We start from the raw sequence: 71,687 nt of genomic DNA, 5'->3' as shown, positions 1-71,687 counted from the left end.
TCTACTGTCAAGCATCACTTATTTTAAAAATGGGTGTTTCAGGCCTAGCTGGGCTGTTTGGAATAAAAGTCTTTTATAAAGTAGGGCAGTGAAAGTAAATGATATTTTTTTAGTTGATAATTTTGTCTCTTCTGCCTCTTGAGTATTTTCAGCAAACATCACGTATTAGCAGGGTGCTCTGGAAACTCCTAATGCAGATTCAGTCTGGAGCTACAGAGATGTGTTAAATGTAGCTTTTTGTTTGTTTGTTTGTTTGGGAGACAGGCTCTCACTGTGTAACCCTGGCCGACTTGGCTGGGAACATGCTGTGTAAACAAAGCGGATCCTGAACTCACAGAAATCCACCTGCCTCTGCCTCCCCAATGCTTTGATCAAAGGCGTGCACTGCCATACCTGGATGGCATGTAGATAGATACGGCGATAGACATATGTCACCATCTAAATGCTTGCTAAAAGGAAAAGGCTCCTCTCTGTTGGAAAAACTCCGGGAGAGAACATAGCACTTCTGTGTTTGTTTGTTTGTTTTTGTTTTTGTTTTTCAAGACAGGATTTCTCTGTGTAGCCTTGGCTGTCCTGGACTTGCTTTGTAGACCAGGCTGGCCTCGAACTCAGTGATCCGCCTGCCTCTGCCTCCCGAGTGCTGGGCTTAAAGGCGTGCGCCACCATGCCCGGCTCGCTTCTGGGTATTTTTGACAAAAGAGCTTAGCAAGTGTGCTAGACCACAGGTCACAGTACAGAGAAGGTGTTGTCTGGGGGGTAAAAAGGGAACCCTGGGAGAGTGAAATGTCCTTTAGAGGTTTGGTGGTGAAGAGAAGGAGGAAGTGGCTGAAAGGAAAGGTCTTTTATGAGCGCATAAGAAATAATTCAAAGAAGACGGAACAAGGAACATCATTAAAGGGACCACAGTTCACCAAACAGAAGAGAAACACTTGCCTTAAGATCAATGATACAGGAAATTCCAACATAATACCAATGAAAACAAAAAAGATGTCACTAATTATGCTACTATAAATAGCAAACTATAAAATAAAAAACCATCTTTACATAAGTAGAAAACACAACAGTTAATCCCCGGCCAAGAGACAGAAGAGGTTGTATAGGCTATAATAAAATAGTGACTAATGAGTAACATGTGAACAGTTGTTAATATGTCATCACGGGTCAGAAATTAACAAACTCAGGATGGATAGTGGCAAGAAAAGCTATGGAGTAAAAACTGATGAAACTTAGGAAAGACTATAAGAAACTCAGCTCAGAAATGAAGGTTAAATCATAAGGTGTTCAAGAAAGAAGGGGGTGTGCCCAAACGTGCCTAGAAACACAGAGGTCAAAAAGAAAAAGGAATAAAAGAAAAGAAAAGAAAGCCGAGATAAACATAAAAGAAACAGTGATGGACAAATAAATGGCAAAAAAAAAAAAAAAAAAAAAAAAAAAGAAAAAAAGAAAGAAAGAAAAAGAAAAAAGAGAAACAGGTAGATATGAATGGAGTTCTAAAATTAAATATTTTTTTTTGAAAAAGGAAAAGCAAGGCTGGGCTGATAGCAATTAAAATGTTTGCTATGCAAGCAAGCCAGAGGACCTGAGCCCAAGTCAGAGCTGAGCATAGCAGCAGGCACCTGCACTGGTAATCCAGTTCTGGGGAAGTAGAGGCCCGGTGGCTCCCTGGGGCTCCCTAGCCAGTTGGCCCAAGGGATGAGCCTCAGGCCCCAGTGAGAGATGCTGACTCAAAAAACAGCAGGGAAGCAAGGTATAGTGGTCTGTCAGGTGCAGCAGTCCATGCCTTCAATCTGAGCACTGAGGAGGCTGAGACAGTCAGATCTCTTTTTTTATGTTCAAATTGTCTATTGCTATAAAATCTTGATAAATTAACTACTTTAAACAGTAGTGTGCGTGTGTTCTTCAGGCTTTCTACAAAGAATCATAGCTATGCTTCTCCTTTCAAATACAAATTGACTTCTCGTGCCTCAAGCACCAATTCCTCTAGTGTGCATTAAAAAGAATATGAATACTAAGAAGACATATCTAGGTTTGTTCCTAAGCTCACAGGAAAATGCTAAGTATTTCACCTTTAAGTCTGATGTAAACTATAGAGTTCTGGTTTTATTTTTGACAAACCATTTTATCAAATTATGGACATTTCCCTCTATTCTTTAAGAGGTTTTATCAGAAGCAGATGTTGGGTTCTATAAAGAGGATCTTATAGCCTTTTTTTTTTTTTTTTTAATTCTTTTATTGTGGTAAAATAGGTTAATTTACTTTTAACAGAAAACCAACCTTCCACTAATGAAACAGATCTAATTTGATTAGAGGCTGTCCTACTTTCATTTCTGTTGCTATGACTAATCCCCTAACCAAACGCAGCATACGGGGGAGGCGCTTGCTCACAACCCTAGGTTACAGGTCCATCACAGCAGGAAAGTCACAGTGGCAGGGCCTCGAAGCAGCTCAGCACATCATGTTCATGGCCAAGACCAAGAGGGTGAATACATCCTTGCTTACTTGTCTCAGCTAGCTTTCCCCTCCCTTATATGGTTAAGGGACCCCTATGTAGGGAACGGTACCGCCCACAGTAGCCTGGGTCTTCCCACACCAATTAAGAATCAAGATAATCCCTTACAGACACACCCACAGGCCAACTCCATCTAGACAATTCCTCGGTTAAGACTCTCTTCCCAGGGGATTCTAGGTTGTCACATTGACCGTTTAAAATTAGCCACCAAAGAAGTATTTGTGCACTTTATATGTTGTTGGACGGGATTTGCTTAAGATTTTGATCTATGTTCAAAGAAGATGTTAACATGGAGTTTTCCTTATATACCATCTTTCGTAGATTTTGCTGTAAGGCTTTTGGTGACCTAAAAACACACTGAATTTTTAAAGATAATCTTTAAAAACAGACCATTCTTGTGCCAAACTATTCCAGGACATCCAAAAAATCAAAAGTGTCACAATTTGTTTTATGTTGCCAACACCAATAGAATATTAAATATTTCATTAAAACCATTTAAAAGATGCAGTTATAAAATATTTAATAGAAAGACATTTTTGAGGGGGCCAGTAAGATGGCTCAGTGAGCAAAGGCACTTGCTGCCAAGCCTGATGACCTGAGTTTGATACCCAGAACCCACATAGTGAAAGGAAAGAACTTTGTCCCACAGTTGCCCTCTGACCTACACATACACACCATGGAACCTGCACGAGGTGCATGTGCACATGCGCACACAAACACATGCCATAGGTAGAAGAAAGTTCTCCCATTCTCACTAACAAAAATAGAAGCAAAGCTATAAAAATATTGACAAGTAAGATTCCCTAAAGCTTTCAACACCCTATAAGTCTGAAAGGAGAAGGGAGAGAGAGAGTGAGAGAGAGAGAGAGAAAGAGAGAGAGATTCTAGTTCTTCAAGGGTCACTGAAAACAGATTTAATAAACAAAAACAAAACCCACAACTATCTACTAAAGCCATGTTAGAAAGAAAAACAGTTTCAATGGAAGCAGACTTGCCCAGAGACATCTGCTTTCCAGATTCCAGAGGAAAGAATCCTCTCAGACTCCAGAAGATCAGAGAGGGGACCAGCTAAAGCTGAACATGCAGCAAGAAGCTTAAGCATTGTGGTTCTCTGACAGTGACATCTGTAGGTGTGAAACAGATTCCCTGTCGGCCCTCACAAGTTTATAGTCTGATGAAGTAACTTTAGAATCTGTTCATAAATGGAATCTTAGGGCTGGGGACACAGCTGTCTCAGTAAAGCGCCTGACATACAAGCACCAGAGCTTGAGTCCCAGAACCCAAAGCTGCTTTGTTCTTTCTTTCTGTATGTGTATAGATGTCTCGTCTGCATGTAAGTCTGTGCACCAGTGCATGCCCGGTGCCCAAGAAGGCTATAAGGCTATATTGTATCCCCTGGGACTGGAGTTACAGATGGTTGTGAGCTACCACATTAGCGCTGGGAATCAAACCCAGGTCCTCTGAAAGAGCAGCCAGTGCTCTTAACCTGTTGAGCCATTTCTCCAGCCCCAGAACCCAGATTTTTTTTTAAAAACGTAGGCATGGGGATGAGCACTTATTATCCCAGTGTTGGGGAGCTAGAGACAGGCAGATCCCCAGGGCTTGCTGGACAACCAGTCTAGCACATCTGTAAGCTCCAGGCCAGCAAGAGACTGTCTCTGAAAACCAAGGGTTTGTGTGACTCCTCACACACAAACACACACACAAACATGTATAAATAAAATACAATTAAGCAAAAGAAGCTCATTGTTGTAAAAAGTTATACACAAACCATACACACACACACACACACACACACACACACACACACACACACCCCAAACCACACACACGGAATATTCAATGTCATCATCTGCTGTAGAAACATCCCATCTCACATCTGCCAGCCCTCTGAGGGAAGGCACTCTCACACTAGACTAGGACAGCAGCAGCAATTCAACCACGCAGCCTTGGAGAAAGCCTTCCTCTCCAAATACATTCTCAGAACATCCAGGGATGACTGACAGAGTAAACATGCTATTGCAGCTGAGGCTGTTAGGAAAGAACCTCTTAGGTTCCCCATCATTGAATAATAACCTAATTTTATAAGATCCTGAAGTAAGGAGCACCACCTACCTGAACCCAACTTCGACACCACAGGCTTCCCAACCTTCCACATACAAAGCATCTTATATTAAAACCATAAATGCAGCCAGGTACAGTGGTGCACATCTGTGGTCCCAGCACTCTGGGAGGCAGAGGCAAGTGGATCTCTGGGAGTTCAAGGACAGCCTGATCTACAAAATGAGTCCAGGACAGCCAAGGCTACACAGAGAATCCATGTCTTAGAAAAAAAGAAACAAACAACAAAGAAAAGAAAACCATGAATGCTAAACTGGACACCTACAATTGCACTTGGAATATTGAGACAGTGGGATCATGTGTTTGGGCCCAGTCTGGACTACATAGAAAGACCATGTATCAAAAATTTGATGAATTATGTACTAAAATTTCACATAAATAAAACCCCAAACATTCATTTTTGTTTTCAAAATGTATGCTCTCAGGGTAAAAGGCTGGAAAAAGGTCTTCCAAGCAAATGGACACAAGAAGCAAGCTGGAATAGCCATTCTAATAGCTAATGAAATAGACTTTCAGCCAAAATTAAGTAAAAGAGATGAGGAAGGACACTCCATACTCATCAAAGGAAAACTCAACCAAGATGACATCACAATTCTGAACATCTATGCCTTAAATACATGGGCAGCTACATTTGTAAAAGAGACATTAATAAAGTTTAAACCACACATTGATCGCTGCCCATTAATAGTGGGAGACTTCAACACCCCCCTTCACCAAAAGATAGGTCAATGAAACAGAAGCTAAACTGAGAAATAATGACACTAACAGATGTCATGAATCAAAAGAACCTAACAGATATCTACAGAACTTTTCACACAAACACAAAATATTATACCTTCTTCTTAGCACCTCATGAAACCTTCTCCAAAATTGACCATATAGTAGGTCACAAAGCAAGCCTCAACAGATACAAGAAGATTGTAATAATACCTTGCATCCTATCAGACCACCATGGACTAAAGCTGGACCTCAACAACAACAGAAATAACAAAAAGCCAATACACACATGGAAACTGAACAACTCTCTACTTAATGACAATTGAGTCAGGGAAGAAATAAAAAAATTAGTGACTTCCTAAAATTCAATGGAAATTAGGGTGCAACATACCCAAATGTGTGGGACACATTAAAAGCAGTGCTAAGAGGAAAGTTCATAGCACTAAGTACCTTCATAAAGAAAGTGGAAACATTTCATGCAGGCAACTTAAGGACACATCTGGAAGCCCTAGAAAAAAAAGGAAGCAGAAACACCCAAGAAAAGAAAATGACTAGAAATAAGCAAACTCAGGGCTGATAGCAATAAAATAGAAACAAAGAGAACAATTCAAAGAATCAGTGAAACCAATAGCTGGTTGTTTGAGAAAATCAACAAGATAGAAAAACCCTTAGTCGAACTAACTAAAAGGCAAAGACACTACTTAAATCAACAAAATCATAAATGAAATGGGAGACATAACAACAGACACTGAAGAAATCCAAAGAATCATTAGGTCTTACTTCAAAAGCCTATATGCCACAAAATTGGAAAATCTAAATGAAATGAACCGTTTTCTTGATAGATTCCACTTGCCAAAGTTGAACCAAGAACAGGTAAATAAATTAAACAGTCCTATTTCTTTTGATGAAATAAAAGCAGTCATCAAAAGTCTTCCAACCCCCCACCAAAAAATAAATAAATAAATAAATAACAGGGCCAGATTGTTTCAGTGCAGAATTCTACCAGACCTTCAAAGAACTAATACTGATACTCTTCAAACTATTCCACAAAATCGAAATGGAAGGAAGATTACCACTATTAGGCAACAGTAATAAAAAACAGCATGGTACTGGCATAGAGACAGGATGGTTGACCAATGGAATCAAATTGAAGACCCAGAAATAAATCCACATACCTCTGGACTCTTGATTTTTGACAAAGAAGCCAAATCCATACAATGGAAAAAAGATAGCATCTTCAACAAATGGTACTGGTCTAACTGGATGGCTACATATAGAAAAATGCAAATAGATCCTTATCTATCACCCTGCATAAAACTAAAATCTAACTGGATTAAAGAACTCAACATAAAACCAGACACACTAAATCTATTAGAAGAGAAAGTGGGGAAGAGCCTTGAACTCATTGGCACAGGAGACAACTTCTTCCTGAACAGAACACCAAAGCTCAGGCTCTAAGATCAACAATTAATAAATAGGACATCATGAAACTGAAAAGCTTCTGTAAGGCAAAGGACACTGTCAACAGGACAAAACAACAGCCTACAGACTGGGAAAAGATTTTGACCAACCCTACATCCAACAAAGGGCTAATATCCAAAGTATGTAAAGAACTCAAGAAATTTAACATTACCAAACCAAATAACCCAATTATGAAATGGGGCTCAGAACTAAACTGAGAATTCTCAGCAGAAGAACATTGAATGACTGAGAAACACTTAAAGAAATGCTCAGTCTCCTTAGTCATCAGGGAAATGTAAATCAAAACAACTTTGAGATTCCATCTTACACCTGTCAGAAGGGCTAAAATCAAAATCTCAAGTGACAGCACATATTGGCAAGGATGTGGAGAAAGGGGAACACTCCTTCATTGCTGATGAGAGTGCAAACTTGTACAACCACTTTGTAAATCAATCTGGCACTTTCTCAGAAAATGCTACCTCAAGACCCAGCTATATCACTCCTGGGCATATACCCGAAAGATGCTCCACCATACAACAAGGACATTTGCTCAACTATGTTCATAGCAGCCTTATTCATAATAGCCAGAATCTGGAAACAACCTAGATGCCCCTCAACCAAAGAGTGGATAAAGAAACTATGGTACATTTACACAATGAAATACTACTCAGCTATTAAAAACAAGGAAATCTTGAAATTTGCAGGCAAATGGATAGAACTAGAAATGATCACCCTGAATGAGGCAACCCAGACACAGAAAGACATGCATGGTATATTCTCACTTATAAGTGGATAGGAGCTCGATATAGACGTCCTCTGAGAGACTCCACCCATGGGGGATTGGAACAGATGCTGGGACTCCCTGCTAGACTCTCCTGTTCAGATCTAGCCAATGGACAGCTCATTCTCCACCATTGTGGGGAGAGCAGGGACTGCCTCTGACATGAACTTTGGTGCTCCCTGATTTGATAACTTCCTCTTGGTGGAGAAGCCAAGCAGGCACACAGAGGAAGGGGAAACAAGCTATCTGGATGAGACCTGATAGGCTGTGGTGGGGAAGGAGGTCCCCTCCTGTCAGAGGTCTAGGGGAGGGGGAATAGGGCAGAAGAGGGAGGGAGGGCAGGAGTGGGAAGATATAAGCACAAGCGAGGGGATAGCAGTAATCTGAATAAATTATAATAAATTAAAAAATTTATAGAAGTCCCATTTTCACAGTGCAAAGGAGCCAATAAATGTGTTTTCAGGTTAAGCCAGGCGGTGGTGGCACACGCTTTTAATCCCAGCACTTGGGAGGCAGAGGGAAGCAGATTGCTGTGAGTTTGAGGCCAGCCTGGCCTACAAAGCGAGTCCAGGACAGTCAAGGTTACACAGAGAAACCCTGTCTCGAAAAACAAAAACAAAAACAAAAAAGTGTGCTCTACTAACATAGCAAGTGTAATTACTGCATTTATAATCTTCAAAAGTACATGTGCAATTCCTTACTGTAGATTTGCAAACAGCTTGGCATCAAACTAAACCTCGCCTGAAATATGCAAAACTCTTTCCTTGAGGATCCGCTCCTCTTTTTCCGGTAGGGACTTTTTTCTGCATTGTCACCAAGCTTGGCATACACCACTATTACATTCTAAGTAACTGCTGTGCATTTTAAGTTTTCCTTTAGCAGACTACATTCTTCCAGGGTAGAACCATATATTAGTCATTTTTCACCAGCCATAACTGTGACTGAGGCAAGAACACCTTGGCTACAAACTGTAGCTACTCATCCCCAAATATAGACAAAAAGGAACTTTCCAAAGACAGCATGCAAACAAACTCTAAAACCCACAGAATTAATCCAAGTAGGGGCTGGAAAAGTGGCTCGCTGGGTAAAGTACTTGCTGCCCAAGCACAAGGACCTGAGCTTGTATCCCAGGAACTCTCCCAAAGCCCAGTGCGGCAGCAGGCATCTATAGTCCCGCCGCTACTACCCAGAGATGGGGGGGTGGGGACAGAAGCCTCTCTGAAGCTTGGAGCTAGAGAACCTGGTGTACACAGAAGCAACTATGAGAGACGCGGACTCAAACACAGTGGAAGGTGAGGACCAACATCAGAGGTTGTCCTCTGACCTCTACACATCATGGCATGTGCACACCTGCACTCACACCTGAACACACACACAGACCACACCCCCCAACACCCCCCACAGACCACACACCATACACCACACACTATACATTATACACAACACACACACACCACAACACACACACACACCACAACACACACACACACACACACTCTAAGTAGAATATGATGGTGGCAGAGCACAGCGGGCGACACCTGGAATCCCTGCTTCTAAGCAGGCTACAGCAGGAGAATCACAAGTTCAAAGCCTGCTGGGGCTACCTAGCAGGTTATATAGTACAGCCTGAGGAAGTCGACCAGTCCCAATTACTAAAAGAACAAGGGTGTATCTCAGCGATGGGGCACTGACCTAGCATGTGCGAAGTGCTGTGCTCCACTCCCAGAAATGAAAAATTTTAAAACTTGTCTCCATAGGCACGCAGTGAAGATGCTGAGAGGACAACTACAATGCCAGGCACCTCACCGATCATCATGGCTCAGCAGCTGAGAGCATTTTCTCCTCTTGCAGAAGACCCGGGTTTGGTTTCCACCACCTATACCAGACATCTGTACTCATGTGCACACACACGTATGCACACGTAATTGTAAAACATAAAATTATTCTTAAAATGGCAAGTGTGAAATATAACTGTAGCACTAAAGAAGACCGGTGTGCACTCAGGCACTATTTCATTATTCAAATCTTACCTTTCCGTGCCCAGGCCTCCAAGCACTCGTATTGCCAGGTGATCCGCAGCCTCTCGAGGTGTTCAGCCCCCTCAGGCCCATCTCCGTCTTTACAAGTCTTTGTCAGTCCAGTCCAGAGCATGCTAGCAAAGTGTCCCGGTTTGCTTTCTGTTGCTGTGATAAAACACTGACCAAAAGTAACCTGGAGACACAGGGTTTTACTCGGCTTTCGGGTCCATCATGGTGGGAAGTCAGGGCAGGAGCTCAAGTCGAGATCGTGGAAGCAGAAACTGAAGCAGAGACCTGGGAATAACGCTGCCCACTGACTTGCTCCCTGTGCCTCGCTCTCTTATAAAACCCGGACACGCACTGTAGGCTGAACTCTCCCACGTCAATCATTAATCAAGAAAATGCCCCACAGGCACGTCCGCAGGCCAATCTGATGGAGGTGATTCCCTCTTCCCTGGTGATTCTAATTTGTTAAGAAGACAAAAACTAACCAGGACAAAGTTTCAGAGAACGCATGGGTTATAAACAACATCTCTGAGGGGCTGGAAAGCCAAGTTCGCAGTGTTCCCAGCAAGGGAGAAGTGCACACGCTCCCCTGTTCTTCATTTCTTCCATGGGCCCATCTTTTTCTTTGTTTGGTTTTTTTGTTTTTGTTTTTCAAGACAGGGTTTCTCTGTGTAGCTCTGGCTGTCTTGGACTCACTTTGTAGACCAGGCTGACCTCAAACTCACAGAGATCCACCTGCCTCTGCCATCTGAGTGCTGGGATTAAAGGCATGTGCCACCACGCCCGGCTCATGGGCCCATCTTTTAAGGATACTAATTCCATTCAGGAGTTCTCCATTCCCCCCTAAAGAACATACCTCCTAACATCACCACTTTGGGGTTAAATTCCAGCATTAGATTCCAGCATATAAATGTTGATTCAGACTACAACAATGGGCCTGGTGCCTTCTCTGCCGCAGATGCCCTCGTGGACTCCAAGTGGTTCAGACAATCTGAAGACTTCTCAGGGACACTGGTGAATATCTGGTGCCCTGTATTTGCCATTTATTCATCTATCAGCCTCATAAAGTATGGCAGATTCAACTGATGATCTTCGTGACAGAGCCTGGGTGGAGGAAAGCTGAGAAGCAGGGCATGGCTTAGGAAAGGTATAAGAGTCTACTCTATCCAACCAATCTCACAAACCTGTATGGAATTTGGACACTGTCCAGAATATGCCCATTGAGGTTTGAATGCGAAATGTGAAACATGTCCCTTGATTGGGCTCAGGTTTGAACACTGGGTTCCTGTCTGGTAGCACTGTTTTGGAAGGTTGTGGAATTCTCACTGGGGGTAGTGAGTGACCAGAAAGAATGGGCCCTGACCTCTTATAGCCTGCCTCAACTTCCTGTCCAATCTCCGCTCTAAGATTAGGAGTCCCCACTGCATACTCCTGTCACCATGAAGCTGCCTACTGTCACGCCGTGATGGACTGTGTCCCTTCAAACTGTGAGTCCAAATAAACCCTTCTTCCCTTAAATTGCTTCTTTTCAAGTACTTGATCAAAGACACAAGAAAACTAATACAAAGGACTGAGAGACCAAGCCTCACTGCCCCTTCAGTCTAAAGGCTCGAGATAAAGGAGGCAGCCGAGGGCCCTGCCTTTCCTCACCAAACAGCGTTACGTGATTACACCTGGTTCCTAATGTGCTTCTCTTACAGGTTAACAGGTGCCAATCATAACTAGGATGTATGCTAGAGTCCCAGGTGACCTCACCATGAGTCATCGCCTCAGACCCTCAGCACACAGGAGGCAAAAGCATGCTGGATCCCACTGCAATCAAAGAGCTTAAGTCAAGGTCATACAAGGGGGGAAATGAACCAACCAGAATCACCACCCAGATGTCCAGCTCCTCGTCCAAGGGACTTACCAAAATGTTCAAGGGAGTTTCCGAAGTCATGAAGGATATGGAGGATACTTTTAGGCCAGCCAAGGTCAAGGCAAAGGACACTGACTCAGGGAAGCAACGAAGTCAAAACTGTGTGAAATCACCCCAAATATAAAACAAGGCTCTAGGATGGCTTAGTTGGTTTAGTTGGTTTTTAATGAAAAGAAAACACAGGGTAGTTACATGAAATGTGGCCCATCCAGCATTTGAATACTTTTCCCTGAACATGGTTCTCGGGCCCTCCAACTTATTTCCCATAATGCATTGCCTAACCTACCATCCCCATGTCCAATGAGAACTTCTGCCATTCTGAACACAAACTCTAAAAGTCTCACTTGTATGCCTTGGGGGAACATCTAGCATGCAACAGGCCCTGGTAAGTTCCTCAAATTTAATAAAATTCAGGAAATTTTAATTAGGTTGTTCCATCATTCCCCTGGCCTGGGTGTCTGCTCTGTGGCTGAACATTTGTTTGAAAGGGAGGGCAAGACACTGTCTGTCAGGGAGCTCCATCTGCTTTTTAGAAATTGTGTTTGAAACGGGGGTGGGTGGTGGGTGGGGGGTGGATGGGTGGGTGGGTGGTGAGTGGGGGGTGGATGGGTGGGTGGGTGGTGGGTGGGTGGGTAGGTGGTGAGTGGGTGGTGGGTGGGTGGGTGGGTGGGTGGGTGGGTGGGTGGGTGGTGAGTGGGTGGTGGGTGGGTGGGTGGGTGGGTGGTGGTGGTGGGTGGGTGGGTGGTGGGTGGGTGGGATCGTATTTCTTCATACACATGCATGAAATTCTCAAAGAGAAATTAGTAAAACAGTAACAATGATGAAATGACACTTAATGTCACGTCACACCAAACTCAACCTCATCGGATCATCATATCTCATCCATGGGTTTGTGATCTCATCATCAGGGCTACAGGCAGCAGATACAATCAACTGCTCCACCTTCCTTAGTTTGACTTTCTGCAAACTAAGCGGCAGGTGGGAGCAACAGCAGGGACCTGTCCTCTAGTGTTCCAGGCACACACAGGCCTTAAACAGGCTTAGGAGGGTAGACTGACCCCTCAGGCCCTTGGCAGCATCTAACATCGTATCTTCTGAGCAGGCCTAGGTGTGGGGTTTGCACGGCCCCCTTTTCAGCTGTCCAGCAGCCAAGTGGCTCGGCAATTATTTTAAGTTGTTATTTATTCTTGGCAGTAGGGATTGAACCTGGGGCTGCATGTGTGCTGGCCAAGTGTTCTACTATTGAGCCATACCCTCAGCTCTAGCCTCCGAGTCTTTCTGCTTGATGGCACCTCCCATTGTCACCCCTCCGCTGTTGCCCCAATCTAGACTTCTAAAAATAGGTAAGAAAAGACAGCATAGGGGAGCCTTTGTGGGGCCTGGGGAAGGCAGTGCAGGAAAGTGTCTATAGTCTGCTCTCTAAGCAGCCAGCTTACATAACCCAAGAAGAGGTGTGTGGACCAATCACAGCATACCTTCGTGTAGTGGGGAGGGAAGAAGGAGGGTTGTGGTAGCCCTCAGGTTAAGTGTTCCCAGGCTAACCTGGGGGTGCGGGGGAGGGCGGGGAATAGCTGCAGGGTCATGTAGAGTTCACTGAGGCATGTGACAGCAAAACCCTCTGATAAACTGTTTCGAACATCCTTGGCTGCAGCTGCACCTGCAAGAGCCAGATGCATCATCTCTGAAGACTTCCAGGGTATCCAAGACAGCTAGCAGCTGGCTGCTCAGCTGACAGTTCTTTCCCACAAGGCAGCCAGGACAGGAAGGAAGGGTCCCACTGCTGCTCAGGGAATCATATTGCCCCATCTCCCATCTTGAAAGTCAAAAGGAATGCTCACAATAAGGACATAAAGAAATTGTCACTTTCCACAGTGCTTAACTAACCACCCAGTGCCCCAGAGAGTGAAGGGGTCCCCCTCATCCGTCACAATCTCATAAAAGGAAGTGGAAGATTCGCAAAGGAATGTTAGCCGTACATAAGAAGAAACGGAGTTGTATATTGGTACAACATAGGTGAACTTTGGGTGTGCTTAACAAGGGGGTGATGATAGCTCAATTAGTAGAATGTTTGACACACAAGCCCAAGGATCCGAATTAGACACCTCAGAATTCATGTAGAGAGAGCTGAGCACTGCACCTGGAGAGACGGCTCAGTGCTTTAGTGTACATGCTGCCCCTGCAGAGGAGCTCACAACTGCCTGTAACTCCAGCTGCATGGAGTTCCAATGCCTCTAGCCTCTGGGGGTATCGGGACACACGTGCACATCTCTCTCTCTCTCTCTCTCTCTCTCTCTCTCTCTCTCTCTCTCTCTCTCTCACACACACACACACACACACACACACACACACACACACTGAAAGGTATAGTAGTAGGATAGTGTTGCGTCTAGTCCCCGCATTGGGAAGGCAGAGACAATCGGTTGCTGGCCAGCCAACCTGGCCTGCTCACCCAGTTCTGAGCCAATGAGAGACCCTGCCCTCAAAAATCCGAGGTGGGTGGCCAGTAATGACACCTTTCTGCTCCTACTCCCTGATAGTGTATAAATAAAGCCCAGAGGAGCCCTGTGACTTCCCTGAGTCATACAACGGTAAGAATAGAGTCAGGACATAGACCCAGGCATGGGTGACCCTAAGCTAGTGTTTATAACCACGAGGCTTTACGTTCACAATGGCAATTGAGCAGGCACAGACCCTCTTGTGTACTTCGGAAGGACAACCTTACTAGTCTAGAACATAGCAATTCCATTTTCATGGCTTTAACTCCATAAAAAAAAAAAAAAAAAAAAGGCAGAGGATTGAAAAATGGATCTCTCAGAAGTTTTGTTCTGAAGCTGTTCACCAGGTACTTTAAATGCCCGGCAACATGATTTCATTGACTTATGACTCAGATGCATAACTGAAAACTATGATGCTATTAAAACAAATATCTAGAGAGCTAAAGGTCTACGGCTCCCTAGATGAGACATGCATGCTGCTGTTATAGAGGACCTGAGTTTGATTCCCAGCACCCACACTGGGTGGCTCACAACCCTACCTTTAACTCCAGTGCCAGAAAGTCTAATGCCCTCTTCTGGCCTCTAAAGGGACTGCACACACATGTGCATACACACGCAAACACACATAGAAGTACACATCATTTAATTTTGGTGTTTTTGGGGGGGGGTTGTTTGTTTGTTTGTTTGTTTTCGAGACAAGGTTTCCCTGTGTAGCCTTGGCTGTCCTAGACTCACTTTGTAGACCAGGTTAGCCTCGAACTCACAGCAATTCACCTGCCTCTGCCTCCCTGAGTGCCGGGAGCACAGGATCACACTCAGCTCATTAAAAAAAAAATTTTTAAGTCAAAAACAATGAGCTTTTAGTAACAGAAAAACACAAGAAACCATACTGCCAAAAATGAAAGTGAAGAAGCAGCAACGGCAGCAGAATACATCTTTAAAGATTATTTTGTAAACAGTGGGTTGCCTCCTGGAACTTCAAGGTAAGATTGTTGTTGAAGACACACCACACACACACACACACACACACACACACACACACACACACACACACACGAGCACAGGGTTTGGAGGGGTGATCTGGTACTAACTTGAAAGCCTCCTCCCTGACGACTAGCTCCCACGGTATCAGAAGGTGCCTTGCAAGCTGCTAAGGGAGAAAAGTAACCAGCCACCCTACCCGGCTGTGAAACCTAGGAACCACAACATGACTGGCCTAGCAAGCTATCTTCAGCAATGCAATAGTGGCACTTCTATCTTGTGAGTAACCAGCTGCTGTCTAACTGGACCACTCAATAGGAGATAAGTCATACTTGGTACTGCAAACTTAGTCAACTACCTGTGAGAGAGGTCACAGGCTCTACAGGAGAACCTGCCACTGGCATTTTCTAAAATGAATGTAATTTCTAACTGATTTCTAAATCCTCAACTTTATATCCACAGACAAATGTTGCTTTCCCCTTCCCTCCCCATCAAAGAAGCTTATTTTTGCAACATATGGAGACCATTATATAAAAATTCAGAGAATAAGTGGCTGTGTATGTCCAACCCCAATAGATACATTTACAAATCAACCCCTCTACCTAAAGCTCAGAGAACATATAGACCCAGAGAACTGTAAGATCCAGAGGACCAGGATGCCTACTGCTAGACAGAGTGTTCTAGACATGACAGAAAAACTGGACCCATGAAATCCCAACAGGATGGTTTCCTAAACAGATAAGTAATAACAGCACAAGCCAACACATGGATGAGGGAAGGTTCATAAGGCCCCACCCATAGATAAAGAGCTACAGGCAACTGATTGTTTCTGAGAGACAGGGTCCCTTTTCCTTCCGGGATGAGACCCAGATGGGATAGTATACCCTATCCCAAGGGTCAGCTGTAAATATATCCACACACCAGCAACACTTAAATAGACTCTAGATTGTGGATGGTGTGTGTGTGTGTGCACGCGCTGGTGTGTGTGTGTGTGTGTGTGTGTGTGTGTGTGTGTGTGTGTGTGTGTGTGTGTGTGTAGAGTGTGTGTGGGTGTTTAGCTCGTTGAGAAAGGATCTCAATCTCTAGAGTCAGCTGCAGTTCCTTTTGTCTCTGTCTTCTAAATGACTAAATGATAGGTGGACAGTACCAGACCCAGCTCTTCATGGAGTCCGCCTTCCCTTTTTCTTTCTTTTCTTCATCTGGACTTCCTTTGTGTGTAGCTTGGTGCATGTCATGTTTTCCTACAGGTTGACCTGGCTCTTCTCATTTCCCTTCCTCCTTTTCTTCACCTCAGATTGAGGAAAAGACTGTGTTTTTTTTTTTTCTTTTTCCAATTTAAATCCGAATGTTAACCTTCTCAGCAAAATTTATATTTCAGTTAAAATTTTAACTCCAGTATTTCCATTTGACTACTTGTATATACATTTTTTAAAATTCTATTTATTTCTCCACTTGCTCAGAAGACACTCACATCCTTCTGTTCTTTCAACACAGCTCTCACTAGTTCATTGGAAATAATTATTAATAGCTGTTTTGGTGTCTTTGTTTAGTAATTTCAGAGCCTGGGCTTCCAGATTTTTCCCCCTCACAGCCATACTTCCTGTTTCTGAGCATGTCTTGCATTTCTGGTTGACAGCTGGACATTTTAAGCCAGATGATACAGGAACCAATAGTCACAAACTCCCTGGTGTCCTGCTCCAGTGACTTGGTGGTGAAGGCGGTGTCTATTCTGTGACTTTACCAGACTGCGTCTGTAAAGCATGCATTCTCTGTCTTGTGTGGCAACTGACACCACCACTCAGGTTAACTTGGTGGTCCACTAAGGACTGCACAGGTTTCCTCAGAGGCCTGGACCACTCATTCCCCTGCCTTTGCTGAGAGATTTGCGCCTCATGGGATGCGTTCAGTTCTCTGATAATTATTTCTACTAAAAAAAAAAAAAAAAAGTGTTGCTCTGAAACATTCTGGTCAAAGAGGAATTCCTTGGGGGCCTGTTGTTACTCTATTCTTGTTTTCCACTTCCGGTTTCCCTGCGCTGCACTCTGGCGGAATGCCCCAGCTGATCTCTGAGGTCATCCATTCTCCCATTACCTGTGCCTTGTTTGGTGTCAGAGTCCAGTCACAAAACAAAAGCCAGACGACACCACACATGAGAAAGGAAGAGGGTCCACACTGTGAAGTCAAAGAGAATTCACCACAGAGAGAGGAGCTGGTAGAAAGGAGTGTGCGGACAGGAATGCCAGAAGTAGTTTCCAGCCCTGCATCTAGGGGACAAAGGGAAGAGCTGTGCGTGTTAAACCTAGAACCTTAGTCAAAACCTATGAGTCCAACAGAGCTATAACCAAGACCTCAGAGAAGTGTGATGCTACTCAACCATGCCTAGGACTCAAAGGGGGGACACTGGGGGTCCCCTACTCAAGTTTCTCAATATGGAGCACCAAGAGAGTTAGGATACCCCTCCCCCCAGAAGTCGTGAAAATGCCAGGCATGGAGGCATGCACTTCTAATCCCAGAGCCAGGCAGGCAGAGACAGACTCATTGGCCTAGCTAACTTGGTGACCTACAGGTCACTGAGAGACCCTGTCTTCAAAAGAAAGGTGGACCACTCCTGAGGATGGTGCCTAAGATTGACCTCTGGCCTACACGCACACACAGGCATATGTGTGCACATGCACAGGGACACACACATACATGTGTGTGCAAACATGTATGTTTATATACAGGTGCACACACATGCATGTAGACATAAGAGTGTACACATGTATGCATACATGTGCACACACACACACACACACACACACACACACACACAGAAAGAACACCAATTCACTGATATCTATGTACAAGCAATAAACATGTTTCTAAAATAAAGATGCTTCTTAAGGACTGGGAGAAAAATGGAAAAGTCCAAACAATTCCCACTGTGAGGGTTTCAGAACTGCTGTTGGACTGACAGGGACAGGAACAGCCAGCCACACAGGAAGGAGCAGTGTCTCCCTCCTGCTGTGCTCTGGTCTGCCTCTACTGCTCCTAGTTGGCAGAAGCTGACAGGAAACCACCTGACAAAGGGGAAGTGTGGCTTGCCAAGGCCTGACTCAGAGCCACAGCGAGCAGAGGAGGGAGGCAGAGTGATGGCCTGATGCCTCTCGCGCATGCCTATCCAGTGAACTCTCAAGTTCAAGAATCAGTGTTTCAGAAAGCATATTTGCTTCTCGGCCAGATCTCGGTGCCTTTTTGAAGGAACCGTGTTACCTCCTTACAGTCTCTCCATAATGCCTCTGCTGTCTGGAGTTCACTCTGCTGACCACTGCCTTTGCTAACAAGGTGACTTCTTTTTGGGTCTTACAATTGTGAACTCAGCCGGCAGGAACCCAGCTGACAAAGAGCAGTGGTTTGCCAAGTCCTGGCACCGGGACCACAGAGCAGAGTCATGGCCTGGATTTCACGTGTGTCACCTCAGACAAGGCTTCAACTTGTGCCTCAGAAGTTTTATCTTTACACTTAGGCTTGTGTTGATGTCGATGTGTGTGTGTGTGTACGGGGGGGGGTAATAGGAGGCCAGTCCTACTCAGCCTGTGGATGAAAAGGTCACTTTTCATTCCAGAGTTTTCCTTCACCTAACAGGACACACACTTTCAGCTGGTTTCCCACAGAAATCAATACATGTATGTGCATGGAAGAAGACAGAGGTGAAGTTAGTCAGCACTGGTACAAACTTGCTTTACTGATACGAGAGCTCCAAGCAAAGGCAGGCTTCGTGGTTGAGGAGAGCCTCTTCCTGCACCCCAGGGTGTTAAGGCTCATAGGTTCTGATGTTCACATGGTTCTAGTCTCTGGCTTCAAAGTTACGGAAAGATAAGAACTCCCATAGAGTTGTTCAAGATTACAACTTGTGCCGGGCGGTGGCGGCGCACGCCCTTAAAACCAGCACTCGGGAGGCAGAGGCAGGTGGATCACTGAGTTCAAGGCCAGCCTGGTCTACAGAGCAAGTTCCAGGACAGCCAAGGTGACACAGAGAAACCCTGTCTGGAAAAAATAAAAACAAAACAAAAAAAAAAAGATTGCAACTTGCACAGCGTATTTGATCTTCAGGAAGGAGGCTGCATCTTACCCCTCACCTCAAAGCTAGCTATGTCATGTGTCACAAGTGGCATAGAAACCCTGAGAAGCAAAGTCTTGTCAACACACAAGAACAAGCTCAAAAGTTTACAGGAGTAAGAAACCTGCAAGCCGGACTCTAGGCATGGAGCACGCTCTTCTAGGCATGGAGCACGCTCTTCTAGGCATGGAGCATGCTCTTCCTGTGACCAGTAGCATTCCACAAGAAATGCATAACAGTTTGGAGGCCATGAACATACTTAACACCTTACAGAAAAAGACACACTATGATTGTTTGCCCCTAGGCGGGGAATCTTTGTATCACTAAACTCCAGTCTTTTTATGGCCTCCAAAGAAGTCTCCGTGTCTAGTCCATTCACACTGTCTGCAAAACACGGGGGAAATGTGTGAACGAGACTTTCTCATCCCGATGGAGGGTAGACCCACTCTGAGGACAAATGCACCCATGCCGCCTGCCCGCTTGCCGCTTATACTCAGCTAGCTTTCTCCTCTCTTACACATTCTAGGCCCCCAAGCTAAGGGAATGGTGCTACCCTGAATAAACTGGGCATTTCCCCATCAAGACAGCCCTCAAAGGCATGCCTACAGGCTAACCTGACCTAGGTAAATCCTCATTAAAACTCTGCCAATGCCTGTTTAAGAGCCTGTTTGACGAGGAAGCAATATGGTCCATCTCTTTGCCTCAGGTCTAAAGAGAAGTTGGCTTGTACTCACCAAGTTGAAGGTATGGCCAAAAGAGCTAAGGTTGCCTGCAATACTCATGCAGCCCCTGGCCCCTAGGATGTACCGCACAGTGGTGATGACATGCTAGCCAAGAGCTCAGATGCTTTGGTGGCACCAGCTGTCAGGACTTGTTTCTATATATATGCTTTTCCACATAAGGTCTGTGACAACTGAAAATGCAAGGATGGTGCCTTTTGCCTTGGGTTCTGTAGAGACTGCCCTTCATCTTTCTGACTGTGACAACACAAAAGCCACAGTTATCTGCCATCAGTTGTCCATCTCTTCTACAGCAGGCTGCGCCTTCCACATTCGGACACGTTCATGCCCACTGGGGACCGCAAAGTAACTTTGGCCCTTTTCATACCCATCACCCAGTGCTGGAGGACCATATGGTCAGGGCCAGCCTTGCTACCATGCCTAACTATAAGGAAACCCAGTGATTATGTATAGAGAAAAAAGGCAACCTTTGAGCTCACAATCCCATTTTGTGAATTCTATGTACGCACTGTTCCCTTTGAGACAGAAAGGGGCACAGCCGAGTTACCTGCCACAGCTAGCTCCAAATGAACACCTGCAGAGGGCTGCTACGTCAAACTTCAGGAGTCTGGGAACAAGAAAAAAAATGGAAGGGTAGTACCCATATTAAAACCATAATGGGGCTGAAGAGTTGGCTCAGTGGTTAAGAGCACTGTCTGTTCTTCCAAAGGTCCCGGGTTCAATTCCCCAGCAATCACATGGCAGCTCACAACTGTCTGTAACTCCAAGATCTGATACCCTCACACCAATGCACATAAATGAAAAATTAAATAGAAATAGTTTTTCAAAAAACTATATTGTAGCCAGCACTAGGGAGGCAGAGGCAGGTGAATTGCTGTGAGTTTGAGGCCAGCCTGGTCCACAAAGCGAGTCTAGGACAGCCACGGCTACACAGAGAAACCCTGTCTCGAAAAAAAACAAAACAAAACAAAACAAACAAACGTATTGTGAAGGTAGTCTTGCTGCCTAAGAAACTTTGGGGGTTTTCCCTCTATTTAAGACCTTTGGCATTTCTATTGGATACACATTTAGGTTGGATTTTAGCTGAACTTCTGGTCTTATATAAGCACAGTGTTTTTAGAATATTGAAATGAAAGGTTGGTGAAGGGAGCCCATTATACAGGCACTAGTGGCTAAGTAATTCAGTAAAGACTTACACGTTCATTTCGCATTTTAATTTGTATAACAAAAATGGCTTCATTCTTTCTAGAACTAAAAAGAGTTGCATAGTTTTTTTTTGTTTTGTTTTGTTTGTTTGTTTTTGTTTTTTGTAATTAGTTAAAAGATAACTGCTGCTCCTTTTTTAAGATTAGTAAAATGAACATATGCCACACTGGTGTTTAAGTATAGTGGAGGTGGCTTTATGAAATTTTAGTCCTTAAAGTATGAAGCTTTAAAAAGTTATTTTTTGTTTTGTCCTTCAATGTTAGTTTGTTTAAAAAAAAAAAAAAAAAAAAAGAACATTCTTCCCAAGGGATTCCAGGTTGTGTCAAACTGACAATTAAAATTAACAAGGACAGGAGCTAAAAATCATTTGTGAAAAATACTACCCAGCCTGACCAGTACCAACAGATGTGGAAACTTCAGGCCACGCACAGCTCAGGAGTCTGAAGCGAGCCATCAACCCCGTGGTACTGTGAGGTCCATTCATGGTTTCAGAGGCCGGCATCTACAAGGCATCTAGGAACACTCATTAGTCTGCTGCGGTGACTAATGTAAGGGAACTAATACACACATGTACACACATGCAGACACATGCAACAGAAACTAAATAACCATAGACTCTGTAAATGCTTAATGGAGCCGGTGTTGTCACAGGCTCCACCAGAAGACGTAGGCAGAACATAAGCACGTTGTAAATCGCCTGTTCTGAAGATGAAGCAAACAGCCTGAGCACGGAGGTCATACCAAGGACAGCTCTGATGTCTTAACTGGAGCCTTTGGTCCTCACAGTGATGATCATCAAAAACAGCAGAGTGGGGGCTGGAGAGATGGCTCAGTAGTTAGGCATGCTTGCTGCTATTCCAGAGGACCTAGGCTAGTTCCCATCACCCGTATCTGGCAGCTCAGAAGCACCTGTAACTCCAGGTCCAGGGGATCTGATGGGCTCCTACACACACACACACACACACACACACACACAAATAAAATTTTTTGTTTTTGTTTTTCAAGACAGGGTTTCTCTGTGTAGCCTTGGCTGTCCTGGAATCTTCTTGTAGACGAGGCTTGCCTCAAACTCACAGAGACCTACCTGCCTCTGCCTCCCTGAGTGTTGGGATTACAGGTGTGTGCCATCCTGCCTGGCTAAAAATAAAATTTTTTAAAACTGCCAGAGATTTTCAAGAAAACAGGCTAGAACAGACAAGAAACAAGCCTGGATTTAACAAATGACTTGGATGTCTCTAGTTACATTTGGACCGAAATCAAAGAAGCAGGTGTGTCTTCCAAATCTGAGTTTCCAATCTCACTGGGAGAATAAACAAGAATGCAAGAGAGCATAGTATATATTTAGTTAGTTAGTTTGTTTGGTTTTTGAGAGGGAGTTTCTCTGTGTAAGTCTGGCTGTCCTGGACTCTCACTCTGTAGACTAGGCTGGCCTCGAACTCACAGAGATCCACCTACCTTCTGAATGCTGGGATTAAAGGAGTGCACCACCACTGCCCAGCTTAAAGCATATTACCTAAAAAGCTGTCCACAAGCACACAGGAGACACGAAGCCACCACTTACCTGTCACAGGAAAAGGCTCTTTATCAGTAGGATAATGTATCAGACATAGTGATCGCTAAGGTCACCTCTGGCTCTATTTGCATCTGTGATACTCATCAAAACCCACTTCAAAGAAGAAATGCAGGTTTGTATTCTTGTGGTATCTTGCCGTAGCTCTAAAATAAGAGATTTTTCCATTTATAATCTGCAATATCTTAAGCAAATTAGTTCAACTTCCTAAGTTCTATTTCTTACTGTGTAATGTGGTTAGTGTAACAGGGATTAAAATAGATGTGACCCGCCTGGCACACAGCCTTCTATCCACTGTAGCTAACTAGTCATTGTTGTCTCATAAATGCAAAGTATCTGATTGTTTTTAGAAGTCCCATATTTCCCAAATTCTGCCCTTGGCGTCCCTCTTGCTCTCTACATTTTAAATATGAGAGCAGCTACATTAATTGAGGAGTCACCACAATCCAGACCCTGCCGTGAATGACAAATATGTATAAACGCATACAACAATTCCAGGGAGATGAGAGAACTCACCACGACTTTATAAAGCGGCGGGGGGGGGGGGGGGGGGGAACCCTGAGAGCGTAGTAACCTCCTCAGATCTTAAAGTCAAGCATGAGGACCAAGCAAGCTGACGGTGAAGCTCAGGCGTGAACCACTGGGCCATAGCTACCTCAGCTTAAACCAAAGCAGATACTTCCAAACTCCGCTATTGGAACCCTGTGGAGCAACAGAAACAGGGTTCGAGTTTATATCAGTGTGATTTCTGTCCCTCTGGGTTGGGTCCCGGTGATCAAAGTTGAAATAACAAAAAACACACAGTCAAACCAGTTAAGAGTGATAGAGGGCCCAGCAGGTAAGGAGGTCTGCCGCTAAGCCTAGTAACTTGATTTGATTCCTGGAGACCACACCGTGGAAGGAGAGAGCTAGTGAGGCAAGGTGTCCTCGGATCGCCATGGCTGCGTGCAGCCACATTCCTACACATACTCACACACACATGCACACACATGCATGCACACACACTCATGCACACAATAAATTAATATAAATGAATAAGTAAATGTAATTTAAACTTTTTAAGTAATAATAAGGCAAGGCGTTTTTTTCAAAGATTAGGGAGAATCTCCCAAAATCCCACACCCCACTCATTGCGCAGGGTCACACAATAGTAGCATGCGCCCTTCTTACACTGGAAGACTTTTCTGGGCCCTCTCAGTCTTGTCTCTACCCTCTGGAGCACACCCTGCAGGCAGAGTTCGTGTCTGTCACCTCACCCCCACAGTAGCATGTTACAGACTGGGGCCCTGGAACAGAGTTGGGGCTTTTTACTTCCTCCTGTGCTGTGCAAGCATAAAGCCCTGCGCATGCGCATGCTGGGGGAAGCACTCCATCACCCGGCTACAACCTCAGCCTTGCTCCGTGGTGGCTTGAGAGTTTAGCTATTTCCTAAGCCCAGCGTACCTAGCATTTCGAACATATTCGTTGTCAATATTTGACCCTCACCTTAGTAATTAACATGCTGGTGAGCCCCTTAAACAAAAAGGCAGTTGACTCATCTCCCGCTGTTCTTTTTTTCCTTTACGGCACACACGCAACGCGTTGCCATATCCTGTCGTCTTTATCTTCTAAATGTAGGCCAGGCCCAATCACTTCTCGCTGCTTCCACCGCAGCCTCTTCATGTACAGTCACAGTAACCTCTCCCTGGACGATGCCATGGTCTCTAAAGAGAGCTGCTTCCTTTCACCTTCGTTCTCTCTCTCCTGTCTTTCTCACAAGGGCGAGGAGAAGAGAGCTCTGTTTCCATAGCCTCACGTGCCCATCTGCTGGTTCGTCCTGCTCTGATTGGTCTACTCCCGCCCTAACTTGACTTTCCCTGTTCTTCAGAAAACCCAACTGCTCTCCAAGCACTGGGTGGCCTGTGCTTATTATTACTACGCCGCCTTAAGTCTCTTTTCCTTGGTTGCATTCAGAGCTCTAGCCAAAAAGGATTCTACCAGGAGAGGCTTTTCCACTTTATGCAGAGCAAAGGAGTCTAGCCTGGGGACGGCGGCGTGTGCTTGCCGTCCCAGGAGGCTGCTGATCTTTCTCTTGAAGTCACCAGAATTCAACTACGGAGGTTTTAGCTTTACAACGTCCAATCCTAGTCACTGCACCCTTACATACACACACACACACACACACACACACACACACACACACACACACTCACTTCCACCTTCTTAAGGCCTCATGGGGGGAGGGGATCAAACTGTAGCGTGTGTTGGGGGATGGGGAGAGAAGAGCCATATTTGAACCATGGCAACCGTAACAAAACACACTGCTATGAAGGCAGTTTAATTCAGTGCCCAGAGTGACCGCTCACCCTTGAGAGGTAGTTACTGTAACCGAGGAACTGAACCGTAACCTACCCAATTCTAGCCGAAATGGCTTTGTGGCTAGCAGCTACTGGGCTAGACAAGGTGGTCATGGACGTAAGTAACTACGTCTACAGTGGAGTCTCAACTCTGACACTGCTCACTTTAGGGATGGTGTGGGCATGTGAGTGTATTGGACACCCTGGAGCACCCCTGGCCTCCGCCTGTGCATTTCAGCAGTGTCCCCCTCAATGAAGACAATGAAAATGATCTCCAGATAGTAATCAAATGTCACTCAGTTCCTCCAGCTGAGAAACCACTGCTGTCAGGGGCAGGAGGGAAAGGGGCGGGGCAGACACCGCAGCACGTTGTCCGGTTTCGAGCAAGCAAGGCTCATACTCGGGTATCTGGACAGGAGCTTAAGTCTATCTTTTTGCTTTCTGTTGCTGTGCTAAATACCATGATCAGAAGCAACATGCGGAGGAAAAGGGGCTATTTCCTCTTACAGTTCATCATTGAAGGATGCCAAAGCAGGAAGTGGAGGCAGGAACCTGGAGCAGAAACCACAGCGGAGTACATTTCCTAGCTTGCTCACAGGCTCATGGTCAGCTCAGGTACCATTTTCATACAGCTCTAGTTCACCTGCCTAGGGATAGCACCACCCACAGTGGACTGACCTCTTATATCAGTTAGCGAGCGAGGTATGCCCCCACAGGCGTGCCCACTGTCGACCTGATGAGGCACATCTTCTTCAGTCGGGGCTCTCTCCGCTTCAGGACTGTCACGCTGACAACCAGGGCTGATCACCACACATCCCTGGACAAAAGGGGACGTTGTAAAGCTAAAACCTCCATAGTTGAATTCTGGTGACTTCAAGGGAAGATAACCAACCTCCTGGGATGGCAAGCACATGCCACCGTTCCCAGGCTAGACTCCATATGCCTAACTACCTAAATATTGGCAGCGAGGTAGAAACAAACCAATAACTTCCCAATAGGGTAGGGAGAAAAAACAGTAAGAGAAAGTTCACGTGAACAGTTAACAAGATCAGCAAAGAGACCATCTACTCAAGATTGTGACTCGGGGGAAAAATAGTGATTCTTTTTCCACTCACAAAGATAGGAAAGCCAGAAACAGGAACCATTTAAAGGAAGTACAACTGTCCTTTGAGTCTGTGCATGTAGTAGGGCAGATTTCAGAACACACATCCCATACCACAACCTGAAGGCCCTCAAGTATCTTGTATAAATTGGAGCAGCAGGAGCTGGGGAGATGGTTCAGTGATTGCCAGTATGCACTGTCCTTACAAAAGACCCTAGTTCAGTTCCCAGCACCCACGTTAGGTGGCTCACAACTCCATCTCTAGGGGATCAGATGCCATCTTTGGGTTTCCATGGACATCTGCACTCAGGAATACATACCTCCCCACCCCACACATATGTACAAAATTTAAATATGATAAAAGTAAAATCTAAACGAATAAATGACACATTGGCATATAATACATAATACATGATGCATTCTCCTGGACGCAGCTGATGGAGTCAGATGCTGAGACTCACAGCCAAGCATTAGGTGGAGCTCGGGGAGTCCTGTGGAACAGTGGGAGGGAAGGAAAGAAGGACCCGCCAAGGGGACAAGAATGCTGCAAGAACAACACAGTCAACTAACCTAGACCCATGGGGGCTTACGCAACAACCAAAGACCATTACACATATGTAACCGATGGGTAGTTTGATCTTCATGTGGGTCCCCTAGTAAGTTGAGTGGTGCTGTCTATGACAGACTCTGTTGCCTGTTTTCAATCACTTCGCCCTAACTGGGCTGCCTTGCCTAACCTCAATGGATGAGGATGAGCTCAGTTCTGATGCAGCTTGGTGTGCTGGGGTAGGTGTGTGTGGGGGGTGCTCTCCTTTTCTGAGGACAATGAAAGGGGTGATGGGGGAAGAAGGTGGAAGGCGGGGACCATGAGGAGAGGAGGGCGGGGGCTATGATCAGGATAGAAAGTGAATATGTATATATATATATACGTACATACATAAAGTCTGCCAGGCTCTGCCACTAGGAGGACCCAGAACATTTTATCAGACTGTTTTAGGGACTGAGGTAAGAAAAGGCTTTGTAACATTTCTAAGAAGGGGAAGTGAGAGAGCAATAAATATGCCACAAGGTTTCACTGATGAAATGAAAACCAAGATCACTGTGGCTGGGTGTGATGACAGAAGCATTTAATGCCAGCACCAGAAGCAGACAGATCTCTATGCGTTCCAGACCAGCCTGGTCTACATAGGGAGACAGTGGGTTCCAAGCTAGCCAGAGCTACATAGTGAAAACATGTATAAAAGAAAGAGGGAGAGAAAGGGGAAGGGATGGGAGGGACAGAGAAAGAGAGAGAGAGAGAGAGAGAGAGAGAGAGAGAGAGAGAGAGAGAGGGAGGAGGGAGAGAGGAGGAGAGAGAGAGAGAGAGAGAGAGAGAGAGAGAGAGAGAGAGAGGGAGAGAGAGGAGAGAGGAGGGGGGAAAGCAACAGCTGTGAGCTCAGAAGGCATATGGTGAGAGACAGATCCATCTATGGTTTAGTCTTGAGGTCCCTGGTTGCCATAAAAGCCTGAAGACCCAAATTTGGTTGCCAAGCATGCTGGCTAGTGAGAACAGCCACGTCCATGAACTCTGAGCTAGACTGAGAGACCTTGCTCTAGGAATACGGTGGGGGAAAAAAAAAACAATCAAGCATGGTACCTAGTATTACTCTCTGGCCCATCCCCTACTCCACCCTCAGACACAATTGAAGAGAGTTAGGCTGGTACTTTTGTGAGATTCTGTTGGCTACACATGTTTGATGAGAGACTAGCTAATGGGAGAAGTGAGTAAGATGAGGGACCAAGAAGACAGACTTCCGGGGACACTGCCCAGCCACTTTGGAGTGTATGGAAAGTCCTTAAAGCCTCAGACTGGGGATTTGACAATGCCCTTGGCTCTTCCCTACTTCTGACCTCAATGTTTTATAATAACAACACTACAAGCAAAGTTTTACTAGAATTTAGAAGAAGAATCTATTTAAAAGTTAAGAACGCTTCCTGTCGCGGCCGCCATCGGAGAGCAGCAGCCATGGCCCTGCGCTACCCCATGGCCGTGGGCCTCAACAAGGGCCACAAAGTGACGAAGAACGTCAGCAAGCCGAGGCACAGCCGGCGTCGCGGGCGCCTCACCAAGCACACCAAGTTCGTGCAGGACATGATCAGGGAGGTGTGCGGCTTCGCGCCCTATGAGCGGCATGCCATGGAGCTGCTCAAGGTAGCCAAGGACAAGAGCGCGCTCAAGTTCATCAAGAAGCGGGTGGGCACGTACATCCAGGCCAAGAGGAAGCAGGAGGAGCTTAGCAACGTGCTGGCAGCCACGAGGAAGGCCGCGGCCAAGAAGGACTGACGCCCCCTCCCTCAATAAACGTTTGTGCACAGTTTTATGTGGAAAAAAAAAAAAAAAAAAAGTTAAGAAAAGTCTTCAACATGCACCAGCCCGGAGGAAGGGTGCTCAAGACATCCTTGGGTCAGCAGTCAGCTGGCTTGAGGGTCTTTTGCTCTGCCTGTTTAGAAACCACACAAGAAGGCAAGAAGCTTTTCCAGCTGGGGCAGTGGGGGTGAAGGTGCGGGTGGGGGTCTTTGGCAGCTTCTATTGGAGGGCTGAAGCAGCAGGCAGGCACAATCAGCGGCAAGTGGCGCCCTCTAGTGTTACATTGATGTGAACACCTCACGCATCCTTGATCCCTGCACTATAGCTGCCTGCCCAGGATCCAAGACCCTTGCCCCTGAGACTTGACAGTTAGCATTGCCTCTGCTACTTCTTGTTTGTGTGTTATCCTTTCTACTTGCACGAATAAAAGTAGGTAGAAAAAGGCCACTCAAAAAAAGCCTATTCTTGGGTCTGATATTACACATACAAGTATCAGCAGAAGAGAGTGTTGCGGACTTAACCCAAGTGGCCTGTTCATATGGCCCAAGAAGGGGTATTTGGATCGATCACAACCATATTAGGACTAACACAACATCCTCTTAGCACCAATAACAGCCACTGAAGCTTGTGGTTTGGACCAATCACAACCTTGCCTCTTAGTCTGGTCCTTCTGCCAGACCACAAAAGGAAGTATTCTCCCTCTGGCCAACATGGAAATGCTGCAGGGTTATTTAGAGTTCATCAAGGTTTGTGACAGAAAGTCTGGTAGTTCAAAACAGCTCTGTACTTTCAGAATCGAGACAGTAGCTGCGATGATCATTGCGTCCTTTCCGTAAGGTGTTCTTGGAGATCTAACACATGGCAGCAACCGTCCATTTTTGCATAAGGCAGCCAAGTCAGGAAGGAGGTGTCCAACACGTGATAATTGGAGTCAAATTGTACCCAGCCCTGTCTTTAATTCCATTAAAATAAGCATCAGGAGGAATGTTTACAGTCTGCACTTCAAGAACCCCACTATTGACACTAGCAGTTCTTTTTGTAGAGATTAATTGTTAAACACTTTCCAGTGCCCCAGGGAGAGGTAGATCACCCTCCATCTGTCTCCCTTGGATACTTCCAGGCTCTTCTGCTGTCCCACCTGCCTCAGACTAGGGCCCGAGAAACAGCAGCACCTGGGGCAGCACCTCACCAGATCCGGCCATTCCAACACTCAATCGTGTTTTGGAGCTAAGGAATTTTCCTTCCTAGAAACATTATTCATTCTGCCAAACTCACACAGTGAGGTCCTAACCCAGTGTGTGACTGACTATATATTTGGAGCCAGAGCCTTCAAGATATGACAAGGTTAAAGAGGGCACAAGTAGTCTAGAGCACAGACAACAGACAACGGGGTGACCTTAAGCAGGCCAAGTAGGAGGCCTCAGAAGAAATTCAACATGCAATTTCTTGGACTTTCAGTCTTGAGAGCTGTCAAGAACAGATTTGTGGGCTGGAGAGATGGCTCAGAGGTTAAGAGCACTGACTGCTCTTCCAAAGGTCCTGAGTTCAATTCCCAACAACCACATTGTGACTCACAACCACCTACAATATGATCTGATGCCCTCTTCTGGCCTGCAGATGTACATGCAGACAGAGCACTGTATGCATAATAAATAAATCTTTAAAAAAAGAAAAGAACAGATTTGTGTTATCCATCCACTCCATCTGTAAGTGACATTTTGTTTTGGTGGTCCTAGAATGCTCATATATGTTATCATTTTATTAAGAAAGCAAGGCAACTAACTTCAACATTGTAAGACTGAGTTCAACTAGACTAAGAAACATGGCACTTGGGTTTGTTTTCATTTCAGTTCTGTTGCTAGGATAAAACATCCCGAGAAAAAGGAACTTAGGGGGCCAGACATGATGGTACGTGCTTTTTTAATCCCAATACTCAGGAGGCAGAGGCAGGAGGATTTCTGGGTTTGAGGCCAGCCTCATCTGCAGATCGAGTTCCAGGACAACCAGGACTACACAGAGAAGCCCTGTTTCGAAGAAAAAAAAAAATCAAAACCAAAACAAGCAAACAAACAAAGCTGGTGGTCAGGAACAAAGAGGGAATGAACACATGCTCACAGGCGTGCCTGTGCTCAGCTCAAGTGTCTCTATCCTTCTACAGCCCGTGGCCCCTGCCTAGGGAATGGTGCCATCCACAGTGGGCAGGGCCATCCTGCATCTATAAACTGAAATACTCGCCCCCAAAGCATGCCCACAAGCTGACGCAATCTAGACAGCCCCTCACTGAGCTGGTTCTAGGTTGTGTCAAGTTGACAGTTTTCAGCTTGACAAGGCAATTTATCATGGACATTAAGACAAAGAAAAACTCACTAAAAAACTGAGAGATGAAAGAGCACGTGACAACTAACCAATAACACCCACCAATAACAGCATGTGTCAAATGGACTAAACCATAGTGATCAACTGTTTGATCAAATGCCAACCCAGCTCGTCACTGCATACAATAGAATGCCAGAGATAGCATCTTAGTTTTGCCAAACAAAAGGGAGATTTATGTTGCCAGGCAATCGCAAGGGCTGTAAATACCAGACTATCAAAAAGTGGCAAAGGAAAGAGGAGTGCAATGAAGCTCCATGAGCATTTCTCATGCAAAGAAAGTGGGGGGAGGGGAGCATACAAGAGGCATGAGATTTATAGTCTACAGAATTAAAGGACTAGCTGCTAGGAGGAAATTGGATGAAGTAGGGGGATAGCTCAAATTATAAATATTTTTATTCTTTATTTATGAGTAAGTATGTATATATGTATTTGGGTGTCTGTATGGATGAGAAGACAGTATTGGATCCCTTAGAACTACAGTTGTGGGCAATTGTAAGCTGCACAACAGGTGTGGGCACTGAGAACAATGCTTGGGTCCTCTGCAAGAGCAGCAAGTGCTCTTAACTGCTAAGCCCTCTCTCCAGCCCCTAATACACTGCTTTTTTTTCTTTTGTTTTGTTTTTTGTTTGAGACAGGGGTCTCACTATGCAGCCTTAACTGGCCTGGAACTTACCATATAGACTAAGCTGACCTCAAACTCACGGTGACCTGCTTTTGCTTCTAAGTACTGAGACGACAGGCACTCACCCCACACCTGAGACGACAGGCATTCTGACAGGCATTCACCACCACACCTGAGACAACAGGCATTCATCCCACACCTGAGACAACAGGCATTCACACTACACCTGAGACAACAGCATTCACACCACACCTGAGACAACAGGCACTCACACCACACCTGAGACAACAGGCACTCACCCCACACCTGAGACAACAGGTACTCACCCCACACCTGAGACAACAGGCATTCACACCACACCTGAGACAACAGGCATTCACATCACACCTGAGACAACAGCATTCATCCCACACCTGAGACAACAGGCATTCACACCACACCTGAGACAACAGGTACTCACCCCACACCTGAGACAACAGGCATTCACACCACACCTGAGACAACAGGCATTCACACCACACCTGAGACAACAGGCATTCACACCACACCTGAGACAACAGCATTCACCCCACACCTGAGACAACAGGCACTCACCCCACACCTGAGACAACAGGCATTCACACCACACCTGAGACAACAGCATTCACCCCACACCTGAGACAACAGGCACTCACCCCACACCTGAGACAACAGGCACTCACCCCACACCTGAGACAACAGGCATTCACACCACCCCTGGCTATCCTTCACTATTTTTAAGCCATGTGTATATATTTGGAAGTGGTCCAAAAGAGAAAGCAAAAGCTATTTGTGCTCCAAGATTCAGCTCTAATGCTGTCCACACTAATGCCAATTTCCCAGTAGAAGTCATTCCTCACTCTGACCTCCATTCTGTCACACACATACACACATACACACACACACACACACACACACACACACACACACACTCTCAGGCACTCGTGCAATGTTGGAGTCTCGTTATCATACCTCCAACTTCCCACACCTATTTATGTGTTTCTTCCACTGCTCTTAATTATTTAAGGAAAAAGACAATGTTTTCTCCATCTTTGATTACCCAACAGACCTTTAATAACTGTTAGATAAAAGTGCCGTATTTTTTAGAGCAAAGACTATGAGAATCTTCAAGTTCAGGGTTTGATTTCCAGGCTTTCTGCTTACCAGTCAGGACCCCCATGTGACCTCAGGGACTTTACCTAACTGTCCTAACTCAGGTTCACTGCTTGTTCTGAATGAACTGACAGGCGCTAACATCCCCAGTACAGAACCACACACACAATGAAACCCTCAGCCAGCCAAGTTGGTTAATAAGGACTGCTGAGAGCAGGACACAGCTCAAGGCAGGAATGCCTCCCCACTCCCCACCCTCTACCCCCTACCCCCCCACCCTTGCTTAGTACTCATAAGCAGACACCAGTGCACGGCAGACTCCTTAATGGCTGACACTGGGCTTAATTTACGCTCAACATCTTGTCATAACAAAGTAGGATATCAAAGACAAGGCTTTCCATATTTGTGTTTATTTCACATGAAAAGGAGTTTTAAAAAGTTTTAAAAGGTAGGCTTCTATTTCCAGACAAGATGGAATCAACTTTTAGCCTCCTACCATCCTCTCAAACAAAACAAAACACAGCCTGGAAGCTGGGGCGAAGGATGGCTCAGCAGTACTGGATGCTCTTCCTAAGACCTAGATTTGACAACCAACACCTATGTACCACCTGTAATTCCAGTTTTTGGTGGGGTTGAGGGGGTTCTGATGTCTGTGGCCTCTACAGGCACTGCGTGCACATGGTGCACAGACAGACATGCAGGCAAAAAAAAAAAAACACCTGTACACATAAAATAAAAATAATAAAAGGGAAAATATTGTAAAAGGAAAAAAGAAGCCAAAAAGAATAATACAATCTGACTAAAACATCTCAAAATCTCCTGGGAAACATGGGACTGCTAAAGCATAAATGGTTTGGGTAACAAGAGCGTGGAGGATGAAGCTCATGTTAGAAACCAGCAGCCTATGGTTTCTTTCATCGTTAAGTCATTTGCAGGTTGTAGATCTGTGGTGAGAATGGGGGCCAGAGCAAAGCAAAAGCGCTCTGGGCAGCATGGAAGGATGTTCGAGGACTTAGTAGGACACTAAGGGGAGGAAAGGACTTCCTCAAGCATCCACCCTGGCCACCTACGGGGACAGTTTCTGAATTCTGACATTGCACAGGCTAGAAGGTTAGGGTGGTAAGCCGGAAATCTCGGGCTCAGATTCCAATTTTCAAGTTCTCTGAAAAGAAGGATGACATTAGGGGGCAGTCTAGACACAGACCTGGGGGACTGCTGATGGGGACAGGGCATCTGGCAGACCCTTGGAGGGCGGTAGCTTGGGGCACGGAAGGCACACATGGTCACCAAACACTGCAAGTCAGCCTTAATCAAGTCAGTGCAGGCTTTGACTGGATCAAGGTCTCTTCTGCCCAATAAAGTGTGAGCCCCTGTGCAGGAAACCATCACCACCCGGGGCCTTTGGAATTTGTCACAGGCAGCGTTCAGAATTCAATAAAATGCCAAGAGTAGATCAAACAACCAGAAAACGGGGGGTGGGGGGGGTGGGGGGGCAGGCGGCTAAGAAGGAGAGAGCCACAGATAATGACAACCATGGAGTTATCAGACAAGAACCTTCAAGTAACTGTTTTCATCAATCCAAGAAAAACATGGAGGAAATAAAAGAATAATTCCCCCTCCCCCAGAAAACTAGACCCATTAAAAAAGAAATGAAGAGCCTGGAGGGATGGCGCAGTGGTTAAGGGAACTGGAGTCCAGCACCCATTTCAGGTGGCTCACAACTTCCTGCAACCCCAGCTCCAGATCTGATATTCTCCTCTGGCCACCAATACACATGAATAAAATAATTTTTTTAAAGGAATAAGTTGGGGTGAGCTCAGTAGTAGGCTCTGGGTTTGGTCCCCAGTACTAGGGAGGGTGAAGGGGAGGAAAGGAGGTGAAAAAGAGACACAAAACAGATGACTGAAGTATGTAACCCCGAGCATCTGTGGGTGGGAGGCTGGAAGACACAGAAGGGAAGGGTAGGACACATGTGACTAAGCAAATGTTTTCATCAACCAGATTTACTGGAGTCTCAGAAAGAAAGGGGAAGGGAGAAACGATGCTTAAAAGATGTAATGTCTGAAAAATTTCTAGAACGCATCAAAGCCTGCAACTAGCAAATTCAGGGCTCTCTGAAATGCCCCAAACAGGGAAGGAAATCCTATACTACATCACAGCAAAACCACGAAAACTTAAATAATTAAAATGTTAAAAAGCTCTTGACAAGGACGGAGGGGTTCCCTACAGAAAAGCAACAAGAAGGGGAGAGAGCCTTTATTTTATCAGAACTAAAAATGAGAAAAGACACACCACGAAACAGGCATTTGGAAAAGGTAATGAACAAATTTAAAATATCTATGAATCAGTGAGAAAGACTTGAAGAAACCCAATGACCAGTAAACATGAAAGGGTGTTCAGCATCGCCAATAAGCATCAACAGGTACCATCTCACTCAGGGAGGCTACCAAAATAAAATACTACACATCGGACAAAATGATCTATTTATTTCTCTTATTTCAAAAGTGAAGCAATAACAAGACCAAGGTGTTAGCGGGCTGTCTCATGAATGTGTGCTTCCTGTTCATGGCCAATTGTCCTTCCTATCTCTTTACAAGACAGGAAGAAAGAGAGCGCTTTGGAATATCCTTCATTAAAAAACAGAAAACAAGCTCTTCCGGGGACAGTGCTTAGAAGCACGCAAAATGATCCAGCGTTTGATATACCGTTGTAGGCTCTCCTACAATACAGCCTCTAACAAAACTAGGCTGTCTTGAATCCCCAGCAACAGAATTGTTTACCTGTACACCAAGAAGGTTGGGAAAGCTCCTAAATCCGCACGCGGTGTGTGCCGAGGCCGACTGCAAGGGGTTTGCGCTGTGAGGCCTAAAGTCCTGATAAGACTGTCCAAGACAAAGAAGCACATCAGCAGGGCCTACAGTGGCTCCATGTGTGCCAAGTGTATCCGAGACAGGATCAAGCGGGCTTCCTTATTGAGGAGCAGAAAATCGTTGTCAAAGTGTTGAAGGCACAAGCACAGAGTCCGAAAGCAAAATAAATATGTAGCTTTTTCAAGTAATAAAAGTCAAGGCTTGGTCAAAAAAAAAAAAAAACAAAAACAAAACAGAAAACAATAACAACAGAAAACAACAAAAAAGTGTGTTCTAGCTGGTCTAATGCCAACTTGACACAAGCTGTCAGTGAGGAGAGAACTTCAATTGAGAAAAGGCCTCCATAAGATGAAGCTGTGGGCAAGTCTGCAGAGAATTTTCTTAGTGATTGATGAGGGAGGAGGGCCCAGCCTGTTGTGGGTGGAGCCACCTCTGGGCAGGAAGTCCTGGGTTATATTAGAAAGCAGAATGAGTAAGCTGTGAGGAGTAAAACAGTTGATAGCACTCCTTCATGGCCTCTGCATCAGCTCCTGTCTCCACGTTCCTGCCCTGCTTGAGTTCCTGTCCTGATTCCTTCAGCGATGAGCAGGGATGTGGAAGTGTGAGCCAAATAAACCCTTCCCTCTCCAGCTTGCTTTGGTTGTGATATTTCACCACAGCCACAGTAACCCTAACTAGGACATGAATCTCTCCAAGAGGACTCCTATCCTGTGACTTCATTGCTTTCAAAGACCCTCCCCCTTCTAACACCACTGGGGTCAGGATTTCAGCATTGAGGGAAGGCATAAATGTTTGGTCCACAGCCCACATCCAGCTAGTTAAAAACCAAGCACAGAACAGCAGGCACTGCCAAAGGGTCGGGCAAGAACTTTCATTTACCCCTAGTGAGGGTGGGTGTAACACATTGCAACACATCATATGGTAGCCCTGAAGACTGACCAATTATAAGTGCACATTTCCATTCCTAGGTAAATATCCCAAAGAAATTTATTTGTGTAAACCAGAAATCATGTATAAAAATGCTTATCGCATCCTTCGTCATAATACACAAATGCTAAAACCACCCCAAGTGCCCACTGGTAGAGTGTTGACCGTGTTATGATGTAGTCCCGTTGTGATGGTTAATCTTCAATGTCAAACACCATACTCTAGGGTCAACTAGGAGACACACCTCTGGGAGGCTCTGGGAGTGCACAGGGTTTAACAGAGGTGGGAGGACCCTCTCCCACAGTACAAACACCTTCCTGCAGCAGCCCAGATGCAAATAAGTCCAAAACAGCAGCACTCGCTCGTGCTCTTCCTTGGCCGCCTTTGAGTCTTGCTGGTGAGTGCATCTATCCAGTTGCTGCTACCGCTGCTGCCATTCTTCACTGTTTCTTCCATCTTCCAATGTGGACTGAAGACCAGTCACTCTCCAGAAGCCCTCGGGCAGTCAGCACCAGATAGGGACAAGAGAGTCTCTAAACCTCATAAACTGAACCACGGCTGGCTCTCAGTCTCTCCAGAGTGTAGCAGGCCACTGTTGAACTACCCAGCCTGCATCCTGTAATCCAACCTAACAAGTCTCCTTTGCATATATATATTCATCTTGCCTGTTCTCTTTCTGTAGAGGACCCTACATGAACTGTTAAAATACAGACTCCACAACAATACAGATAAACCTTTAAAACAATACCAGATGAAAGAAGCCAAAGAGACAGAAATATAAACTCTGATTCAGTTAGTTAAAAACTCAGTGGAAATGAAGTAACTGTACTCAGTGACCTGGTCACAGAAGGGAAACATCAATGGCGACCACAAACCACCAGTCCATGGTTATCACTGAGCTTCAGGGACAGGGATGAGATGTCAGCCTGGAGGGCCTCTCACATGGCTCCCGAATGCCAAGAGAAAGACTCCAGCAGGCAGAAGGTCACACACACACACACACACACAAACACATACATACCTTAACGATCTTCATGTCTGTGAGCGAGGGCAACTCAGTACCACGTCCCAAATCAAACACTAACAGCACCCAGCTGTGAGCACGTGTTCTTTCTACGTGAACAGGTGAGATTACTCAGCACCTGCTGTTCCTACTCTGAAGCCTGGAATAGGCACAGGTGTTAAAACCAGGTCTGGAACTCAGGGTGAGAGCCTTGCTCTGCAGGATGCCTGCACGGCAGTGATGCACAGAAAATTGGGAGAACTGGTAGGGGCTCCTGGATTGTGTGGTGCACATTCACGCCTGTCCATGTCCGTGTGTGCACATGCATGTGGAGACCCGGGCATCCACGTCAGGCATCTTCCTCTAGGGGCCTCCACCTTCCTTTTTGAAACAAGGTCTCTCATTGAGCCTGGAGCACACCAATTTGGCTAGGCTGCCTGGTGAGCGAGCCCCAGGGATGTGTGTCTCCACCTCCCTAACACCAGGATTACAAGCCTGCCCACGGCCAGGCCCAACTCTCCCTATATGTACTGAAAGTCAGAACTCAGGTCTGTGTTTGTGTGGCTGTGTTTTAAACTGAGCCAGCCCCAGTTCCTGGAAAACAGAACAACAAAACCAAAACACTTTGAGGCTATTTGAGGCTTCTGGCAGGGAGACATTTTATTTTTTTTGGTTAAAGCCACGACAAATAGAAATGTCATAAAAACAAACATGTAAACAGCATCAGAACTTTGGTTTCATTGAAACATCTGAGGTACGAGACACCGTGCTGGGTGCTACAGTCTGGCTCCCTGCAGCCAATGCCAATGCTACCATTGGAGCCAGGGCAAGCATAGGCTGGCCAGAGTCTGGGGCCTAGGTCACCCCGGACTAGGCCCAGGACACACTCTCTCAAATTCAGACAAACACTGGCTCCTCCAATGACCTGCCTGACAGGAGCTGGGACATCCAAAGGACTCTCACGCTGAACTTGAAGATGCCTCGGGCTGTGGAGCCAAGGAGTGGGCAGAGCAGAAAAGGACGTCAATCGACTTCTGTTGTCCCACAGGGCCTCAAGAACTCTTGTCCTCGCTCATGGAACCACTTATTGGAGACTGTGAACAGAGAGCAAGTAAGTGATGATCCCTCCCCGCCCCCATCAGCTCAGCAGCCAAAATCAATGTTTCCTCCATGACAACCACTGCCCTGTGCTCTGGGGCACTCCAGTGTACAGGGCCTTGGGCCTCAAGCTGCTCATGTGCTGTTGAAAACACATGAGCACACAGATAATGGTACAAAAGTCTTCCAGTGATTTGGTGCACGTATGCCTGTTGCTATGGGAACAAAGCCAAAGGGCACCTCATGATGTTAGGGTAGAGCGGTTCTGATAGGAGGCCTAATAGCCATCCTGGAGAGAAGGTGGACATGCCGCCTGGCTGCCACCCCTGGTTAGGTGGATGCAGAAAGTGGGTGGAGCAAGTCCTCAAAGGCAGGAGCCTTATGTGAAGGATCTGAGGAAGCTGGGACAGTGACAAGCTGAAACTGAGAGGTGAGGTGAGGGATGGGGAACCTGTCAGCACTGTACAGGGCTTGGCCCTGAGCCTTGGGCCCTGTGAACTACAAGAATCTTAGTGCTGTGGGTGCCCTAGCTAAAGCACTGGCATTGCCATTGCCATGTCACAGGCATGGAGCATGAAAGTTCCTCAAACATGGATTCTCTCATAAGGAATAAGAAAGTAATGCAAGACGGATGACATGGCTCACATCATGAGTCTCATAGTCTGAGCCTAAACCCCAGAACCCACATCATGGAAGGAGAGAACCGATTCTTTCAGATTGTCCTCTGACCTTCACAAGTGTGCCGTGGCACTTGTGCACCCACACACACACCCACATGCACATGCTCACACAAACACACACCACACAGCACATGCATACAACATACACACCACACATACCACACACACCACATCTAAACACACACACCACACACACACACACACAACACACACACATACATATACCACACACACACACCACACACACACACACCACACACACACACACACCACACACACACACACACCACACACACACACACAACACACACACACACATACACACACACACCACACACCACACACACACCAACACACACACATACACACACACACACCATACACACACAACATACACACATACACACACACCATACACACACACACACACACACCATACACACACATACACACACACACATACACACACATACACACACACACCATACACACACACATACACACCACACACACCATACACACATACACCATACACACACATACACACACACACCATACACACACACATACACACACACACACCATACACACACATACACACACACACCATACACACACATACACACACACACCATACACACACACATATACCACACACACACACACCATACACACACACATATACACCACACACACATAATTTTTTTTTTAGTAATGCACTACTAAAGTCAGAGATTTTTAAATACAATTTAATACCTGTACTTAACAAACTGGCTAGAAGACTTATGGTTAGCAGCATATACAGTGGCATGATAAAACATGAGCTAAGATTAACATGTAGTGCTTATGTGTGCCATATTAGCCCTATGCTTTCGACATCTAGTAGATTAGGCCTACAGTATATTTTTACCTCCCCAAATCAGCAACTACCTCATTTTCATTTGTTTATTTTACCTTTTCTGTGAGCCTATCACTATCCCCCAAACCCCAAGGGTTATAACTGCATGCGGTCCCTTCCTGTCGCATCCTAGTCCATGCCTTTCCTAGCTCTCCACAGCTGCTTCCAGGTTCCAGGTGATCCTCTGTGGCCTGGTTCCAGCCTCTAGCCTCACCTCTTGGCTTCAGTCTCATCTCAAGCCTCCCCTTCTTCAAGTGACAAGGACAGCCAGTCCTCCCACTCTGTTACCACAAGTGTCTTGCTTGCTTCAGCCAGACACCCTCTCTCCTCTCTGCTTCCAGCTTTCTACGCTCCGCTAAAACCCTCACCACAGGCCACTACTCTGGAAGGCCATGGTGGACCTACGGTGCTTGTGCAGCCCAGGCCTCCTCAGCTCTCTGAGCATCTCTGAGTGTTGGCAGCCAGCTGTGGCAGCGCTGGCTGGGTGGCATACAAGCAGCAGAGAAAACCTTTTGTGAGGTACAGAGCTGACAGCCGTCAGCGGTTGTTTCCACCTCTGCGCCTAAGGCCGACCATCAAATCCCGGGCTGAGGCACCACCAACACTACCCCTCAAGCCACTCACCCCACTTGCAGCCCACGAGCACAGGGCAGGCCGCATGTCTCGTTCGATAATCGCCTTCCCCACTCCGAAGAAGGTTGTACCAGAATACAGCTGTGCCCTGGGAAAGAGAAGAGCTGTCAGAGCACATCCTAAAGACCAGTCACAAAGACCTGCTCCGTGATTCTAGAACCCTCCACCCCTTGGCAGAAACGTCCCTCCTTTCCTGTGTTTGGCAGATGGGGCTCTAGGACTCTGGAGATGAAGTTTCCCAAAAAGCACTTATCCTTCAAATGGAAGGAAGCTTAGAAACCTGGCTGCCCTGTACGCTCTTCCCTCCCCATCCCTTCTCCCTAGGTAGAAGCAGGGAGCAGAATTCAGGGTGCAGGCACATCACACTGACAGTCACATAGAGAGTCAGTGGCACTGGGGGACATGGACAAAGTCTGAGCCCTGCTCAGGGTGTGACCCTGAATAGTCACACTTACCTTCTTGGGCCAAATCGCAGCTCCCAAGTCGGGGAAGACGGTGGCACCACCAGCTTCGACATCACTCATCTGAGAACATAAGGCAAAGAGCTTGGCCCCTCCAGCCAGGAATGGCAGAGCGACACAGCCTTAAAGGGCACGGCAAGGTGTGCGGACCACCCTAGCTCAACCGCGAGTAGCATTGCCTGGAGGCTCTGCTCTATGGCTAACTTCAGCCAGGAACGACTTCCCACACGCAGTTCATCTGTGGTGTTCATCAGGACAGCCTCGATGCCCGGGTGTTCATGAGCAAATGCCCCCAGAAGACCCACATTCAGGTTGTCCTTGGTGGCAACAATCTGGGTCTATTTAGAAAATGACTCTCTTAGGCTAGAGAGATGGCTCGGCGGTTAAGAGCACTTGGCTGCTGTTGCACACAACCCGGTTTATCATCGCGGCTCACAACTATCTGTAACTCCAGTTCCAGAGCATCCAAAACCCTCTTCTGACCTCTGTGGGACCACGCAGGCATGTACTACATGCAATAGATATGCACATATATTTGCAGCAAATATACATACAAATAGATATTTAAAAAAAAAAAAAAAAAGGAAGGAAGAAGAAATGCCTATCCTGACCCCATCTTGAATCCTCACCCAGACCCTGGGCCTCGCCTAAGCCACTGTGCTCAACACACTGCACTGGACTCTCTACAGCTTCCAAGGTCAGGAGTACCCTTTCCCTGTGTGGCCATTTTCTGGTTTTAGCTGCTCTAATCAGACGTTCATCTTCCTAGAATGCACTCTGCCTCTCCTGTGGTAAGACTGAAACTAAATTACACTTTTACTTGAAATGGGTTTTGTTTAGTTTGGTTTGGGGGTTTTGCTGTTTTTGTTTTTTGTTGTTGTTGTTGTTTCTATGCTATAATAAAAATGGCCTATAAGGTAATAAAAATTAGAGCTAAGAAATCTCCCCATATGGCACACACCAGCCTGACTAAAGGCTAGGCATTTAGCAGGCGCATGATGAGAAAGACGTAGCATCCCAGGGCTTCCCTGCTGCTGGGTTCGAACCCAGGGAGTCTCCAAGTCAGTTCTACTCGCCTCTCTCTCCAGACACACTAGCCTTTGTCTGTTCCCAACACCTCAAGCCTTTTCTCTTCCAGGCCCCCATATATGCCAAAAAAATGTTGCACAAATTTCCACTCAATTTTTAGGTCTCCATGACATGCTATTTCCTAAATGAGGCCTTTACTGAACCCCATGCCTGGGCAAATTCTTCGGTGTTTGTCTCCATGGTAACCACATAACAATCTCTCCCATGTTTCAAGTGAGTGTGTCCCCGTGTCAGACCTCAGATGTCACAATGGAGACCACATGGTGCCTCCTGGGAGCAGTGTGTGTATTGAGAACGGCCTCCAGTACTTAATTAAAACTGAAGGAGGAAGAACTAAGCTTTCTTTCTAAGCTCCTTGACTATGCATCCTTAAAGTGGGCTAGTCTGGTGGGAAAAGGTAAACTGACAGCCTACGGATGGGGCAGGACAGCAGGGGAGAAGCTGGCCACTCAGCCTCTGGGGAAACCGAGGCAGTTTCCTTCTAAAAGCACCTCCCGGCTTCCTGTGCACCCTGCACTAGGATGGAACCCACCACAGCTCTCATCCCCGAAGCTCAGAGCAGCACTGTGTCCACCAAAAAGGAAGCGGAGTGGGCCACAGCACAGGCATTTGTTAAGGAGAGCAGGCTGAAGGAAGCAGCCAGTGAGGAGCCCAGGCAATTCCAGGGCTCCACTTTGATGAGGTTCTGTGGTCTCAGAAAGCAGGGTGGTGGTGTGGACGCTCAGGAAATACTGTTTAATAGAAATAGAGCTTCCATTTTATGAGGTGAGAGGAGTTATGGTAACAGATGGTAAATGGTCCACACTAGGGATGGATTTAATAAATATCACCGGAGCACACAGAGAAATTGTGATGGCGGTAGTTTTTGTGTTATGTATGTTTTACTCCAGTTTTAAAAAACAATATTTTTAGCCAGGCGTGGTGGCGTACGCCTTTAATCCCAGCACTCAGGGGGCAGAGGCAGGTATATTGCTGTGTGTTCAAGGCCAGCCTGGTCTACAAAGTGAGTCTAGAACAGCCACGGCTACACAGAGAAACCCTGTCTCAAAAAATATATTTATTATTATTATTATTGGGCGGGGGAAAGGAACCAGGGAGTAGGAGAAGGGCCAACACACAGATGAAAACAAAAGCCAACTTCCTGTACTCTGGCCAAGAAGGGCACTGAAGAAGTAGTCCGCCACAGCTGATGCAATGAGCCCTGATGGGAGTGGGATTGCGGGAGCCCTCTGGCCCCGGGGTCTCCACAGGGCCCCTCAGGTGCATGTGTCATACTCACGTAGTTTAGAAACGTGGCCACACGATTCCCAGTCCCTAAACGCTTGAAAGCATCTTGCTCATCGCTCTATAAAATTAAGTGAGAGTGAACAAATACGCCCAGCCCAGTACTTACATAGTTAAGAAACGTCGCTAACCTATTTCCCTCCGTTTTGAGGCCGCTGTCAAAGGGTCGCTGCAACAGACAACAACTTTTACCCAAGTTTGCAACTAACTCAACCCGCCTCCCAAGGACCGGGACCAAAAAGGTCAGGGGACCGTAATAAACGTGCCTTCTGTTGAACAGCCAAGGACACGAGACAGGGTGACAAAGGGACTCCCAGCCAGAACCCAGGGAGTGGGAGGAGGTCAAAAGATTTCTCCCAGGGACCTAGAGAGGTCTTCTGCTTTATTATTGAGCCAAACACTCCCACATCAACAGCACACAACCAGGCTCCACTGGGCTCTGCAGGCGTTTCACCAACAACGTACAGTGTTCCCCTTTCACCTGGTAGGTGGAGGAGGGATGACATGGAAGGTGAAATGTTTCTAGAAGCTCCAACCATCTTAAAGCAGCCCAGGGAAGAGCCCTCCAAAAACTCCTCCTCACCCTTGGAGCCTTACCCTAGAGAAATCAAAGTGTGGTTCGTACTGTCCTCCCATTCCATAGTTTGCAACCTGGTGAGAGATTCCAGCGCTGAATTTGTCAGCAGTCTCAGCAGCCCCCAAAGCACCCCAACTCTCCATAGATACCACCTCCCTGGGCCTGAAAACAACCCCCTAGCTTTGTGTGTGCATGCATGCAGTGTATGTATGTGGTATATATATATTGGTGTGTGCACATGCCTGTGTGCACGCAGAGGCCAGAGAAGGATGCTGTGGGTCCACTCTACCATGCTGTACCATATTCCCTCGAGACACAGAACCTGGAGCTAAGCTGTCATCCAGCAGGCCTCCTGTTACTCTCACAGTGCTGGGATGACACTCGGCTTTTTGTATGGATGCTGGGACACGTGCACTGGAGGCTCATGTGAGTAGACATTTGCCTCCCAGTTGTCAGTACTGTTTTTGGAGGCTGGACTCTTTGGGACCCGGCTAGCAGAAGTGGACCACAGTTGTAGGCCATGAAGACTACATCTGACTGTTGGTTCTGGCCAGCCCAAGCCCCCTGGTTTCTGGTCCAGCAAGGTGTGAACAAGCTGTGTTGCAAGCCCCTGCTGCCGAGCCTCCCCACCACAGTGGATTGAAACTGTGGGCGCCGAAGCAGACCTCTCCTCCGTCAATTTGCTTCTGACGGTTACTCTGATTAGGAGAGTTAACTGATGGAGCAGGTGAGCCTTCTCACACAGCCTGAGCGCTTTAGGAAACCACGGAGCCCAACGGAACCCCTCCCAACTCCTCCGGCCCCAGGCTACCTGCAATAACTCTGCAGTCTCCACTGTCAACCCTGTGATGTGCTGCATCCTGTGGTTGACCCGGGCCACAACAGGGTCATCGTCCTCCTCTAGCCAGGAGCTGGAAAAAAAAAAGAGTGCAAAGACGAAAGGCATAAGCAGGCTTAGAGGAAGTCCAATGATCCCTTTCCAGTCAAGACCTGCACTAACGGGCAACACAGGGTAAATGCTACAGAGAGAGAGAGAGAGGAGGTGCCACAGGTAGGGTAAGCTGCATCAGCACCTGCCTGCATCCTTAAGCAGCTGTTCCCCAGCCAGCCCACCCCACCACTACCTCTGCTCACCTTTTGGAAACTCTGTAGCTGGCGACAGTGAGGACACCTGTCTTAGGATCTCGAACAGTGGCTCTTGCGAGCTGGCAGTCAGAAAGAGGGGACAGAGTTATCCTTCTTGGTGTTGGGTGTTTTCTCAGAGAACACTGAGGCCGGAAGGGCCAGCCACGTCAGTGGGAAACAACTGCAGAGAATGGTCCCACAATGCCGCAGTCTAGTCTCCACTCTCCTCTGTGCTATGAGGCTGGGCTGCACTTTCTACCCACCCCTTCTCCTACCCAGGTCTATGCTGCCAGCACTGTTATGCCTATGAATTCTGCTTAGTCCATACATGTGACCCCCTCTTCCTTGCCTCCCCAAACATGGCCTTTCTTGACAGACCCACACCACAATGCCTGAACACAGTCTGGGCTTTGAAGATTCCACCACACTCAGACTGGGCCATCCCTGAGCCTTGACCTGGAACTTCTCTTGGCTTGGTCAAGCTTTCCCACCCTTCTGCCAAGAATCTATCCAAACACTGTCTGCTGTGCCTCCTGCCCTGCTGAGCTCACAGTGCTCAGCAGGGAGACAGTTTTCAGTCCCATGGGGGCCCTCCCAGAGTCAACAGAGAAACCAACAGGAATCTGAGGCATGCGAACTACTTTGCAGAAGCCACCAATCACGAGCACATGCACACACACACACACACACACACACACACACACCCTTTCTCTACCTTAGCCCACCCAGTCTCCATATATGGCCTTAACGGTACTGCCAGGAGGGATAAACTTGTTTGCAGCAAGGGTGCATGACAGACATGTTCAGGCAGAAGTACAGATGAATCAAGCACAGTAGTGCAGACTCTTACTTTTAATAACTATGCGACTGGTGCCTACTATGTGTCAGGTGCTATGCTGGGTGACCGAGACACGACCTCTGCCTTCATATAACTTGGTCAAGTGGAGACAGTAGAAAACCAGCCAAGTAATTGCAGCATAGCATGGGTGCGCTTAATGTCCTGTGGGAGTGCAGCCAAAGGGATGCAGTGGCTGGGGTCCTGCTGAGAGCAGGGTGGAGCCAAGGCGCTCTCTGGGGCCTGTGTGTATGGAAGGAATGTCGTTCCTCATCTGACCTCTGGTGGATCTAGTATTGGCCTGGAACCAGGGCCGTGGGGAGCTGCTGCAGCTTTGGATCCTAAGAACCAAACCCTGCCCATCCTAAGGGGTGAAGGTTACCAGTCTCAAGGCTGTGTGCCCCTCTCTGATACCCTTGCCCTTGCGATATCCTGTCTTCTCCTGGTGCAACACTGCTCGATTAGCTTCCTGATGACTTTGTCCCTTTTCAGTGGCATTGTCTCATTTATCCCCGAGAAACAGTATGTAAGATGCTGAACTTTTTAAAAAAGCTTGCGTGGCATAAGACATAGCTTATTCCAGACCTCCTGAGCCCACCCGTGCTATCTTCTTCATCTCTGATCCCCTGGCTCCTCCTCCTCTGGCCCCTGCCTGGTCCAGGTTAGGGTACTATAGAACCGCAGCAGGGAAGAAGCACTGGTGCAAAGGCCAATGGGTGAGAGGGCACTGGCCACAGGATGAGGCTCCATGACGCAGTGAGAACAGCCTGGAAGCAAGCAGAGACCAGGGTCTGCTGCCATCTCATGGACAATCTGAAATGGGGAAGAAGCCTTATGCAAAGGAAGGGCACTCACAATGGAATGTAAGGCTACTGTGCCACCGTATGGAGAGTTGACAGAGAGACCAGAACGGGAAGACGACTGGCCAAGTGTGGAACAAGGATCAGGGCAGGAGATGGCAGTGGCCTGGGACAGGAAGTGGCAGAAGGGATGGAGAAGAGGAGATGTGAAATGATCTACCTGGTCACTTTGCCTCATAACAGACTGATATTAAGATGGTAGCCAGCATACCCAGCAAAGATGGCTTCCCCGCGCTCCTATCTGTGGTCCTTTTCTGAGCCTACTGGCTGGCCATGCCTGCCTGATGACAGCCATTGCCACTAGACTGTGCGAACATCTGAGCCTCAGCCTTGGCCTGGTGCCCAAAAACGACTTTGGGCAGCTGTGCTGTGCCCTGAGGACAGACGGCGCTATTTTGAAAGCAGACTGGGGGCTCGCAGACAGCTGCCAGGCATTCCCCACGAGCCAGGCTAAGCTCACTGGCCCCGCTTCAAAGCTGGAATAGCATCTGCGCGTCTGGAAAGGAGAGGTCAGGCCACGATGGCCGGTGTGTATGGCTTGTCACATGGCTCCTGTTTAGAAGCCAGCTATCCCTACACCAGCCACCTTCCCCGTTCCCCGCTGCTCATGTCCACGCATGCACACAGGGAAATGCTCAGTGGCTGGGACTAAGGCAGGTAAGGAATCTCTGGAGATCTTGGCTTCACTATACCTCCCTTGGCTAGGACCCAGGAAACGTGTTTTCTTCTCTGAAGGACTCTGGAACTGGTTACAGTTGTCCATACACATCTTCGATACCAGCAACAGACCCGGCTCCTGGTGTGCTAGGTCCTCAAACCAAGGCTGTTCCGAGGCTCCGGGCCACCACAGGGACCTATCGCAGGCCTGTCCTTGAACAGAAGCTCCTGGCCCCCTCAGCAACTACAATTCTACTACAAACAGAGCAACATAGGAGCCAGCTAACTCTTCCCTCTCAATCGTCTGTGATGGCAAAAAGCTGGGGCAATGGCAGCCGCCAGTTCTCTCTAAAAGAGTTTCAATGGGACTGAGTCATCAAAGAATAACCGTGTCAACCTAACATATATACAACACGGGCAGTTGACAGCATACACAGCGGCAAATACCAGTTGGATTTCCACAACACTCAGAAACAAGACAAGAAGGTCGCTAGAAGTGCAAGGCAGCTCAAAAGGACAGTCAAGGGGAAGGAGCTATAAGTATTAGGCAGGATAAAACATCTTCCTTGCTTGCGGATGACAGTCCTACTGAGATAACCCAAGAAAGTCAGCCCTTCTACCGTTCTGATCTACACAGGTCAGCTTCCTCAAGTCCCTCAAGGGAAAAATGAAGGTGGAGTCAGAATCTTTGCAAGAGACAACAGTTTATACGCACGAAATGCTGGAGACAGGGTCCTGTCATACCAAGCTCAGTAAACACTAGCTCTCGCTGTGAGAGATATGTCAAAACCCAAATAGTTTGGCCTATCGGGCTGAAAAACGTGGCTCAGCTAAGAGTGCTGGCCTAACACCTATGAGGCCCGCAGTTTGATTGTTTGCACTGTCTAAACCAGGTGTAATATTACACATCCGCAGTCCCAGCCCCACAGAGGCGTCGGGAGGGACAGTGGCCCAGTGCCCCGGCAAGACCTGCAGCGATACCTACTTTGGGCTTCGCAATCTCCTTGATCCTCTCGATTTCTTCGTCGGACATCACATCGTAGTACCTGACGATGTGCGGGCTGTCCCACTCGTCTTCCTCTTTGAAAGGGGCAATGAGAAGCTGTGGCGCCCTGTTTCCATGATGGTACCTACAGAAAAGCTTCTTCTGCCTCCGGGGCGTCTGGGGAGCACAGAGCACAGGTCCTGAGCAGAGGGAGCCCTTCCCCCGCAGCCCCAGCCCAGCTGTCTGCACACACCGGCCTCACCCTCCACGGGCTAAGGCTGTCCTCGGCTGCACCAACAAAGAAAACCAAAGTAGGAAGTGACCTCACACAAATCACGCAGCTCCCCTTCTCTCTGAAGATCACCTCATTTCCACAGCTCCTGTGGCAGAGGGCGCTGCCTGACCTTTTTCATGGAGATGTGAGTTGGTCTGAGGCACTGTGGATGGGGAGAAAACTTTCCACATGGCAACTATTGGGAGCCAGTCATGGGGCACAAGAAAGATGAGCGCCTCCCTCATACAGAGCTGCAAGGATCAGTGAGACCCTAGGGCTCTCAAATGCCAGGGGCACACACACCAAGCACAGTGTTGCCTTTTTTTTTTTTTTTTTTTAACCACTGAGTCTTGCCTGTCATTTTCACCATGACCACACTGGGGACCTGAGCATGGCCACACCCATCGTTTTTCCTCACACCAATTAATTGAATGATAGGTAGGCACAATGGGGTGAGTGTGGACTACAGTAATGTCCTGGAGGACGGGAATTCTCCCTGGAGCATCCGAGGAGACAATTGCCTGTCCTATGTATCAGAGATCACCCACCTAGCAGCCTCAGCAGATGCTGAGAAAAGTGCACATAGGCAATCAAACTTCCCATGATGCCTGCCCCAGAGCCATCACTCAGAACCCCAGCCTGACCTCCGGCCCCTTCCCAGGTCTCACCAGCTTGACGCCCTCCCCACGACACAGGCTCTCATACACATCCCTTTCGGGCAGGTAGTCTGTGGGCCTGTCGTAGAAGCTCTCCTGGGCCTCTAGTCCAGCTTCTGTCTGATTTGACAATGGTTTTGCTCTCTCTTCCTCTAACAACCGCTCAAAGTACCTCAGATTCCCTCCAGCTCGCTCGTGGCTTGGGTCTAGAAAAAGCGAAAAACGTGAGGACAAGGAAACCACAAATATCCGTTAGGTCATTTACAGAAACTGTTCTGTGGGCCGTTTCTTTCCCAGCAGCCCATTGGTACGCTGCGCGCTCTGCGGGCTGCAGCACCTACCCAGGGGCACGTCAGTCAAACCGAAGATCCACCAGAGGCTCCCTCATCTTGCCCAGTGATGAGGGAGATATGTCATCAAAGCAGAGCACATTTAGCTAGTAACTAGGGCTTCCTTTCTCAAGCCTCCTGGAGGCCCCTCAAGTTCTGAGTTCTACCTTCTCCCTGGGATTAGCTCCTGGAGTGTAGCCAGGACTAGCAACCACCTCACACACTGGCTACAGCTGTGACAAGCTGAGACACTGGGGGGGGGGGGTGAGGGGGGGGGGGGAGGGCTACAAGGCAGGTGAGGTGGTTCGGCAGGTAAGAGTGCTGGCTGCCAAGCTTGACGACCTGAGTTTGATACCCAGGACCCATGTGATGTGAAAAGAGAGAACTGACTCCCTAGAGCTGTTCCCTGTGTACACTTGCACTTGCACACTCACCCCCCCACCACCACCACCACCACAACCTAATTAATTAACTGAGTGGTAAGAGTCACAGCTCTGGTGGACGTCGAAGTATCTGAAGAAGCAACGCCTGGCACGGTTTCTATATCACTCCCCAGACAAGTCCCAGAGTAGCTCAGTGACTTAAGATGAGACCACACAGGAGACCCGGCCTGTCCAAGGCTCTTACTAACACACGTGACAGAATCTACAAAACCCTCTACCCACGCTGGTCTTACGGGACACTCAAATGCGAGCTGGCCTGACACTCAGGCCCCCTGGAAAGCAGTGGCAAAGCCAAGTCCTCGCTGCTCTGTGAACCTCTGGCCAGCAACATTCCCATGTATCAGTGAAAGGTACAACGAGCGGGCTTTAAAGACACAGTGCTTTGGGTCTTGTTCTGCCCCACACCACAAGACATACGAAGTACAAATGGCATGGTCAGTCCCACTTTAGATCTCAGGCCACTGATAGCTGGAACAACGGTCCCTGTGGCAAACCGGAAGTACAGCTTGCTTCTCAAGCTATAATTAACACAGGGAATGATCCACCCTGCGGAGTAGTGCAAGCACCACAACACTAGGTCCTTATTTTTAACAGCGCCATGATGTGCACACATGTGCACGTGCATCTGCACACACATGCCCATGCATGCACACGAACAACACACATACATATATACACAAGGATGTCACAGGCCTCTGAACACCCATCAGCAACTGGACAAGGCCTCACACAATGACGACCGTGGGTAAGGAGCGAGTCAGAAGTTGGAAAGGCCGTTGAACTCACTAAGACACTCGCCACTGGCCGGGTGACAGGCAAACCGATTTAGTTCCAAGAGATGATCAAACACGGCGGCCAGAAGGGTCACGTTCCCTTGCTTAGCTCCAGCCCCTAAGCTCCTTACCAAGAGAGAGCAGGCGGCGGGTGAGTTCCACAGCACGGTGCAGGTCACCCAGTTGGAAGACAGCGTAGCTCAGGTAGTCCAGCACCAGGGCTTTGCTTATGGTGGCCTCCTCCCCGGCGTCAAGCTGCTTTAGCACCTGCTCCATCCACAGCACAGTGTGGTAATAGTCTCCTTCGTTGTAAGCTAAGCGCCCCATCCCGAAGCAGTCGTCCACACTCAGCACGGCCTGGTACTTAGTTCCTGAAGCAGGAAAAGCAACAGTCGGGCTCAGGAACACCTCTGGGACAAGAAGGCAGATGCTCACGTTGGAAAAAGCCTGGACGACCGAAAGAGGGACATCACAGAACACCACCTAGATGTCATGCCATACTCCAAGAACTAGCATCAACACAGGGACAGTACACAGGTTGGTGTGGCTTAGATTAGAGTTCATAGTCTAAGCCTCAAGACTCCTTCCCTCAGGCAGGGAGGGGCTTTGTGATAGCGAGTCCAGGGGTCCCACCAAGACACTGCCCTGAGGTCAGTGGGTATAAGTCCTGTGGGTGAAAATGGGAGAGGATACTTAGAGGCCATACAAGTCTGAAGAGTTGAAAACCTAGATGGATTCAAGGACAGAATCCAGGAGACATGGAAGCCATACATGAGGGCAGTCACATGTCGGAAGAGTCTGGAGAAGGAAAGAACAGAGGTTTGCCGCTAGACACCAAGGGACCAGAGTGGGAGTAACCTGACAAGGGACTGAGAGGAAGAAGATACAGGGAATGCAAACAGGTGGCAGATACCAGCAGGGACAAGGAACCAAGGGCTGCGGTCTGGTTCTGGCGGGCCGTTGGAACATCAGCTCAGTGGGCCTCCTGCCTAATGGGACATCAACTGGGGAGAGTGGCCATGAAGACAGTGTTCAACCTGAGAAACAGCCACAGCTCTAGGGAGACGTAGAGGTTAAGAGAGGCTTGGGATGGCAAAATCTATTGTTCCTCAGAGAATAATGAGCAGGCAGACCCCACAGAACAAGGAGGGCTAGGACCTCCCTGCAGACCACAGGATAGCCGACATGCCTGGCACGCTGGAAGTGCTGGAGTACCCCTCTCTTTGCCTGAGGTGCACGATGGGCCTCTTCCCTTTCTCCACAAGTCCCCAAGGATCTCCCCTGACTCTCTGGCCCCCAGGAACCTATAATGACAGGCTGTGTAGCACAGATAAACAAGCTGTGCTCCAGACCTAGACCCGGCCAGGTCTGTGTGTGACACTGGACAAGTTACCCGCTGCCTCAGACTCAGTCTCCTATCTAAACTGATATACTGTCTACCCACATCTACCTAAACAGAGACACCAGCATCAGTTTTAAAGGCCTGGTGCCAAAAATATCACTGAGATGACTGACTCGTGAAGACGTCGCCTTAGGCTGTTAAAGACCAGCAGTCATAACCAGCGCATCCCGTGAATGCCAAAAATGTGAGGAATGGCTTTCAGAAATCAGCCTCCTCCCTAGAAGCAAGCTCAAGCTCAGCTAAGCTGAGTGCTCAAGGGCGGTAAGGCAGGGATGTGCCCAGCATGGGGAAGGGTGCTGCAGCAGAGACTAGGCAAGGAAGCAAGGAGGCAGGGGGGACTCAGAGGCAGACTTTGGGGTCACCCCCTGAAAGCTAAGCATTGAACTCAAGTGGATAAAATGTGTGCTTGGCAGCACATAGAAAAGTATCCTGGGTGAGCTGGAGATATGAAAACGGTCAGAGAGCATTAGAGGGACAGAATCCACAGACTTTAAGATTATGGCTCAGGCTGCCAATGGACAGGGGTGCTTTCTTGCTAAGATAAAAGATAAAGACAGAGGGTAAACAGTTCAAAGCCAGATGGGAATTTCAAGGTGGCACAGATGGAGTTTGTGCGATCCGTAGAGTATCCCGGTAGAGATGTCGACAGGCACTATGCTGGTTGGAAGCCCAGAAGACACGGCATGACAAGGAAGACAGACCCGCATAGCCTCCATGCGCAGCAACACATCAAGTGATGGAAAGAGCAGGGCTCACCTGGGGAAGGGGCTCAGGGTGAACAGAGGGCCCACTCAGGACATGTGGGGGCCTGTGTCCTGTGGAAGGACATGGTCAGTGCCCAGCTTCCGTCTCCCACCAACCATGCCTCAGAGCTGCAAGGTGAAATGCTTCCCAGAATTACATTCTCACTCTGGCCTCATGGTTAGGCTTGGTCCAACCCCTGACTAAAGCAGGAATAAAGAGGACCCTTCTCCTCCTCCTCCTCCTCCTCCTCCTCCTCCTCCTCCTCCTGCTCCTCCTGTCAGCTCAGCAAAGTCCTCTACATCAAGATCCTGGGCCTTGACTAGCCAGTAGCCAGACATCTAAGGAGGAAGACAGTTCCTTCATACCCTGGGTCTCTCTGCTGTAACACACACACACACACACACACACACACACACACACACCCAGGCTCCCAAGAAGTGGTATGATGTTTAAATTATAATGAGATCCAACTGGATCCTTTGGGTGTTATTGGTCACAAATAACCCCCTAAGGCCAGCAAATCTTATTGTCATTAGCAGTGGGCAGTAAGCAGGAAAACGGCTAATTTAAAAGGCAAACAAAAACAGAGGAATGAATGACCAGACAAGTCAAAAGAGAAAAGCCAGAGATCAGTACCCCAGACTCTAGAACACCCAAGAGAGAGAAGCCATCCATGCCAGAGGCTACTGTGAAGTTCACGTTATGCCTGTAATCTGCCAGCTGGCTCTTCTGGCCCAGTGCTCCTGGTGACTTTGAAGAACGGGATCACAGACAGGATGCAAAAAGGCACTGTGGGTACAGGAGAATGTGGGGACCAGGGAGTGAGGGCAAATAGATCGCTACCCATCAGCCTCAGCAGGAGAGAAGAAATGAGCATGAGATCTAGGGGGGACAAGTGTGAGATGAGCAAAAACAGAGCCTTTGTGTGAAGTCAGGAGAAAGAGCAAGGAAAGTGGGTACATAAACAAGAGATTGGGGGGCCATGGGGGACAGGGCTGACTATATATGAATTCAAAGAGAGAGCCCAGAGAAGTAAGGACTGAATGAAAGAAGGCAGACTAACCAAGGGACATGGGACACAAGCCATGAGCCTACCCTTCAGCCTTTGACAGAGAGGGTTAGAGATGGAAGCAGGCCTGCCCAGAGAGGGGCAATTCTCTAGGAATGGGATGTTCAGGGAATTTCCTGAGCCACAGCCTCTACCACACTAGAGGGGAGGTCTTGCCTAATATCTGAATCGAGGCACTGGGGCAGGGGCTGAAGCATGGGAGACTGTCAACACCAACGGCAAACTGCACCCAGGCCAGTCTGACCTGTCCAGACACTGAAGAGACATAGGTCAACGAGTTACCTGGGAGTTCCCCTCTGGAAATCGTGTCTGGGTCCAGTTTATACGTGTCCTGAAGTCTCATCAGGGCTCGGGCAGCTCCAGACTCGTCCTCGTCGGTGGGGAAGAACTGCCGCTGCACTGAGAGGTTGGCGACAAAACCTTCCAAATGACAGTGGGGGGCAGAGGTCACGCTTGATCCAGGGGAAGGAATTCTCCTGGGGTCTCTCTGGCTACTGAGATTTCCCTGTCCCCCCCCCTCAAAGGCTGTTGGCAGGCTGGAGGCTCAGGGTGGGACACCTGCCCGGCAGGCATTTGGGGTGCGGCACCAAAATAAACAGTAGCAAGAAACAACAGCGTTTTCCTTCTTCAGGGTGTTGTCCCTGGGCCCTCTCTGCAGAACGTCTTTCTTAGCCCTACTTGTGCTGTTCAGTTTGTCACAGCCCAGAGCCTAGACAGATTTGATCACTGAAGTGACCCCCAGGTGGCTTTTCCAGGGCCCTGGGGCCTAGTCCCACGTCAGGGAAACAACTCCTGTTATTTCAGGGCTCCAAGTAGAAGCCAAGCCAGAGAACAGGGGACTGGGCGGGGCAGGCCAACACATTCTGTCTCTGGCCTCTTTCCAAGAGCAGCCGCCCCCGTGGCCACCTCCTCTCCTCACAGCGAGCCAGTGTGTCAGAGAGCTGCTCCTTCACAGCTGTATGTCAGGAACTCTGAGGACTTCAGTACCCAGGAAAAAACAAAACACACCCCCTAGAAATAGACACTGTACAGTCAGGATTCCCCCTTATTTCAGGGGCAAGCATCCAATATCAGAGATAAAAAGAAATTATTTGCTCTCTGGGTCTTCCCCATTAGTTTCCAGGTAATCGCAGCATTCCAGGTGTTTATGGCAAGACTCGGGATTTGGGGTGGTGGTGGGGGGGGGGTGGGGTGGGGGGTGGAGTTCTTACGAGACACAGGGACGACAGGAAAAGATCAGACAGACGAGATCATTTGCAACTGCACAGCCTTCCTCGCCTACCACCCCAGCAGGCAGGCGGAACAGCCTGTTCTGAGCTGTTCTGAGCAGCAGGCCCAGCCCAGGAAGGGGTGGGGGTTAGGGGGGTTGGGGGGGTTGGGGGGACTGGGAAAGGCAGTGGCTTCTGGAGGCAGTGAGCTCATAGGCACAGCTCTGGTGCTGAGCTCACCAAACCCTCCCCAGAGACTACCCAGCCCCTAGCCAAGCCCAACCCCAGCTGGTCACGTGGCCGTAAGCAGTCTCAGCCAGAGAGACAGCTTGTCTGAGGTTAATCAGCACTCCTAGCTCAGTGAAAAGGCCCAGGCAGAGGCTGGGAATCCTGTGGCCCACCTCCAGCCCACCCATCCATTACCAAGACCCCCTCCTCTTGATAACAGGGTCGTGTTCACAAAAGCGCTACCTCAGGAAAAGCTTTTAACAATCCCATGCGCTGCCTCCTAAATACCATTTCTAGGAATTTAACTTCACAAAAATAATCAGGGGCAGACACCAAAATGCAAGTGAAAGAGGGCTGAAAATTTTGGAGACAACTCCAGGTGCAATGACTTGACCGGGCTTACAGAGTGTCACTAGGACAGCGAAGTAGCCAGCCGTTACAATCATGGCACAGGCACACTCGGCGGCATCAACAAAAGCTAGGAAATGCAGGACTGAGCACACATGTATGTTGAGTTCACACAGATAAGCTTTGTTTGTAAAAGACACACATAGGAAAGAATTTAGATGACGCGTCTGTCCCCCAGATTGCTTCCGCCCACTTGACTCATTTTTATTTCATGTGTCCCTTGAAACAAATTAGTTTTTACCCTTCAATCCATGTCTAGTTGCATTTTTTATAACATATATGTGCACATAAGCAGATTAATTCTTTCTGGTGTGTGGTGTTTATAAATGTGTGTATGCTTGTTCTCACGTGGGTGGGTGCCCATGTATGCAGGTGGACGTGTCTGGAGGTTTGAAGTCATGTGTCTCCTTCAATCACCCTCTACTCACTGAGGCAAGACCTCGCAATTGATCCCCGAGCTCACTGATCAGCTCGGCTAGCTAGCCAGCTTGCCCTGGAAAGTCTCATCTCTGCCTCCCAAGGGCTGGGACGATGCCAGACACACTTGCCTGGCTTCTCATGGCTTTAGGGGATCCACGCTCACATGCCGATGGCTTTACTCCCTGAGCCATCTCCCTCGCCCAAGACTACAGGGTTTTTACAAATATTTTTAAAGTTTATTTTATGTGTATGAATGAGGGAGTGGTTTGCCTGAGTGTAGCTCTGCACCGTGCGTGCCTGGTGCCTGCACGCGTCAGAGGAGGGGTGCAGATTACCCGGAACTGTAAATACAGATGGTTTGTGAGCCACCATGTAGGTGCTAGGGACCAAATGGGCTTCCTCTGAAAGAGCAGCCAGTGCTCTTTGCCACCGTGCGATTTCTTCATCCCCCAAGATTATCATTTTAATGGTGTTTATCATGGAGCAATTGGATTAAGCACTGTGATTTTTGCGCGATATATTCTATGTTCCTGGGGCTTGTTACAAAAAGATGTACTGCTAAAGTATAATTAGAAAAATGTTGTTACCCCCGGGCGTGGTGGCGCACGCCTTTAATCCCAGCACTTGGGAGGCAGAGGCAGGCGGATTGTTGTGAGTTCGAGGCCAGCCTGGTCTACAAAGCGAGTCCAGGACAACCAAGGCTACACAGAGAGACCCTGTCTCGAAAAACAAACAAAAAAAAAAAAAAAAAAAAAAAAAAAAAGAAAGAAAGAAAGAAAAAAAGAAAAAGAAGAAAAGAAAAGAAAATGTCATTACCAGGAAATATTATAAAAGGACAGGAAGTGATTGCTACGACATTTTGAAAACAAACCAGCCAGGATAGCTCCAGCAAAAGCAGACAGGCATACAGACAGACACAACTGACCCCTGCTCCCTGCCCCTCACCTGCGGCGGAGTCCTGCAGGACAAGATCCCCCAGCGCAGGCCATTCTGTGTTCAAGCGCTTCACCAGCTTGTAGGCATTCACAGGATGCGCCAGGTAGCCCTCAGGGTCGGCAGCTGACTTACTGGTCAGGGCTTCCATCTTGCTGGCCCAGCTGCAGAACCAAAGGAAAAAGAGACTGCCACACCCACCCACCCGGCCACCCACCCACCCAGGCTGGTAATTCCCCTGGTGAGATCCAGGGCTCTTTCATCAGGAGATAACAAAACATGAATATGGGTAACTTCCTAGATTTGTCTAGCCCTTAATCTAGGTAAGGGCTGGGAACCGCAGTGTAAATTAAAAAGTGGTAAACAGAGAGAGGAAAAGATGGTAGCTTCTTAAGCCCCTGTACTCAGCAACTCCCGAGGACTAGCATGAGTTAGCTAAAGGTCAGCTTCCCGGGGGTCACCCCTCAGTGCCTTGGAAGGGCTCGGGAGGAGGAGCAGCAGGGATGACTTAGCATGGGGTCTTGGGACATTGGACACCTCTTAATTTTGGAGAGCTTGGCTTCCTCCGCAAGGATGTACTCCTTCAGGGATTGTACAAGGTCCTTCTCGGCATAAATCAGGTCAGTCATGTGCCCTACAGGAGAGAAGCAAGGCCCAGTGAGGAGTGGATGAGGGACCGCCTGGGCAGCACAGTAGTAATGCCCCCAGCCAAGTGCATGCCGGGACAGTGGGAATCATAGACTGGTAGTCAAAGGGGCCTCGTCACTCACATGGCCGTGACACCCAACGTCGAGGGGATGCCTGGACAAAGCAAGGGCACTGAAGGGGAAGTTCTAAGTCTCGTTCTCCCATTATCACCTGGCTGGCCACAGGGGGACGGCCATCTAAGGGCCCGTTGCACGACAATCAGCTCTGAGCTTTCAGTTGAGGAGAGAAGCTGGTCTGTGGAACACCTTACACCACCCTCGGAAAAGAACCTGAAAGCTACTTGCGGTCTGCACTACCAGAGAGGAGAGTGCAGTTCAGAAAGCTGCCTCCCAACATATGTGTTCATCAGGATCTCCTGGAAGTACAGGGAATGCGGGAGGTGGTGGCAGTGGAGGCGGGGGTGGTGAGCAGGGAGGGAAAACCTCTGTAAGCTGGACCAGTCAAAATCGGTGACTGAACCATCCCGCCCTGAAGGAGCCTCAGGCAGCGACATCCCTTGCACTTAACTGAAGGCTGCTTAGGTCGGCTAGAGTTCTGTTGGCACGTACCGATAGACGTGAAGAATTCTGCCTGCACCCAGCTTGGGACACCAAACCAGGACACCAGCCACACAAACATCTGGACCCTCATGACTGGAAAGGGCAGTATCTGCAAGGCATTCAGATGGACACAGTGAAATGACACGGGGTGGTCTGTCCAAGCCTGGAAACTCAGCCCTGGGTTAGGAAGAACAAAGTTCAAGGCCACCTGGGCAACATCAAGACTGTGTTTTGGGATGGGAACAATGTATGCAAGAAGACACATCCAGACACACTGTGCACACACATAAACACACACTAACATGTCACTAAACAAGGCATTCGGGATCACCAGGGGAGGGGCCGGAAAACAGAGCCAGCTCCTGCCTAGGTTTTGCTTTATTTTGTTTTCCATTTTGGAGATAAGGTCTCACTGGAACTCTCAGTCTTCCTTCCTTCCTCAGCCTTCCTGTTGCTAAGATTACAAGTGTGTACACACCTGACTTCCTGACTGTGTTTCTTACTTTCTAACACATATGCCAGGATAGTGTCAAGAGCCGCATGAAGGAGGAGCCCAGCATGCCAAGATCATCAGAGCTCAGGAGAGGAGAAACAATTCTGCAAGCTCCATTCACCCCAATCCAGTGGCGGAGACCATGGCACCCAGAAAGTGAAAATGGGCCCCAGGCAGGAGCCTCCCGAGGGTGGCTCACACGGACGAGAGTCCCATACCAAGAAAGTGACAGTACAGAACAGACAGTGACAAAGAGAACTGAGAAAGTATGGCCAAGGGGACCAAGCAAGCTGAGGTACATAGCAGATGGGCAACAAAAGAGGAAAACTGACCTCTGCCAGTCTGCATCTGCCACAGGGTGGGGTTTCTGAGCAGACATACTTCTTCCTGTGGTGGGGATCTAGACAGACAGACACCTTTCATGGCCATACTCCCTACTCATTCACAAATATTTATTTACAACCCGGAGACTCCAGGCACCAAGCTAGGAGCTCAGGATACAAAGGTGAATCGGCCGCACACAGCCAAAACGTCGGAGCTAGGCCACTGACACAGGGAAGAGGCTGGACACTGCCTGCTCACCCGCCTAGAAAACAGGCACAGCTCTGAGGACGCAGCGGCAACCTGGGGCGCACTTCACTGGCGGCTGGCCTAAGTACACGGTGGAGGCTTCAGACATGTCTCCTCATCCAACCATACAGCCCAGAACGTGCTGGAGGGCCAGCACCCAGCAACCCTGCCTAGTCTTCCGCTTCTTGTTCCAACTCAGCTAAGTGTCTGGATGGCTCAGATGGAAATGTACTAAAAGAAAACAAAGAAAATAGAGGCAACACAAATGCCCAAAAAAAATCTGTAGGAAAAATCTCAGAGTCAGGAGGATCTCTGATATGGGAGGCCAGCCAACAGCCCCTCAGGGTGGGGGTGATAAGAGAGCAGGGCCCAGGCAGGAGACCTGTCCACATCTGGATGAAGTGGGGGCTCCATGCATCTTGCAGCTCTGTGGCCAGTCACAGCTCATACCTAGTCAGAACTTGGGCAGCATGCTCAAGGAAGGGGGAAACCTCTTCGTTCCTTCATTCAAATACCACCCATGCCCCCACACCTTACAGCAGTCGGGAGAAAGCAGCAAGGTTTCCTTATTACATGCGTGGCAGCTGCCATGTCTCTGGAGTGTGCTGCCTGGCTCAGATGAGCCCAGCCACAGATCCAAGACTTGAGACTCAGCCTCAAAGAACCACACATGGGCTTTAGAAAGTGATGTACAAAGCACCTTCAAGGTCCCATTCTGGGACGGAGACCTGTATGAAAACCCTACTGGCCCAGGGAACTAGGTACCCCAAGGCAAGCCTCTCTCAGCCTGCTGCGTCAACGCCACAGTCTAAGCAGGGATGCCAGCTCATTTCTTCTGACCCCAGAGCCCCTGAACTCAAACGGCTCTGTGTAAAAGGTCATCTAACTAGGGCCAGGTGAGAGAAGGCGCTTCTCCAGGAGCAACTCCACTCTGCAATGTCAGGAACTGCCAACTCCTGTCTCACAGCTACTACCCAGCACAGAGGAAGTGGGAGCGCATGAGTCTGCCCAGAGTCAGTGCTGCGAGAAGCCTTCCCAGGAGCCCCCAGAATTCCATGAAGAACAAGCCAGGAGGTGGTCACGGTCAGATCCCGTTTTATGAAAACGCAGCACCAAGTAACAATGCTACTGAGTTTTATGAACTGCACCCCGCGGTTTAGATTGATGTCTGCCCTGTAAGCAAGCACCCAACCAAGCATTCTTCATTGGATAGTCATCAGATTTGTCCAGACAAAATACAACTAAATAGTTTACACTTTGTACAGTAGATTAATACAGGCTATAAGATAATAAACACTGTATGGACATCAACAGGTAAAGATCCACACAGAATGGTAACGGCCACAGCCCTCAATAATACACACTGTACGCCCACCTTTTTGAAAGGGACAGATGATGTACACATCTGTACAGAGAAGACTCGTACCCTAACTGGCTCTTGGCGAAGTAATTCTATTTTTCTTTTATGTTTGTTTTCACATTCTTTTCTACAAGAAATTCTACTAGAATTTAAAAAAAAAAAAATACATTTTTGTAATATGTTTAATATGTAAAGGAAACAAAGTAGGCCCTTCTCAACCGAATTCCAAAGAGGCCTTGGCAGTCCCGGTGTCTGGCCCCCTGTGGGGAGGTCTTGCAAAGCCTGCCAATGTCCCAGCGACAGTAATTCACCCACCACCAGGCAACTGGCACCGTTTCTCAGCGCGGTGATTCCAAGACATACAACCAGAGATCCTGCAGCAAACCTGCTCTTTGGAAAGTGCGTTTATAACCTGGCCAAGTAGCCATGAAAAGATGTTTCCAGCTGCAAAGCAGCAACGTCCTCAGCTTCTCCCCTTACCTCATCAGGGAAGACCCTCTGCCAAGCTCCCAGCTGCTGCCCAAACGCTACAGCTTGCCATTTAACAGCCTAGAGACAGAACATGAGTTTGCACATAGATGCTGTCTGGCACTGGGCAAAATGCTGTCTGCCTTTATGGAGAAATAACTACACACACACACACACACACACTCACACACACAAACCGCTCTTCCATCCTCCCCCCACTTTCCAAAATGGTTCTGCCTGCCGTACTCTGGCTAACTCTAGACTAACAGAGCTGACAGGACCCAGCTACTCAATCAAGAAGGAGTTGTGGTGCACAGGTCCCAAGTGGTCCCACCGCCGAAGCACATGGATGCTCACACAGACTCAGAAGCCCGTCTCATTACCAAACATCATGCCTCAGCCGTCGCCCTGGTCTACCTGTAGCACCCCTGTCAGCCACGCGGGCCCCACCCGCTCTGACTGCTCCACTTCTGGACTGGCTTCCCTCCAGCTCTGTTCTACTAAGTAGCCAGCAAGGCTTGCTGAAACCCTCCCTTCGTCCTCCCACTGCCAGCAAGATGTACTTTAGCCCAAAGGGCCCTTGTAGCTCTGTGGCCCAGCCCTGTTACCCTCTCCAGCACCACTGCACCACCCCAGACCTCAAACCCTCAACGGCTTCAGGTGAAAAACATTCACCTTCACCAAGAACCTTGTGAAAGCAAGATCTCTGCTCAGTAAAGCCAAATGTTCTCTCCTCTCCCAAGAAGACTCCTCCTGAGTCCTATCTCTCAGTGACCATTTTAAGAATACACATAAAGAGGCCGGGCGTGGTGGCGCATGCCTTTAATCCCGGGGCTCAATGGGCCTGCTGAGAACGTATGTCCCAGGTAAAGTGTATCTGTCCTTACATCATGTCTATTCAGTGCATTAACTCTGGGTGCCGTCAAAGCCACCGCCTCCTGCTTCAGGAACAGGGCAGTGCAGGAGCAAAGCTGTCAGGGTCCGCATTCCACCGCTGAGCTGGGTTCCAATCAGGGCCTCAACAAATGGTCTAGTTGAACTTAACTCACCAAAAGCAAGGAAACAAACAAACCAGCACCAGAAAAAAAAGGCATCCCTGCCTCCCCCAGACCGATGCCCTAGGCTCCAAACCATAGGCAGGTGGAAGACACTGTTTGCTAACCCAAGATGACTCTCAGGCTCCTCCCATTACCTCCAGTAGCTCCAGAAGAACCACACTGGAGAGTGAGGGAAAGTTAACTTCCCCTGAGTCAACTCCTAGCTAGTAAAGGATAAAATACCAGCGGGAGTCCGCACTTCCTCCAAATCCCTTCTGTAGGCAATCACTCACAGGCAGAAGTAGGCCCAAAATGGCTGCAGAGCTAGCAGATCTCCATAAAGAGGGGCCGGCTTGCTAAGGCACCACCTCCTTGTTCCTCACTCCTCTCTCCTTTCCCCTCACCCCAGCTGCCCTGCAAAACACTCTCCAGTAAGTATTAAGCTCCTAAGCTCTGCCGCAGGCTCTGTTTTCTGGGAACCTGGTCTAAGATAACCACGGTTTATGTTTCCAGAGATCTTTCATTTCTACCATCTAATTCTCACAAAAACCTTGTAAGCCCGATAGTCATCTCTGCCTCAGATACAATACTCCTGCCTTGTCCACAGAGAATACATTCCAAGAACCCCAGTGCATGCCTAAAACCACAGATAGTATCAAACCTTGTATATGCTGAGTACATACCTATAATAACATTTCGTTTATAAATTAGACGCAATGAGAGATTTTTATTGACAGAACAAAACAGAATAATTATAACTATTTATTGTTGCCAGTCTTGCTACTCTTGCACGCTGGGGCCACTATTTCATAGGTTTACTTGAGCCCAATCACGGTTAATTCTGTACAGTCAACCCGATAAGCAAATGGCTACAAAGAATGGAGAGACTAACAATGGGTCATGGATACAGCATGGATACACTATACAAAGGAGTGATACCCTGGGAAGACTGGGCGGAGAACAGCACAGATTCCATCACAAGACCACAGGAGAGCTTGCAGTCGTTTGTTTCTATCACTTTCCAATTAATATTTCAAAGTGTGGTTGACTGTGGGTGATGAAAACCACAGAGAGTGAAACCAGGAATAAGGAGGCGCTGAGTTCTGTATGAGACGTAAGAAAGATGAGCGAGGCTGCCGAGGGCTTCCTATACATGACATGTCAGCAAGCTAAGCTCCCCAACCAAGCCCCACTCTGCGAGACACTGACACCGCCCGATCTCACTCAGCAACTTGTGTCACATCATAGCACATGGGAAGCCTCACTGTACTCACACTGGAAACGTTATCATGGGTGTCTCAAAGACCACAAATAAAGCCCACAGCGTCCCCAGTTGGAGCCCACCAGAAAAAGCAGAGCACACGGACAAAAAAATAACGACCCAGTTCCCTGACTTCAAGTTGGGTAGTCATCTCTACTGAACATATCACACATTATCAGCCAGCCCAGCTCTGACACGCAAGGAGCAGGTACACCTGAAGACACCGCGCCAAGTCCTAGCTCCAGCTGTCATTTCCTGGCTTTGTGACCTTGGACAAGTCCTAGACTTCCTGGTCCCCAATTCCCTCATTCGAACAGCGGAGATCGTACCAGAACCTACACTTGATGGGATTGCGGATGAGCTGAGTTAAATGGCAGCTGTCAGGAAGGTGCAAACCATCGAGCTGGTGTTGACGTGTAGATGGTCAAAACCAAGAAAGTCACAGGAACATGAAGGGACCTGAAGTGGGCAGTTAGTTGCTCAGCCCAAGTTAGTTGCTCTTGGAGTGAGGAAGGACCACTCAGGGGAGCAGTGAAGAGACAAGAGACAAGAAACAAGGAAACACAGACGGTGAGCAATGTCTGGGTCTCAGGAATGCCAGAAGAAATGATATAGTCAATCCAGGGGAGACTGGAATGAGGTGTCAAGAGGTACACAACACTCGGAGGTGACCCTGGAATTGACCATTGACAGGCCCTAAAGCCCACCAAGGAAATAGCCCTGGCAAAAGGCAGGGAGCAGAATACTCCAGAATCTCTTACACTTCTGGGTTTTTGACCTGCTCACTTCAGGCTCCTGTGAATACCAGGCCCGGGGATGTCCAGCACGTCCTGGTTCCCAGGAGGGCCAGGTACAGAGCAGGCAATCTGTAGCAAGCGCTTCCCAAGAGGTTTGGAACAGAGGCTGGCCTGGACCAAGCTCAGACAGATCCTATCAGAACCAGGGAAATCACTATCTAAACACATAATCCTTGGCCTGGAGTGGCACCAGCTAAACAAAAACCCGCTTCTCTAAGAAGCCCAGTCCAGACCTTTTCATCCTGCTCTGGTCTCGCCGAGAAGAAAAACTGTCTGTCTGCCCCCAATTCCACACCCCCAGCATAAAACTCCTTTTGCTCTGGGATAGGCTGGTGCCCCACTCTCAGGCACTTCAAAGGTCTAAATGGCTAAATGTGAGTGGTGTTTTCAAAGCTGAGCTCTTGTTCCAGAACTCGGCTGGTCTTTTCATGTGCCTGTTTTACAACTTTGCTGCCAACCTCCATGTGCATAAAATCAAGCTCTTGACAGATCCCAGAAGCCAGGGACACACCCCCGAGCCCTTAGCACACTATCAGCCAGCGTGGCCTTAAGTCAGCCAAGGCCTTTGGTCCAGCCTTAAACCCTCCCAAGGATGTGGGAGGGTGCAGTCAAAAATGGAAGCTTCTCAGGAGATGAGGAAACCCTCAATCCCTTCACTCCACTCAGCCCCCCCGGAGCTTTGGACGTCCTCAGTCTCCCTCGGATAAGCATCCACATGCAGGACTCCTCCCTGGGCCCAAGGCTAAACAGCAATCTCAGAAAGATTATGAGCTGCCTATGGGCAAAAAGAGTGCCTTCCCCCTCCTCCCCTCCCTCCTCACTCTAGCCAGATACCAAGCGCACACACAATTCAAGGAATGACCCACCATCCGTTGCGGACAGTGTCCAATCTATAGATAAGTCAGCCACTCTGTGCACTACCTCACTGCAGAGCCTGTGACAACACGGACGGGCACACACAGCGCTTCCGTTGGATTGTCACCATATCTGCCTGCTGAGCTCTTAAAGAACTAAGGAGGATCAGTATGACAGAATCTTCGGGATAAGGGCCTCCAGCCAATTCACTCCATCCTCGCGACGTGGCTTTGCTGGCTGGGCCACAAAGTGGACAAGCTTGGCTGTGTGAGAACAAGAAGGCCCAAGGGGTAAAAGAGTTCAAAGGTCAAACATCCCGTACACGGAAAGGAGCCGAGAGGCCGGGCCTTGAGGCACAGAACCGCCTCAAGAGAACACACCCCGGGACACTTCAGGGGCGGTTGAGGGACAAGCCAGAGGAGATCCTGGTCAGTGTAACAGAGAACTCAACCATGGCTTGACTCGGATGTGATTATCAGTTCAGAACAAGCAACAACTTGCAAAACAAAGCAAAAACAACACAAACACACCCTATAAATCCTGAGGCCGACAAGAGATCTCTGCAAAGTCCAGGATGTTTGAGGATGCCACGAACTACAAAGCAGTGCACCTAGACCCTGCTCTGAGGACCAGGAAGCCCTTCCAACGAGACTGTCAGCATCAAGAAGCAAAAGCCTTAATGTGTCATTCTTCCACAGTGAGGATCCACCGTGTGGCCCAGCCACTGAAACCGTGTCGCAAGGATGGAGTGAGTTGGCTGCAGGTCTCATCCCAAAGACTGTCATATTGACCCTCCTTAGTTCTTTGAGAGCTCGGCAGAGTTGCTGTAGGGAGTGACTCAATGCTCTCTCCTACAGCAGAGTAAATGCCACAGTAGAATACAAACTACAGGAGCACCCTGGCTAGAGAGATGACTCCGCAGATAAGAGCACTGTCTGCACTTCCAGAGGTCCTGAGTTCAAATCCCAGCAACCACTCGGTGGCTCAACTTCCCAATGAAAACCTGGGACCCATCGTCCTACTGCAAGGGTTCTTTCAGTGGAAGACTCTTGCGCATGCAGGTTTCTCACTCCTTGTAGGCGTGGCCTTTGGACTGCTATTCCCTAGAGCGTCCCTTCCCCGTCAACGTCACCTTGGTTCCACTACATAGTACAACAAAGAGGATACTGGCCCAAGTCTGTGGCCACTCAGGCTGTTTCCTCAGTCCAGGTGCATAAGTGACCACTCCTAATCACAGGAGCTCCTGCCTCCTGGCCTGAAACATCGAGACATCCACTCAGCCCAAGCTCCAGACCAACTCAGTACTTACCTTGCTTCTGCTCTAGACTTGAACTTTCTGCCTCTTCTTCCGTCTGCTTGCCTCTGTCCTTCAAGTCTCCAGGCACACAGAAAGCCCCGTTTGTTCAGTCAGTCAGCCAATCACCACGGGACTCTGAAACTACTAAGGGAAAACACCAGAGGTTCAACCAGGATGTCGGATGGATAGGAGGAGGCTTTCTGATATAACGGTCCCACAACTGGTCCCTGCCAGGCCTTGGGGCCAGAGGTCTTCCTCACCCTAAGCAGAGGCGCCTCCGGGGCCAGGCGGGCGCCTCTGCGTTAGATCTGGGGTGACCCTGGGGTCAGGCAGCCCCTTCCCAGGAGCCTGACCCGACCGGCCCGCCAAGTGTCTGGACCCACAGGGTTCAGCTACACCGGCAGGAAGGGCGCCGCTGACCTCACCGCCCTGACCCTGGGAATGAACGCGGGCGGGACAGGAACCTAGGCGGGTGCAGAAAAAAGGACACTGGGAGCGGGGCGCGGAGCTGCGTGACCCACGATCCAGCTCCAAGCTCCGCGCAGGGCAGAACGCTTCGCCCGGCTACCCGGACCCGAGCCCTGTGCCACGGGCAAGTCTGCAGACCCGCGCTCACCTGGACACGCGCAGCAGCCGGCGTTTCCAGAACCTCCCGCGGCGTCGCCTGCGCTCTCGGCTCCTCCCTTGTAAGAGGCTCCTCCCGCTTGAGCCTCCGCCACGTCCCCACCTCCCGCCCCCAGGGCCCGCCCGGGCCTGGCTCCGAGCCACTGGAGCCTCCGGGAAGGCCCGAGCTGTCCGCCACGCGCTGCACGTATGCCGGGCACGCCTCCCTGCGCCGCGTGGGACCCCTACGGGGAGCGACGCCCCACCCCAGTCTTCCCCGACCCCGGGGCCTCACGCTTGCTCGTGTCCTCTGAGGTCCTACCACCCACACATCCATCACCACCGGCAGATTACAGAAGGCTGGCGTCACTGAGGACTGGAACTGAGTGTCCGGGGATGGGACAGGCTTGAGGAAGACAAAGGTGCGCTCAGTGCAGATGACCCATCCCCAAAGTCTAACTGCTCCTCTGGAAAGCTCGGGCCGGCCTGTCTAGGGCTCTTTTAGTGATGTGAGAAGGCGTTGCCATAGTCTGGAGCATCCTGGGGCCAACCTATGGCTGATACCCAGACCAATGAGATTGGACACCTCAGCCTGCCTGGTCTGAGAGACAGCCAGCCAAGAAGGCAGGGAAGCAGCCGACCTCGGTCTGAACTGAAGGATGCCCTGGCAGCCGAGCAGGTTCCCACGCCTGCCTTGTGAGCTTGCCTCTTCGTGAATGAGGGAAAGTTGTCTGAGAATCTCATCAGGGAGCAGAGCCCAGAACGGAGATGCTCGGCCTGTGTGTCTGCTCCTTGAAGTCCGGTGTGGATTCCCTATAACTGCAAGGGCCAAGGCGGACAGCCCAAACTGAGAAAGACAGACGCACAGAAACAACTCAGAAAATACCACCCGGCCAACTATCCGTGTCCGTGTCAGCCACCAGGCAGAGCTCAGCTAAAACCAAACACAAACCTTACCATGTCTGCTTTGCAGGGAAGTACAGTCTGCCCAGATCGCCCCGTGCCCAACCCCCTCTCTCTTCGGAGTGGTCACCTTCCTCCTGTCCATAGAATCTTTCCCATTGGCCTATAAATAACTTCAAGCTGTGGTTATGGAAACTTAACTCTCATCCTGCCCTACCACCTACCGCGCATCTATCCTCAGCCAACCAAGCAAGCAAAAGCTACCTTGTCGACCTATTTCTCAAGCCTTCTAGCTCTACAACAGCTCCCAGTTACTATGTTACATTTATTGTTTTTCATATGTTAAATCGCCCTTACACAGCATATGCTCTTTTCAATACATTGTTTAATTCAGTTTGCAAATACTTTATTGAAGCTTCTGTATCTGTGTTCATGAAGAAAAGTAGTGAATAGTTTTCTTTTGTTGTTGTTTTATCTTTATCCAGTTCTGATACCAGGGCAATAATGAATTTTTAGAATGTTTTGAAAGCTCCTAATTTATAGAACAACGTGAGTAGCATTGGTATCCGTTCTTTAAAAGTCTGGCAGAATTTAGTGAAGCCATCAGCCCTTGGTTTTTCTTTGCTAGGATACCTTTTATTATTGCTTTAATGGTATTGCTCTTTATTTATCTGTTTAGGTTGTTGAGATGCTCTTCGCTCAGTGTTGGTACATACATTAGTTCCTTTCCTCATTGCTTAATAAAATGCCTCACAAAAGCAACTGGAGAAAAGAAGGTTTTGGTTTGGTTCACAGTTTGAAGACACAAACTTTGATGACAGGGAAGGCACGGTGTTCTCCAAGGAGGCTGGTCACATGGTGTCCAGGCAGGAAGCGGATGGAGATGCTGGTGTGCAGCTCTCTTTCTTCTTCCTTTTGTTTTTCCTCATTCCAGGCCCCCAGCCTGTGAGATGATCCTGTTCGCATCCAGAGAGGGTCCTCAGTCAAGCCTTCCTGGAAACGCTCTTAGGGATACACCCAAGGCTACACACCCTACGCGAGTGGAAATCTATCATGTTGGCCCCAGAGACTGATCTCCCCAGCAAGTCATATGTGCCTATGACGTGTTTCTCCTAGATTTTCCCGGTTCATTTTAATGTAAAGCTTTCCAGAATGCTCCCCAGTGATCCTCTGGATTTCACTATATGTTAATATCTCCTTTCTCATCTCTAATTTTACTAATTTGCATCCTCTGTCCTTTGGTTAAGAAGGTAACAGAGCTAAGGCCTCCTTAACCTTGTTCAACCAACCAACTCCTTGCTTTGTAGACCCTTTGCCGTGTTCTTTAGCCTCTGTGGTGGTTTGAATGAGAACTCTCCCTCACAGTCTCAGGCACTGGATTCTTGGTTCCCAGTTGGGAGTGCTGCTTGGGGAGGTGTGTGGAGGTTGGGGGCTGACTTGCTGGTGAAGTATGTCACCAGAACAGGCTGTGAGATAAATAGCCTCACCGTGCTCCCAGCTGGCTCTCTCTGCATGTGCTCGTGTGTGTCTTGAGACTGCGCTTTCCAGTTCCTGCTCCTGCAGTGGCTGCCATGCCTCCTGCCATGACGGACTCGTCTCCCATGGAGCCATAAGCCTAAATAAACCCTTTTTTCTATATGTTGCCTTGTCGTGGTGTTTTATCACAGCGGCAGAATAGCTTCTTCATTGCATGAATCTCTGTTCTGGTCTTTATTATCTCTTTCTAGCTTCTAATTTGAGTTTGGCCACGCCCTTTTTTGTATGGCCGACTAACTCGGTAATCCCTCTACTTCTTCCTCTCTCCCTAGACACACAAAGTGCCTTGCCTGCTTTGTGATGCAACCAACTGTATGTTTTTTTACCTGTGCTCCTGAACTTAAGCTGGGGCCCTGAGCATTCCCAGCACTAATAAAAGTATTTAAGCTGTTGTCCAAAACACTGAAAGGAATTAGACAATTATTATAAACCTCATACCCTGATAGGTTTGCTTCAGACATACTTTGTATTGCTGACTGCCATGAGTATGTACCGCAGATCCCTCCATACATAAGTTCTGATGACAGATGCAAATGTGCCCAACCCATGGCCAATGGGCTACACCAGGCCAAACATAGCTATGAATGCAACTCAACACAAAGTTGGAAACTTACTTAAAACAGGAAAGCTTGTGTGTGTGTGAGTGTGTGTGTGTGTGTGTGTGTGTGTGTGTGTGTGTGTGTGTGTTCTCAACTGTGCAGTTCTTAAGGGAGACAGCTTGTAGATTTGCAGATGACGTCATGCTGCAACGTCAAGGGGAAGCCCTTCCAAGAACTGCCCAGCCATAGGCATGGATAAAATAAAACATCACACCACAGCCCATACTACCCAAACTGCTTCTGCTCCAACGCTGTCTCTATGCCAGGGAAGGAAATCACCATCTCCCAGGAACTTCCCTGTCCCTAGGAGACATCCCTGACCACAGGCACCTTGGCTTGTCCTCCTCCCCCGTCACTAGGGAAGGACCTAGTGTTAGCACAAAGGAGAGCAAGAGCCTCTGTGCCGGGCGGATAAAGGAATGGATGAGTGGGAAGAGAGAGGGGAATACAGTCCTTCCTCTGAACAGAGCCTCCTCAGCCTCTCTTGCCTCAACTCGCCTGTGGTCCCAGCGCCGAAGCCTCCTTAGCTGTAGGTGGCTGAGGCCCTGGCAACTGCTGCACCAGCTGGAGGTTTGGTTGGAGTTTACAAACTCTTGGTCTTGGATGATATTTTCCAGGTCATGCCCTCCTGGGTCAAGCAATATTTATACTATACCATACACACACACACACACACACACAGTATAGCTTTCCACTGGGCTCTGGGACCAACCCTGCATGTACCCAAGGCTATTCCTCTTCCTAGGAACTGAAATAAAATAGGCATTTCCAAACTGGCTAGCATTCTGGCTAAAGGCCAGAAGCAGAGGGCAGGCAATGTAACCAGTGTGAGGCCACCTACTGGTGGCCACAGCTTCGAAATGAAGCTACTGTGCTACCTGTCAGATCCTTAAGAGCCTGCTATGCCAGGCCTGGGAAAGAGCAGATAAGTGCCTATAGGTCTCCCCTACCCTAAACTCTGGACTACTTCGTGGGTGAAAATCCCCTGGGATGGCTGTAAGCCATCTCTTAGCTACCTCCCACGTGGTCCGCTGCCACCAGGAACAGCAAAGCCAGCACAAACTAAGCTATCATTAGCTATCCCAGGACTTTGAGGAGCTGTAATTACCCAGCAGATTTCCAGGAGGCCCCCAAAGTATAAATAATGACCTTAGATTTTAGCTTCCTCCTGCACTCTGCCTCCACCCTGTCAAAGACTGCATGGTGGTGCAAACACAGAGATCCAGGAGTCAGCTCCACAGGGTGCTTACCAACAC

The 71,687-nt window shown here is 48.2% G+C and overlaps 2 protein-coding genes and 1 pseudogene across 5 annotated transcripts; 2 read left to right on the top strand and 1 right to left on the bottom strand.

Annotated features, from left to right (window-relative positions):
• The first annotated feature begins 28,034 nt into the window (after window positions 1-28,034).
• On the top strand, window positions 28,035-28,416 carry LOC127208673 (60S ribosomal protein L36-like). The gene has a single exon (XM_051168180.1). It carries the CDS (start codon window positions 28,066-28,068, stop codon window positions 28,381-28,383), a length of 318 nt encoding a protein of 105 aa, XP_051024137.1. The 5' UTR covers window positions 28,035-28,065; the 3' UTR covers window positions 28,384-28,416.
• Window positions 28,417-35,220: 6,804 nt separating this feature from the next.
• On the top strand, window positions 35,221-35,573 carry LOC127208672 (60S ribosomal protein L34-like; annotated as a pseudogene).
• A 2,397-nt stretch (window positions 35,574-37,970) lies between these two features.
• P4ha2 (prolyl 4-hydroxylase subunit alpha 2) lies at window positions 37,971-67,473 on the bottom strand. 4 transcript variants are annotated; one of them, XM_051168166.1, is made up of 17 exons: window positions 67,407-67,473; window positions 66,803-66,934; window positions 58,662-58,761; window positions 57,943-58,039; window positions 57,418-57,569; window positions 54,491-54,628; window positions 51,125-51,364; window positions 49,461-49,654; window positions 48,519-48,695; window positions 45,191-45,261; window positions 44,868-44,967; window positions 44,077-44,130; window positions 43,589-43,648; window positions 43,475-43,540; window positions 41,101-41,169; window positions 40,637-40,733; window positions 37,971-38,430 (listed from the first exon to the last, which is right to left on the bottom strand). In XM_051168166.1, the coding sequence occupies exons 3-17, from the start codon at window positions 58,741-58,743 to the stop codon at window positions 38,360-38,362; spliced, it is 1,668 nt and encodes a 555-aa protein (XP_051024123.1). In that variant the 5' UTR covers window positions 58,744-58,761; window positions 66,803-66,934; window positions 67,407-67,473; the 3' UTR covers window positions 37,971-38,359. The 4 variants fall into 4 exon arrangements, with proteins under 4 accessions (XP_051024123.1, XP_051024122.1, XP_051024120.1 ...); XM_051168165.1 differs by lacking the exon at window positions 43,475-43,540; XM_051168163.1 differs by lacking the exon at window positions 43,589-43,648.
• Between the last annotated feature and the right edge of the window lie 4,214 nt (window positions 67,474-71,687).

This window comes from Acomys russatus, chromosome 25 (assembly GCF_903995435.1).
Source record: "Acomys russatus chromosome 25, mAcoRus1.1, whole genome shotgun sequence".
Lineage (NCBI taxonomy): Eukaryota > Metazoa > Chordata > Mammalia > Rodentia > Muridae > Acomys > Acomys russatus.
This window is presented reverse-complemented; position numbering and strand designations above follow the sequence as displayed.

Coding starts and splice junctions, on each gene's coding strand:
- LOC127208673 (XM_051168180.1), top strand. CDS start 28,066: ATGGCCCTGCGCTACCCCATGGCCGTGGGCCTCAACAAGGGCCACAAA.
- P4ha2 (XM_051168166.1), bottom strand. CDS start 58,743: ATGAGGGTCCAGATGTTTGTGTGGCTGGTGTCCTGGTTTGGTGTCCCA. Junction 58,040..58,661: donor AGAATTCTTCACGTCTATCG/GTACGTGCCAAC, acceptor TCTCTCCTGTAG/GGCACATGACTGACCTGATT. Junction 57,570..57,942: donor AAGCTCTCCAAAATTAAGAG/GTGTCCAATGTC, acceptor TTGGTTCTGCAG/CTGGGCCAGCAAGATGGAAG.